Genomic DNA, 72,089 nt, shown 5'->3' with positions numbered 1-72,089 from the left:
TTACAAACAGCAACATTGGTTTTAGCGAAAACTGGACGTACCTGTGACAATGACATGAAAGTGACACTGTGTCTCCAGTCCTTGGACGCGATATGTGACACGCGTATGACCGATACTGAAGGTATCTCCTGGCTGGTAATCAGCGTAAACTCGTACTTTGGCTTCTGTATCACTGGTATCAGGTGTAGACGGGCTGCCATCGTAGAACATGACCGGTTGTTGAGGACCGTTGAAGGTGACACTGGGTACATCCCATGACACATTAGCGACTACAACGCCTGGGTTGGCGACAGATGTCACATTAGATGGACAATCTAGGCCAACTCCTAAGGAACAAGATGTGGGGGAGATGAAAGATCCTACAAAACAAGCTTAACTAATGTGGACAATTTCAAACCTCTGACTGGTTACAGTAGTTTTATCAGTCTTCTAGCTGTATACTTTGAGTTTCCAGCTGAGTTGTCCGCGAGTTCCTCGTGTTATGTCTCAGGCAAATCTCAATAATAAGGGAAGTCTCAAGTCTTCAGGTTGAATTTAATGTGTTAACTGTTGACACACTTTCAGACTACACGACGTAACAAAACAAAATTATAGTAAAGTACCAGAATATTTACTCAACGAAATATGTACAAAAGTATATAGGCTTAATTAAGGCAAACTTAAATTCAAAATAATGACGAAGGGGTATAGTTCGCGGCGTGTGTGCTGTTTAGCAGCGGTGGAAAGTGTACATTTTAACACGAATGTGTATAACGTACAAAATTTCAAATAACAAAACTGACCTGTCACTTCAACGGTGAAGTTACAGTACGCAACGTTGCCCTGCTCGTCTGAAACCATAAATGTCACCATGGTGACACTGCCAAGAGGAAACATGTCACCGGATTGATAGTTGGAGTTCCACAGTACCGGTAAGCTTGGATCTGACACGTTCAGCTCAGGCCAGGATACAGAAACAGATCTGATGTCGTCGTCGACAAGACGACTCGTGTTACCAGGACAACCGATGATCATGAGTTCGGACAGGTCTATCAAAATTAGGAGAAGATGCTAAATAAGATATTTCTCCATTTTTTTTCTCAATTACGTTAAGTGTGAAACGAAGCTATTTGTATGTGAAATCAAAACTATTTCGCGATTATCTTTCAAGGCTGACAATGTTGAAATACTCAGAACGATGCTGGAATGAAGCTAACTGTGGGAAAGAGGATTCACCATTTCGAAAGGGCATCTTCCGGTGACTATTTCGCTGAGGGGATAGTAATTGCACGGGGTTCATTTAACATGGTCTTCAACCTCGTTCATAGGTAAGATCATGCCGCACCATACCGTTTCCCGGCATATGCTTCGCACGATACAATTCCAGAATGGAACCTCCTTGATCTTGACACAAAAAGTGCACCGGATGTCAATACATTCAAAAATAGGATGTATTTCATCAACATAGGACATCTCACTGCAAAAACCCATCCTGTAACCTAATTTTGGACTTGCGCACGACCCAACCAACGCATGCGACAACCAGAAGACGATGTTTGTTCGTAGCTGAACATAAAATACAGGTACAGATATTAAGTGAAGGAACGCACACTCAGGCTATATATGTTCATTGAACGAAAGGTGCAGAGAGTGCGTGCACGCTTACTTGGAGATGGGTACGTGGGGCCGGGAGGGGTGGATGGAATAGAATCACCCTTTTCGCAGTTTGTCCCAGTAAATCTATCACTACAGACGCATTCATAATGGGACGGAAACTGACGGCAGCGCCCTCCATTTTGACACGGCATCAGATCACGGCAACTGTGGTCTTGAAAAGTATCTGGAAAGAGAATATTAATCTTGAGCACTTAGACATTTACTGAGCAACCAGTACATCAATGGTGAAATCGAAAAATAAATAAATCCTAAGAGCAGTGACAATAGAAGTGAAATCCCTTAAAATGTGCCCTACCTTTGTATATGCGAAGACCTCCAGCTTTGTCAAAGCTAGCAGACCCGTGGACATTTACCGCCGTGAGCTCGAAATCCACTCGAAGAAGACCCGGAAAAGCCCAGTCGGTCCAGTAGACGTAACCGTCGTACACGCCGATGTCAAATGGTTCGATTTGTTGGTGCTTTAGATCCAAGAGAATCTTGCGATCTCCGCCCTGAAGATCGGAAGATTCAATGCGGTCCGTGAAGGCGTCGCACCAGTAAAGCCTCTGACCTGTACAAATGATGCATGGCCATGAATCAGATGGGTTTTTTTTTTTGGGAGGGGGGTGATCGAAGATGGGAGAAGTTCAGCTAAGTTTCCATACTTTTATAACGAATGCCGATGGCACGCAAAACGTCAAGACACAGACTGTTATCCAACCAAACAGTGATGGGACAGATAGGGGAAGTATTTGGGGGAACCGTGCCTTTGATGATACAAGCATGGCATTTAGCACACAGTCAGAGTATATGTCATGAGAAAAATATTTGGATATAGGGCCATCACAGATTTGTCTTTTAAAAAAATGAAGGTAGAATAACAGACAACTTTCGATTTTTTTTTTGTGGCTACCATTGATTGTTAGATTTTTTTTTTTATTCTACCTACATTTTTTTACAAAGGACAAATCTGCGATGGCCGTATAGCCAAATATCGTTCTCTTGACCTACTCTGCCTGTGTGCCAAATGCCATGCCTGTATCATCAAAGGCACAATCCCATCACCTATCTGCCGTACCATGAACACAAAATACTGTCAAAATCGTTAATCATTTTCACAAATTATGTCCTCTTTAAAGGGAATGTACATCATTGGCTTTGCTTTAATTTCAGAAATGAACTATTTGAGGGGTTAGTTTAATAGATCAAATTATTGTTACACTGACATGTTTGAAGTTTTGTTTTCGAAAATGCTGGAAAAACCAAGGAAAGCAAACATGTTCAAGTGGTCTGGTTCCCTGACTCCACTGAAGATGAAATGGATTAATTAACAGATGCCGGAAAATTGTACAGTAAGGGAACCAGTCTAGCTGGCCTGAACCCATTCATGAACATACACCAATAGCAAACAAAATTTGGACTGAAGAAAATGGTAAATTTGGAGCAGTAGTGAAAAATTGTTAGGTTTTTCCTACGGTGGACGGCCGACCACCGTTGGAAATGTATACAAAATACAATTTTCTTGAAAATGACTTCACCCAGGTGCCATAATTTTACAGGATACTTTAGACTGTCATTTACCAACATCCTGTAAGGTATTTCGTAAAAACATGGTCGTTTTATTTTTCGATGTTTGCAAATGTTGTATTTTCCCTTTAAGCTCAACTGGTATTTCAACTTGATATTTAAACAAAATATATTTTCCAGGCAAACATTTTCCCTGCTGGTGAGACATTTAAGGTTATTTCAGACTACCAAATAAAGAGATGCTGTGGAAAAATAAGGATGAGAGCTCGTGGAGGGGAAGTGAAAGAAAAAAACCCCCGGACTTTTGAAAAAATAATCGGACTTTACTGAGAAGCAGAAAAGACGATAGAGAAAGAAGTGTATGTTTAATCAAATAAATAAACACAATTGTAACAGTGACACAGTCTGAAGCATGAATAAACCAGTAGGGCTATTTACCGGTGGGGTCCAAAGCCAGACCATTTGGCCATTTCAGCCTGGTGTTCACCAGAGTGCGTCGACCAGAGCCGTCGATGCTAGACCGTTCTATTTTAGGGTTTGCGCCCCAGTCAGTCCAATACAGATGACTAAAAGAAGACAAGGAATGGTACTCTCAATAATTAATCGCATTATTCGACATTAGTCGATATTTTTTTCATTAGTCGACATTATCATCATACTCAGTGACTCCACTTCTGGTATCGGCCGAAATATTTGTTCAAATATCAACGATGAACCTTTTCATTTTGGGGCGGTAGCTATGGCATAAAAAAACAGTAAAAAAACCCACAAGAACAAGATGAGAAATTTCACTTCATGTTATAGCTTAGTTGGTAGAGCAATGGTACGGTATTCTTGAGGTCGCAGGTTCAAAACCGAACACCGCTATACCGAACGTTCGGCTATACCGAACATCATCCTTGGCTCCCGATTTTTGTGTACAAAACGTACCGAACATTGTTGTTGAAAATTGTCAACAGAAGAGCGACAAGTGGCTATTATTCCCCAAGGAATATAAGGGGAAAGCCACCTATTGCTATAGGTAGTAAGCAAACAAAATATGTGTAATTACATAATTCAGTAGTCGGCACGTGTTCAAAGTCGTCTTTCAGTAACTACCAGGGCATGCAGGGTGAAGGGCGCTGTTTATTGAGGAGTGAGTACTGGAGCACCGGCAGCTTAAAATCACTATACCGAACGATCGCTATTACAAACAATTTCTGTGGATCCCTCGATGCTTGTTATAGCGGCGTTCCACGGTATTCATTTGCACACCAGTTTTCATGGGTTGCTATGTGTTACTATTCTGCACTCCAGACTCAAGAACTATTGAGTTTCAAGAACACATGTCTGGGCGAGAGATACGCCAATGTAACAGATTACCATACAGATCATTATAATTACACGAAGCCAGGTTTTCAATTTTTTTTTTGGTATTTAACGATTGCATTGGAATTTATGTTTGAAAACAACCTGTTGCTAGCGTCAACGACGATTGATCTTGGCTCAACGGCACCTGCTGGATCACTCAGGTTGAGAACAAGGGATCTATTTTGACCGTCTAAGGTAGCTCGCTGGATCAGATCGCTGCCTGTATCGGTCCAGTACATCACACGATTCTCAACGTCAAGGCTTAAGCCTTCCGGGGCTAATGACAAATCCACGTAAACAGCAATATTGGTATGGATGCTAATCAGCTGGTAAGCAAACATCTCCCAAAGAAAACACCATCAATCGAAAAAGAAATGTTTCCCTTGCAATGCCAGGACACCCTTGTATTTGTTCTTTAAATGATGAACGCAAAAATATATCAATTATAGTGAATTTGTGAAATATAAAAAAATATAGGTTTTCAGTTCCAAACCAATCCGAGTTTAAAGGTCACGAGTCAACAGTGCATGACCCCCCCCCCCAAAAAAAATAAAGTCTTGGATCGACAGACCTCCCAACACAGAAAACCAAAAACTGAGAATCAAACATATACTCGCATTAAAAGTCAGGCAGATTGGTGCACAATATGGTGGAATTGTTCATTTGATGACATAAAAACATTGAATACGGCACACAGTCAGATTATTTCATGAAAAAGATATTTAGCTACAGGGCCATCGCAGATTTGTCGTTTTGAAAAGAAATATCATAGAATAACATGCAATGGCCGCCATTTTAAAAATTTGAAAATTTCTTGTTATCCTATGATAATTTGTTTTCAAAAGACAAATCTGCAATGGCCCTATAGCCAAATATCTTTTCCAAGATATACTCTGACTGTGTGCCAAATTTCATGCTTTTATCATTAAACTGAACAATCTTATCAACAATCTGCTGTACTATAAAAGGCGAAATCGATTTTGTGGAAAACTATTACATGTTTCTGCAATATTATGACAGCACCAAAGAGTAACGATCAATTGTGCTGGTCCCAGAGGGCCAGCCTCAAGTCATTTTTGTACCTGACTCATTAACTGACAAACTGATTGACTTCACTTGCGAATTCCAGTTGCTTAAGTGGCACGCTATCCCAAAAACACAAAATGGCTACCATTAACGCCAAGTTCACTTCCAGTGAATAGCCATACCCAATCAATTGAGAAGAGTTTTATGAGCTCTGGCACCAGCGCGACAAGGTTGCATTGTCTTGTTTGTGTGATGGATAGTAGCAAAGGCCTGGACTTACTTTGAAGACCAGATACCACCACCTCGAACCCAGTCCCATCCAGAAACGCGCGACAGACGCCGGGTAGCGTGGTATCGGTCCAGTACGCCATGCCATCTACAGGGTCGTAGTCTACGTCTATTGGTAGTTGGATGTGGTCGTCGAGACCGGGGATGCGGGTGAAGTTGAAGGTGGCCGTAGGCGCCACGAAAATACCCGGCGGGATGAGGTTGGCCACGAAAGCAAGATCATGTTCTTGATCTAGAGGTGGCAGAGGGAGAACGTGCATTTGACCAAGGGTGAACTCAGGCTGTAGGGAAACGGGGCACCACTCACACAATAACCCATGTCTGCTTAATTGTTAGTAAATCACTATTACACAAGGGGTACTGACGACCAGGGGCGGATCTAGCTGTCAGGAAGGGGAAGGGGTAGGTATAAAGAGAGATTGAAGGCACGCCATGCTTTGGGGGTCCGGGCAAAACCCCCGGAAAAATTTTGAAATCTATGATGATTTCTCCTGCATGCTAAGGCTATGCATAACATACCATAGTTTCATAGTTTCATAACATATTAGTCAGCGGCTAAATGGGCAGGGCACCCCCCCCCCCGATCCGCTACTGGACGACAGTTTTTATAATGATGCTACTCATCCCCTCCCATCTGCGGATTCGAAAAATATTAACAGAACTAACCAACAAAAAAAGGTAGAAAAACTGCACCCTGACGTCAAATATGTATGGGAGAAACGAGCTGTAATTTTAAGAGAAACAGAAATCTTTGCCTTAATTTCTGTGCTTGTGAACACTTTGATTTTACATTTTATGTGTCTATGTCCCCGCATAATGGTCAGTATGATCGAAATGTTGAGCTATAACGGAAGAAGAAACTCTAAACTTCATGCCAGTGAAAATATCGCCATCGATGCCGAAACGTCAATACTGCTTACTGGTCAAGCTGACATTCAAGTCTGGAAGAAATTGTTCGAAAACATACCCAAATCTATGTATTTATCTCAATTTTTTATGAATCAACTCAAGTTGTTATTTCACGAGGTTTTGAGCAAAGATCCTATTGAGCCGTAGGTTGACCGATTTCGGCGAAGCGCGTATGAGCATATTCATTAGCGAAGCGCGTATGAGCATATTCATTAGCGCTACTCGGCGTGACTTGGCGGGGGTCTCGGTATCGACCAATGGAAGCCGGCAAAAGAGTGATATGTATTAATTAATAACCCGTGAAGGAGGCTTTTATGCAAATGTTGAGTGCACACCATAATGGATAGGAACCTTATTAATATTTGTGAGGCTTGAAAAGATTGACAGATATTGCAAACACCAGATTGTTACAACTTTTTGAAAATGCACGTAGACAGGACTATTTTTCCAACTTCAACGAAGAGCAATGAACATATCAAAACGATTTTTAGCACACACTTGGATCATTATAAGGGAAATAAAACCTGAAAGTTTCAAAAAGATACGGTCTTACAAACGGGAGAAATTAGTTTTCAAAAATTTCGTCCGCCAACTTCCGTGCATGTAGTCTCAGTCAAGATAAAGTGTTACGTAACCTTAAAAATTGCCCTTCGCAACCACAAGGCTCTTCCTGCAATTAAACCTATCCCAACTAACAAAAATATTTGATGAAAATAGACACGGGTTCGAACCACAAATCTCGCGGTCCATAGTTCACTCCACTATCCACTAGGCAACTGTGGCAGCTCGACAAAAGCCGTTCTTTGAAATGCTTTACATAAATGTACATGCCTGGCTGACTGATAGCAATGGTGCGACGTCATTGTTATTTTCTTATGAATAAACATCGAACTAGCTGAATAATCATGATCTATTGACGACATGTGCTGCAAATAACACCGCGTACCGCGCCCAGATCTAAATACATACAACATTTGATTCATCATGTATGAATGTATTCGAACATTCGGGCACGATGGCATAGAGGAGTTTTGTACAACACGAACGAATCATGTCAACTGCACTTGCACCGCCATTTTATTAAGGTAAACCATGGGCTCAAAAACAAACTGGCCGTTTATAAGCAGAGCATGCGGGTGCATACCTATACATGTATGTTCCCCAATGCCTATGATCCCCATACCTATATTCCCCAACCCTAGCCCTGGCCATCTCACCCTAACCCTAACCCTACGGATTTAGGTATTGCATATTCGGGGTAGACCCCGAATATGCATGGGTCGTAGAATTTCAAAAACTTACCCGCATTGATGGCTTGACAATCAAAGCTGAGGATGAGCTCGCACAGAAACAAGGCCGCAAATCGGATTAATGATCCAACAGTCATCGCAAAGGACAAGCCTGTCGTCTCTGGAATTTGGACTGTTAGGTTCTGGTTGAATTGAGCAAAGTCTAAGCTTGCGTTTCCACAAATAGATAAATAAATCACAAACACACAATGCTTAACCTTGCTGCTTTTATTCACGTTGCGGGGCAAGTACAATGTAGGCTATTTTAGTTGCAACTTGCACTTTTTGCTGTGTTACATTACATAAAGGCTCCAGTGTCACTGTTCGTGCGAGCATGTGATTCATTTCTATGTGCAGCCAGTTTGAACGAATCACATTAGCAGATGTTTTATTTTGGCACAGTGTATACGGTTTAAGTGGTTGCAAGTCAGTGCATGGCAGAAACTTCCTGAAAGTCGAGGAAAGAATTTAAAACTGGTCCTTGAAATAAAAACATATACCATAAGGTTTTGGCAAAGCGTCATATGTTTTGGCAATGAAATGAAAAACATTCGGGGCATTCGCTGTGGAAAATAAACAGCTGCGAAAGTTGAGGAGGAAACATGCGTGCGTTTACAATGGCATGAAACCAAAACACCAGGATGTGAAATGTTTGTACTTGGACTACGATCGTGAGAAACTCGACATAAGGACAAAATTTCCTTGTGTGCATGTTGGGGTCCGGGAGCATAAGCACGGGTGGAAAGGTCAACCTTCATGTGAACATGACGTGTTTGGGGCTGACGTCGCTGATTGGCTGGGAACGTGCATGCACAGTAAATGTCATGAGTATTGTTCTCCTGACCCCTGGGTCTCGACAACTTGTTCACGGCAATACTTGTACGAGAATATACGCTGTTGTCAATGCTGCTTACTAAGTGAAAGTTCAATAGTGTATCAGTTTATCTCATTGTCTGATCAACCCTCAGCCGAGAATTGATTTGCTGGAGATGCTCGACGCAAATTAGCACACACAAGTTTAAAGGAATGTACATCACTGGCTTTGGCTGTAATTTTCAGAAATGAACTATTTAAGTGGTTAGTATAATAGATCAAATATTGTTTAGCTGACATGTTTGAAGTTTTGTGTTCGAAAATGCTGGAAAAAACAAGAAAAACAAAAATGTTTAAGTAGTCTGGTTCCCCGGCTTCCAAAAATTTAAAATGGATCAATTTATAGATGTCGGAAAATTGTAAGGTAAGGGAATCAGTCTAGCTGCCTGGCCTTCACCCGTTCATAAACATGCAACCAATAGCAAACAACATTTGGACAGAATTTTTTTTTTTTTGTAAATTAGGAGCAGTGGTTGAAAAATAGTTATGTTTTTCCAACGGTCGGCCGACCACCGTTGGTAATGTACAAAAAAATACCATTTTCTTGAAAATGACTTGACACCAGGTGCCATAATTTTACAGGATGCTTAAGACTGTCATTTACCAACATCCCAGTAAGGTATTTCGTAAAAACTTGGTAGTTTTATTCTTCGATATTTGCAAATGTTGTATTTTCCCTTTAACTGAGCAAAGTGATGTGCCTTCCTCGAGATGTGTCTAGTTCCAAATGTTCTCTAAGCATTTATCTCTCTTACTGACTGACTGTCATGTCTGGCTTAGCCTGCTTGTTGGCTGGTGAAGAGAGTAGGGCCGGCAGTGCAAATAATACCCCCTGATGGACCAAATCCAAGCTATATATCTGCGACTAGCTTATACCAAAACTGCCTCGATTGGATGTTATCGTGAAATGTATGCAACCCATGATGTAATGCGTTGACAAACACAGAAAAGCGTTACTCGGCAAAAACATGTTATTTGTAGCGCGCGGAGGCAGACATAGGCGTCGCCAGGATTTTTTTCTAGAGGGGGGCAGATAGAGCATATCCCCCTCTCAAATCCCTATGCTTTTTCCAGAATATTCTCGATTTATCATTTTTCGAGGGTGGCAACACGTACATATTCATGCCACTGCGCTTGTGCACCACTTACATTTTTTTCCCGCAGGCGGACAGGACAATGACCCTGAAATCGCACAGACGACAGATGGCGCCATTCCGCACCCGTTGATCAGCCGAAACAAATTAAACATAATTTCCAAAAGTTACAGACGACCTTATCTCATGAAAATATCTGAGAACATTAAACAATCATGTTTTGAGCTAAGATTGTCCAAATGTAAAAAATATTCTGAAAAAAAGAGATTTTTCTGAGAGAAAAAAAAACCCCACATTTTCCCCCGAAAATTGTTCAAACCCTGCGTGGATTTAATCAAATTTTAAAAATATTTGTCAAGTTTTCCTTAACAAATTAAAGACATTGCCATGTTGATAATGAATAGATGATACCATTTCCGAGTTCTTGCGAATTGGAAAGTTCAAGACGTTTTCTCCGCTGGCCCATATAGCGCAGCGTGATTTTCCGCGTGGCGCAAGCTGGGCTAACTGGTGCTCCAGTGGACGGCCACACCTTGGCCGTCCGTGCATGGTGACATCGTTTTTGACGGCGCGCGGTTCGTGCAGTACAGATGTGCATTGTTGAATTTTTCGACGCGGCCACCCAGCATATTGAAATTTTGGAGAGAGCGGGGGGGGGGGGGGGGGGGGGGTGTTAGTACCTCACCACCCTACAAATACATCGCTTCGCTACTCTATAGTGTTAATTACTTACTGCCTTACGTGTTCGTACTTATTTTTTGCTCTGCCTTTATCAATTATTCTCAATAGTGACCATCTCACAAGCAAAAACCAACAAAGAAACTGGGTACAATAGTCGCACGACTGCAATGGATAGGCATTTATTAGTAGTAAATTAAAACAGGATGTCTGCTTCTGGCTGTCTTGATTAGAAACGAAAAAACGGACAGTATATTTGTACATCACATTACGTTTGTTACGTTTAGCGTGGGATGTTACGACCCCCATGCTATCAGTTCCTAAATTTACTGTTGCATTGCCTTAGAAAACAGCCAAAAGCATCGTAGATTTCAAAAAAAAAATCCGGAGGGGAGGGGAGGGAAATGTCCCGGAGGCCCCTAGCATGGCGTACAATGTGGCACGCCTTCACGCAATTCCCTTCATGCAACCTCCGTTTCCTAACAGCTATAGATCCGCCCCTGTACTTTGCAAGACCACACTTAATATTCAACAATCATTACTACCAAAAACTTGAAACAGTAAAATTCATTTTTGACCCCCATAATTGTGTGGAACAAAGATGTTCAGCAGGCTTAGATGTACATTGTATACCCCCTCTCAAATGTTCCCCCATACCCACGCCCACCAGTGTGTAAACACCATGCCAGTCGTGGACCCCCTATTGTCCCTCTTTGGTTTGTACTTTAACTTTAAGACCCCCATATGTTTTGTACACGATCGTCAATCGTAGACCTTCGGGAATTGTGGTCCCTATTGTCCTCTATTTTTCAATGCAAAAAACAAACCCACAAACACACAAACAAACAAAACCCAATAGTTGACATTTGTCGATTTGGATGTCAAAGAAAACGGTACAGATGATTGCTGTTTGTTCCCTTTTCCCTTTCAAACAGAGTTTCTTTTAAAAAACCCAGAATAAAATGTATTTTATTTTCAGTGATAGAATGAATTATTCTCAGACAACACCCAAAACCACGTACGGTGAGAGTTGATTTGACTAAGTTTTCTGGCATAGATTTTGAGCCGCTAATTTATTTCTCCTTGGTCAATGTTTAACTGTGTTAAATGTCCGTAAATACGTTAACAAGCTATAACATAACAATAATTACCTTTCTATTTGCTAAAAGATATTTGCCTTAGAAACATTTTAAACAAGCTAAAACGGGGCACGCTTACCCCAAATCCTTGCCATGCTTGGCATCACTGGGCCCAAAAACTTGGCACGCTTGCCAACCATTCACTAGCCCAACCAGAACAAGTGGATAATAGCCAAAGTGTTTTGTAACGTGAATTAAGTATTTGTCACGTGACTTTAGTATCTATATGCCTATATTACTCAAGAATGTATTTGTAGTTAAAGCACACCGATTTGGTCAACCGTTCGTAGAGACGGTTGGCATGCCCCATCAGTACAAATGGGTGCTTGGTGTACTTTTTTACAAAGATTAAACACAACTTGTTAAATGTTTAACGTCCAAATTCAAAGTCTTACTTAAGAACTATTTACCCAACTTGTTTATTTAGTTTGAATTGAGGCACTGCCCGTCGCTCCCAGCCAGTATCGACCATTTATAGAAGTATCAAGTATGGAGGGCGAAGGGGAGGAGGTGGGTTTATTTTCGATGTAGCAGTCTCAAAAAGCTAAGCCGAACTGGCCTTTCATTCACGGCGTGCACGTAGTGCGTCTGTGCGCGCGCGTGGACTTATCACATTTGTATCAATAGTTAATCTCCCTTGAAAGTTACATCATTTTTTGCCCATGAACAGCGTTTTTGGCTTCATGCCAGCAATGGATGGCCAGCTGCGATTAGGGCAATCGATATGTTTACTTTTTCCACACCATAGCAACCATCAGCTGATTAACAGAGAGTTTGGAACTCAGCCGGCCGTGTGTTCGTGGAGAATAATGCTACGATATGCGAAACTGTAATTTGTATATATTCAATGTGTTGAACCATATCCACAGCTTATATAACCTATTAAAACAGCAAACACAGCCCATATGGTTATGTATATTTAATTGAATTCTCTGGTTGACGAGGAATTCGTGTTTGCCCAGCACTGGGTTTGCATCGTTGCTATCAAGTTGTGCCTCCAATTTGTTCGTCTTCAAGCATGGGCGTCGCGAGGAGGGGGCAAGGGGGGGGGGGGCGCTTGCCTCCCCCCTGGAAAAGCAAAAAAAAAAAAAAAAGTGGTGTAAATTTAATGAGTTGGGGGGGGGGGGCAAAATGTCCCTGCCCCCGTCTAAAACTGAGAAATCGAGAGTTTGTTCAGAAATACAAGAATTTTTTGGAAAAATATGCTTTGCCCCCTCTAGAAAAAATCCTGGCGACGCCCATGTCTTCAAGGTGGTTACAAAATATCGCTTGAAATATCAGTAATACGGTGCTTTAATTTATACAAAATGTGACAATCATTAACAGATTGCATGATATCGATTATGCTAAATATTCGATACTGGATACTTATACTCGGTAGTCGATAAAAACACGATTACTTGATAATGTAATAACGAAGCGGTTTCCGATTATTATTTGTCTCAGGAAAAAGTACAAGCGAATTTGACCCCGTGTTTGCACCTGGACTCTGGTTGATTTTACCAGATGTCATGTTGAAATTTAAAAAAAGGTTTAAAATGATAAATACATTTGAAAATAATGTACACTGCGTATATGGGAAAATTCCGTTTTCATGGCGCGTAGCGCTGGAAAATATTTCGCTGCGCGGCAACCCGTGGTCCGAATTTTATGTTTTTGGTATCAACATAAAATTATGCGCAAGACCCGAGGCAAAAAAAGTCAGGACAGCTCGGGTTGCAAGGGTATCGCGAAAAAGTTAAGGGGGGGGGGGGGTGGATTCGGCCCCGGCCCTTTTAGGGTTAAGACATGTAAACAGTGTATAAATTGGCTAAACAGTTTATATAATTGATACCGTATACACTGTTCCAAAATAAAACATCTGCTTATGTGATTCGTTCAAACTGGCTGCACAAAGAAAGGAATCACACGCTCGCACGAACAGTGAAACTGGAGCCTTTATGATAATGTTACACAGCAAAAAGTGCAAGTTGCAACTGAAACCTTAGCAAGCTTGCCAACCATTCACTAGCCCCACCAGAACAAGTGGATGGTAGCCAAAGTGTTTTGTCACGTGACTTTAGTATTTATATGCCTATATTTCTCAAGACTGTATTTGTAGTTAAAGCACACCGATTTGGTCCACCGCTCGTAGAGACGGTTGGCATGCCCCCCATCAGTACAAATGGGTGCTTGGCGTACTTTTTTTACAAAGATTAAACACAACTTGTTAAATGTTTAACGTCCAAATTCAAAGTCTTAATTAAGAACTATTTCCCCAACTTGTTTATTTAGTTTGAATTGAGGCACTGCCCGTCGCTCCCAGCCAATTTCGACCATTTATAGAAGTATAAAAGTATGTGGAGGGCGAAGGGGAGGAGGTGGGTTTATTTTCGATGTAGCGGTCTCAAAAAGCTAAGCCGAACTGGCCTTTCATTCACGGCGTGCGCGTGGACTTATCACATTTGTATCAATAGTTTATCTCCCTTGAAAGTTACATCATTTTTTGCCATGAACAACGTTTTTGGCTTCATGCCAGCAATGGATGGCCAGCTGCAATTAGGGCAATCGATATGTTTACTTTTTCCACACCATAGCAACCATCAGCTGATTAACAGAGAGTTTGGAACTCAGCCGGCCGTGTGTTCGTGGAGAATAATGCTACGATATGCGAAACTGTAATTTGTATACATTCAATGTGTTGAACCATAGTCACAGCTTATAATTATAACCTGTTAAAACAGCAAACACAGTCCACATAGTTATGTATATTTAATTGAATTCTCTGGTTGACGAGGGATTCGTGTTTGCCCAGCACTGGGTTTGCATCGTTGCTATCAAGTTGTGCCTCCAATTCGTCTTCAAGTTGGTTATAAAATATCGCTTGAAATATCAGCAATTCAGTGCTTTAATTTATACAAGCTGTAACAATCTTTAACAAATTGCATGATATCAATGATGCTAAATATTCGATACTCGATTCTTATACTCGCTACTCGATAAAAATACGTTAACTTGATAATGTAATAACGAAGCGGTTTCCGATTATTATATGTCTCAGGAAAAAGTCCCAGCGAATTTGACCCCGTGTTTACACTTGGACTCAGGTTGATTTTATCAGATTTTATGTTGAAATTTTAAAAAAGGTTTAAAATGTTAAATACATTTGAAAATAATCAACTACATGTAATTCTTAAAAGCTGTACATTTAATGTATATTACCTCATTCCTTGCAGTATAATCATTAAGGCACAGCTTAACCCTAAAAGGGCCGGCCGGGGTTATTTTGACCATCTCACAGCCGGTAGGGGCCCTCAGATCTCGGCCATCGAGCGACAAAAAATTATGAAACTCAGTACAAGCATAGAACAACTTAATATAAATATTCAAAGAAATTTCATGCCGATGTGTCTTTTTGAATTATGGCTAATTAATTATGCTATGCACCAATGGTTATTCTGCTTTGTGTACACTGCGTGTATGGGAAAATTCCGTTTGCGCCGGGAAATATTTCGCTGCGTGGCAACCCGTGGTCCGAATTTTACGTTTTTGGCATCAAAATATGCGCAAGACCCGAGCCAAAAAAAGTCAGGACAGCTCGGGTTGCAAGGGTATCGCGGGAAAAGTTAAGGGGGTTGGGGACGGATTCCGCCCCGGCCCTTTTAGGGTTAAAACATATCAACAGTGTATAGTTGGCTAAACAGTTTATTTTATGAATCACCATGTGATAAATTGCAATGATTAACATAGAGCATGCTGTTTAAGGGGGTTGGAAAGTGTCCATAACCATTTTACATGTTATAATATCTGTTACTAAAATATACGCTGCTGCAACAGTCATACCCAAGAAAAAGAAGACACGTTATAATGATACCTCAACTACCCCAGAACTTAACCAATGTATGACACAAGAATGGTTCAACCTTGACGGTAAACCTTTCTTTGAAATTGCAACATAGTCTTCCTACTGCGGTGTTGTCACAGAGATCTCCATATCTGCAGTCTGCCCAGCTGACGGTAGAGTGTGAGCCGTCGCTGACACCAATTCTGACTCGTTGGACTTTTCATGATGCAGTGTGGGCAAGCGGCACTCCCGGCCACAGCAGATGCGCTTCATGTATGGTGCGAGGGCGGTGCGGACCTCCTCGCGTCGAGCGCAGAACATGATGAACACAACCACGCCCTACAATGGGAGCAAATATTAAATACGACGCTTACAAACGGCTTGGTTATCAAATAGAAACCATTGATGTTGGTACGTAGTTCCCGCCCAAATTTTACACGATATTTTTTGTAACAAGCCAAAAGGCAAGGGTCTATAAGGTTTTGGCTACACCGACAACATGATCCAAAAAAGTAAGTACAAGAGAGAAATAGAATCTGTTGATAGTGTTACAGACAGTTTGTATAACACTTTTTTTTTGCTCATTAGTCGCCAACGGAGGGCTCCGACGGCGCGTTGTTTACACTGCACTGACCTGTTTCTCTGTTACAAGCATCGCGCGGTCCGGAAATTAGTACCTAAAAATAGGGCTAAGTTGTTACAATGTAATAAGTTTTGTCTGCCTGTGTTTTTCTTTGCTGGGAATCAGCAGTTCATGTTCTGGCAGCGGTGCGGCAAGTTCGAGTTTCTCTGGAGTTATCCTGTGTGTGTGCCTTTTGCCTACGTTTGGCGTAACTTGGAGGACAAGAACCCAGTATAAATTCACGCTACTATAGGAAATAAAGTTCTTAGTAAGGAACTACACAGTGTATGAGGCCGTTAAAAATATACCTCACTCGCAGCAGACAAGCGGTGTTAGGAAAAGGAGGCGGCAAGTCGATAAGAGCAGGTGAATATACGATACCCCATGGAGGAACGAGAGTCTACTTGAGCACATCTAATGAATGTACATGCACCTGTAAAACAAACTCTTTGGGGCAACAGAGCTCAAGGGAAGGACAAGACCCTGTATGTCCCGGTAGTTAAACTCATGACGGAGTCACGTCTCAAAGAGAGTGAGCTGTAGAGTTGGTAAAGGTGTGGTAAGTACCGCGCTCAAATGAGGCACAAGGAAATGACACCCACCTGCAAGGAGTTTGCCAGACAGAAGATGAGCTGGAATGCAAAGGCTGCCTCATTGATTGCCAGGAACCCAAAACACCAGGTCAAGCCCATGAGGGCGGAGATTCCCACGGCATTCTGGAGGCGTTTGGAGATCTGCTGGGAGCGAGATGCCTCTTTGACCTTCAGGAGACTGCGCATGACCAAGATGAAGGTGATGATGTTGTGGAGGAGGATGAGACCAATGGGAACAAGGAGGCCGAGGTACAGCACAAGACCAGGCTCAAGGAAGCAGCTACAAACGAAGAAATATTGATCATCATTTTTTTTAATATAGGTAGGTAATACCAGTTTTAATACAGTGCTTATTAACCTCACAGTCGCATCTGTATAAGTCTTTGGATATTTTCAAAACTTTGTCTTTGTTTTCAGTTTCGGCTTGTGTTAAGAGATTGTAGACCTCTGACCCTGGAGAATTCGGCTCATTATGGGTCCAAGGTCTGCTTGAGGAGTACAAAATCATATGCGTGAGAGAATAAAATTTGGAGTAGTTTAGATTGTAGAAGGTTCTTAAATTCACTGCATACAGTGAAGTAAGCAGAAGTTTGGGACAAAGCCGACGTTTCGAGAACTACTCTTTATGAATAATAACTAGGTAGAGAGAGGTTGTGAGTAATTGGGGAATCTAAACAGCGCCCTCAGATTTAAAAAGCTAACATGGTCATTCACTTACTAATGCTCGTTGGCATAGTGATGTGATGCTGCAGCCAAGGTGATAATCAACACAATCAATGGAGAACCTAAAAAAGGAGATTGAAATCTTATTCTTGATTCAACTTGATTCCAATCTTGATTCAACTGAAGATAACAATGATTTTGCTTGGTTTATATTTAAAAATAATGTTTGAGTTAAGACAGGGACTCACCCCAAGCGATGAGGCAAGCCTTGAGCATATATCGTGGCGTGTCTTCTGGGAACACCTTCACCGTACTGACGTACATGTTCCTGGCTTCAACGGCCATCCACATCATGGTGGACAGAGTCAAGTAGTGGAGAAAAGCAGCCACAAACACACAACCACCTCCGGAACCCTTTAAATTGAAGTACATGTAGATATAACTGTTATAATTTCAAAGCAAGATGCAATTCACAAAGGACATTACAATCAATGCCTTTCAAGATATGCAAAGTGCTTTTACCGACCGGTCCTGGCCACTTTTGACCTCTTGGTGGCCACATATCTATCGCCCCTTCAATTAAACTTAAAAGTTTCCTGCGTTATGTAACATCGCTCACCTTACCATTGTCGACGCCGGCAACGAACACGATATACAACATGAACAACGAGAAGCAGAAATTGATGAAGATCTGACGAGATTTTCCGCTTCGCAGTTTCCTACCAAAAAAAGGTTAAGATGTTTATATATATATTCTTTATTTTCACACTGCCTTACAGCGACAAGACAACACATGGAACGCATGAGTAATAAGCGTACGGGGAAACATAGTTGTGTTAAATTTTGCCGATCGTTTCATTACAATGATCTTACCTGATAGCTAAGTATATGATCAGCGTGATAGCCAGAGCTATGATTGACAGTGCAGCGCCAACCTGGCTGATGATATCAAGCGCTCGCTTAGCAGGAATGTCATCTTTGTCATCAGGTGCTTGGCCCTTCACATCCTGCAAGAAACCTCATACCAGTTACCAATCCAGCCAATTTTCATAGTAGCATCTATATATCCAACAAGTAAAATGATCTCCTAATTAAAAACGTGGAGAAACATTCAGTGAGTGAAGATGAAGTGTTTTGTTGGCATTGAACGTAGGCATTTTAAAAAGGTACAAACAGGGAAATCATGTAGATTTTATAGAACAATGTATTGTATTTTTCCTGATAACTTTCCTTCCTTCTTTTCCTGACTTTTTAACGGACCTTTCCTTTTCGTATGGCTTAAAGCAGTGTCGCTCTTTCTTCGAACTGAAAGAGGTACTCTTTTGCTTTGTGATGTGCTCCATGGTCTAAGCTTGGTACAACCAGCGGGAGTCAAATCACATTAAGCCTGCAATTGCCACATTCTTAAATGGAAAAATTCAACGCCCTTCCTACACCTCTTAAATGCCCTTTGGCTGCTACTCTTGCAAGCTTTAAAAACACATACAAAAACCTGCTTTTTTAATGTACTAGTGCAGTACCCATCGATAATGTGCCTGTTATAATGGGGCAAATTGCGTGACCTCTGGTTTTGGCTGCTTACAGCTTTTTGAGAACTGCTCATCATGCAGACAATTTATGCGCAAGATTTAATATTATTCATGCAGAGTTTTATGCAGTGCATGGGTGCTCTTGGTTTTTTTTTTCAGTGCAACTTTTTGGGTGTGTGTATCTGTGTTTTGTTTGTTTTTACTGAATGGTCCATGATTATTTTTTATACATGTATATTTTAAGTGTTTTTATGTACCCATATTTTACTATTTACTATTTTTAGCGTTTTCTGTAATTGTAGTTTTAAATGAATTATTCTGTATAATTGCTGGGTACCTCTGGAAAACAGTGTACCACTGAGAGGTTTCCCCAGGGTAAATAAGAAATAAATAAATAAATAAATAAAAAGCTTTATGTAAGTAGTTTGCAATCACAATATGATTGAACTACATACCACCAGGATTGCGAAGTTGGTGGCATGAGAGCAATTACACACGACTGTCTTATTGGTCACTTCAGCAAGCGCGCATCCATCTGTTGTCCAATCACCGACTCCATCTTCCAGCTCAAAGTCCCAGGACACGCAGTGGACTTCGCTTGATTCCTCCTAAGTTTCGAAATCGGAAGATTGATAAAAAGTTACACAAAATTGAGGGTACAATCTGAATTGATTAACTTGGACATTGATGTTAAGTTGGCAGGAATCGGCCCTAGTGCAACAGTGAAGTATTCTACTCTGGATGAACTGGAATATTAATTATCTCATGATCACCTTGAATTCAATCACGATTGGTTCTGTGAGGTTGACAAGTTCAACATTCTCCACAGTCAGTGAGACGACAGATCCAGCGACCTTACGAGTCGAGTTACCCTCCCCTCGATGCTCTTTGATCGAAGCAGACTGGAACAACGTGTCATCAGCGTAAATCAGGAAACTGGCTTGCAGCTGAGCTATATTGTGAAGAAATAGTTTAAAGAGGTACGTTTCTCATATTTGGTTTGCACTTCCCCCGAAAATCTTATCAACAAACAACGTTTCATAGTGTCATCCCTTAAAAGATGTTTAAGATTCTATAAAAATCTACTTCCGGAGGCTTAGGTTATCCCAACATTTCCATCATAACTCCACTTTCAACAAGGAACAGCAGTGCGTCTCAAACGTACGCACAATTTGAACCACTGCTTGCATAGTAGACCTCAGCAACCACCGCATAGCCCCACCCTCTTTCTTATCTTATCAAATATCGATTATTGTGCATAATCTTGGATCACACATGAATGATGAACTTACCATCAGGGGACGGTAACAAATTAGTGATGTTGCCAGGCAACCGAGCCGATGCCAAGACATCGAGATCCTTCGGTATCATACTAGAGTACAAAGTCTCGACCTCGGTACCGGCAAGGGTGCCCTCTTGCTGTGACCCTTGTCCAGGAGACGTCGCATTAGACTGTTTCACGGACACGAAGCTGAGTCCGTTCCTGGTCTGGTTTGGCTCAAGACTGACCGCCTCCACGTGGATGGTGTCCTGACGTATACTGACTTTACCCTCTTGCTGAAGTGTCAGGGAGATTTGAGTCTCTACGGACTGAATGATGGCTGAGGAGGTACCAGCCTCGATCTGAGTGGGCTCGGAGTCAGGAGTTTCAGGCCCAACACTCATGATGACATTGCTGACAGTCTCCAGCACTAGTTCTGTCACCTTCAAGAAATTATGATTATAATTAACCTCAGTTACATACATTTCTACCATATCGCTGTTCCACAGCCCTTTCTTCTTTGAATCTAAGTATAAGTCCCCTCTCCGGAATGGTTATCAACATACCTCTTTGTCCCCCGATCCTGCATTTGCGATGTTCTCCAAAATGCTGGCAACCACCGTAACTTCTTCTGCCTCCTTAGATGACTCTGACGTCTGATTGGCAAGAAACTCGGCCACTTCGACTGCATTGCCTTTGCTAACCTCAACCTGTCAACGAATATGGTTCATGGTCACACAGTTTGCTCAAGTAAACACATGCAGTGTGATTCATAAACTAGGACCTCTCTGCAAGAGCCACCATATTAGAATGCCTTTCTGAAAATTGAGCCATCATCTAATTTGGATCAACTAACGTCCTGAGATGAAACAAATTACCTTGACGACATTTTCGAGAGACACTTCCTTCTTGTCCCCGCAGCCACGAATCTCTTGCTCCTCCCATCGGAAGTAGAGAGGCGCCTCCAACTTCGAACAGTTCCGGACGGCTTCGGGTTCACCAGCTTCATTTTGAGTGATCAAAAGGCAATAATTCAGACGGGCAAAACCATTCTATCAGAACAAACTGAACTGTGCGAATAAATGCGATATAAGTGAGACTTGCGGCCAAGGAACAGCGAACGAAAAAAAAAAGAAATATTGAGGTGGAGAGACGATCGTGAAGATTACAAGAAAGATTGGATACATCAGGCAGAAGGAACAACTTGGAAGAACAGGGAGAAAGTTTCAAAGACTGTGAGAGGTGAAGTCAAACCATTTGCAGATGTCAGTGGACAGCGTTGGACAGACTTGGCAGTGGATCCAGCTACTGCTACAGGCCATCTCAGACCGTCAGTGGTTGTGTTGGTTGGGCACTGACCTGTTGTAAAAGCACAGCAAAATGTTTCTTCTCTCACTAAGTCAATGTTAAACGTGTTTTGGTGTAATATCTTGGAAAGGGTTCCAAACAAACTCTTTGAACTATCTTTGCCAAGTCTTCAAATGCTCATATCTCACCTTGTACCACAACAAAGAATGAACAATCCAAGTTCAGGTTGTATGCCGCAAACCATTGCTGATAGTCTACGCGGTGAGCTCCTATCAACAGTTCAACACCACAATGACGAGGAAATTACATTCGATCTCGGTGCCCTCAATTATCTTGGACAAAACTCTGACATGTATTCTAGCAAGATGTATCAAGCACGAATAAGTTTGGTAAACCTGCACGTACGCATCACATACAGATGGATACGAAGAAGAGTGTATAGGCGTACACACCTTAAGCATTTACCAAAATCTACTTGCGATTGCCGGGGGAAAAAACACGCTGGATTAGTCGATGTCATAAAATAATTGGTTTTGAAACATCACTTGTAAGGAACTACTACGTATACTCAAGTTTTGTTGTTTTGATTTTGCAAAATATCTATTTCGCAGCAAAAGGGAAAAATCAAAACAAGTTTTCCATGTCAAAGTAGGTTCGGGTGTAAACACAGGAAATGACTGCTTACCTATAACAGTGATTTGCATGGTGCATGTGGCAAAGTTGTTGCTGGCATCTCTTGCAGTGTACTGCAATGTGTGTCTAGACTGCGAAAGACTCAAACTGATTCTGCCATTTACACGATGCGTAGAACCATCCGCGTCAATGGTGATTTCGAACCATCCGCTGTTGTCGGATGCAGAGGCTGGTTCGGGTAAGGTTACTGTTGCGAAGTTTTGATTTGGATATGTCTGAATCGTCTGATTGGGTGGGCAGGTGATCACTGGCGGCTGATTAACTGAGGAAACATTTATATAAACAATTATATTAAAAGCTTAAAATAGCTATATCAAACTGAAATGAGAACGAACGATATTTAAAAAAAAATGATTAATTAAAAGAAAATCATTTTAAATTCAAAAATGTACTGATAAAAAAAAACCATGATAGGCCCACAGCCGAGCTGGACCCAAAAGTGCCAGACTGAGTTTAGAGCATTATTGGTAGGCCTATACTTAATGAAAGTCAGTGAATTAAAGTCATAGGACACAACGCTGGCACTTCGGATCGATCGAAGAAAACTTTAGACTGCATTTCAAATTGATCTTATATTACATATCGTCACCGACACCACGAAGTAACACTCTACCGTGTTAAAGCATATTTTTTTCGATTTTCAGTTTTTTGGATTTTTAAACATTATTCATCAAGGCCTACCATTGCACGAAGTTTCAAAGCTTCAAGAGCTTTACTTTAATAATTACGCTAAGTATCCATGGCAACTTTTGCGCAAAAGTGACAATTTTCGTTTTCACGAAGTAACACTCAAGTTCCATTTTTCCATTGCAATGCATGGCGCGCACTCTGCTCATAAGTGAGCAAAAACGTTTTCACGAAGTAACACTCATCTTGTAACAAGTTGTATGAGCGCGCGCGCGCTGACCTGAATTTGCACTTTCCTCGTGTTAAATACATTGAAGAGTGTTACTTCGTGAAAACGAAAATTTACAGTTTCGCAGCTTTTTCGGTTTCACGAACTAACACTCATCTTTTTTCTCTTATTTCTTGTTTATTTAATACACAAATGAGTGAAAAACAGCAGATTTCATAAATTCAATTCATCAAGTGTCCACAACGAGAAACCCAACTGAAAATACTCTGTCGTTTTGACGCAAAGTGTTGTTTTAGAAGGTGTTCAACTTTAGTTGCCGTTTTCTCCGATTGCTAGTTTTTACTGGTATGTAGATGGGTGTTACTTCGTGGTGTCGGTGACGATATACATTGGGGTATAATAATAATTGCCTACCAAGAACGGAGATTTGCGAGCTGCACGTCGCAGTGTTGTTTGCATCACTTGCATTGAACTGCAAGACGTGTAGAGAGTTTGCAATACTCAATCTGACTTCGTCATTAACACGACGCGTAGAACCATCCACGTCAATAGTGATTTCGAACCATCCAAGGCTGCTGTGGTATGAAGCGGCAGGACCAGGTAGGTTGACCGTAACGAAGTTCTGGTTTGGATCTGACTCGATCGTCTGATTAGATGGGCAGATTATAATGACGGGTCGATCTCCAGCTAAGCATAATTAAAACACCAAAAATATGTCAGTTGTCATATACCGGGAGAAATTCTGGCAGTGCAATATGCATTTATGGACATGTGGGGGTAGACCATGCATACTGAAAGCGCACAAGGCAGTGATTGTGTGTTATTACTTTGAGATAGTGTACATATTAACTTCTTATACTATAATCTTCTTCAACTACATACTGTATCATTTTGAATCATCTCAGATATTACAAATTGTCTCAGATCAAATGTTCGATCATGACGAGTTATGACATGTTACTGTGAATAAATACTATTTTACACTTTCAAACTCGAAAACTTTCATAAACTGTATTTTTTTTACTATCTTATAAAAAAACAGTCTGGATTTTGATGTCAGCATTGCAACTAACTACACCGAACCCCGGCATCCTCGTAATGAATGCAGTCGTGTTCTCCCGGTCTTCTTGCCGTGCAATTTCACCGTCTGCTCGTTACCCGTGCAACCAACATCATCCAACACCATGTCCACGGTTCCCTCACCAAATTCAGTCAGTTTGTGTTATTACAAAACCCGAATTATTAATAGCGTTCATGTACAATGTATTTTCGATCTAGTAAAAAAACTCAGTCTGTTGTCAACAACTTACTACATCGAACCCCGGCATCCTCGTAATGCACGCAGTTGTGGTCTCCCAGACTTCGTGCCGGGTATTCAAACACCGTCTGTTCGTTACCCGTGCAACGAACATCATCCAACACTTTGTCCACGGTTCCCTCACCAAATTCAGTCCAAGGGCGGCCGGGGGGGGGGGGGCAACGGGGGCCATGCCCCCTCCCCAAAAAAGAACCCAATTTTGTTTTAGTGACGTTGCAAAAAATGAAAAAAACTGCGTACACCACCATCTTTTCCTCACAAAATTTGGGTAAAGTGGTCAGAAATTGTCTCAGAACGCACCACAGAGCATCTAGAATCAAAAACACTTTCGGGACCCTTAAGCGGGCCCTGAGCCCCTTGCTGTAAAGTTTTGGACCCCTTTTTGCGGGACCAAATTATTTTTTTGGCCGCCCCCCAAAAATTGTGTTCTGGACCCGCCCTTGATTCAGTCAATGTGTGTTATTACAAAACATGTTAAATGTATTTTCGATCTCGTAAAAAAAAATCAGTCTGTTGTCAACATTAACAACTTACTACATCGAACCCCGGCATCCTCGTAATGACTGCAGTCGTGTCCCGATCCCCTTATTGCCGTGCAATCAAACACCGTCTCCTCGTTACCCGTGCAACGAACTTCATCCAACAGTATGTCTCCGGTTCCTCGACCAAATGCAGCTTCATGGGGAGCTGCATAAGCTTCTCCGTAACCCAGTTCCCGGCAGATAACGGTTGCGGCTTGTAGGTCCCAGTCGTCATCACAGACCGTCCCCCAAGCACCGTTCCAGAACACCTCCACTCGACCTTCCATGGAATCTGAACCGCCTACCAAACGAACACCTATCCCTGTAAGGGCCAGATCCAGAAATCAGACTTGACAAATTAATTTAGTTAGATGAAACAGTATAACCATAGTCAATAATCATTATTCCGGGCCAATTATTTTGCATGGCCATTGAGAATGTTGACTACGTATACACGCCCGGCTTAAATGAATGTGCGTCTGCCCCTCAACCCCTCTTGCATCATCCAACACCTTCGAGATGTCAGGGGTTGTGGAAAAGACTGTAAAGTCCATATTTAAACCGCTTCCCAGATTAAAAATAATATTAACAGCTTAAAACAGCTACAGGTTTATCAAACTGTAAAAAAGAACGAACAATTTAAACAAATATCTTAACATTTTAAATTCAATAAAAAATTGTAAAAAAAATTAATGAAAAATAGGCCTTTAGCAGAGCTGGACCAAAAAGGGTCAGTTTAGGGCATTTTTTTGTAGGCCTGTACTCGATGAGTCAGTGAATTAAAGTCACAAGACAGAATGCTGACACTTCGGATCGATCCAGCAAAACTTTAAAAGACTACATTCAAATTGTTTTCATATTACATATACATCGGGGGTATAATAATAATTGCCTACCAAGAACAGAGATTTGCATGCTGCACGTCGCAGTGTTGTTTGCATCACTTGCATTGAATTGCAAGACGTGTGGAGAGTTTGCAATACTCAATCTGACTTCGTCATTAACGCGACGCGTAGAACCATCCACGTCAATAGTGATTTCGAGCCGTCCAAGGCTGCTGTGGTACGAAGCGGCAGGACCAGGTAGGTTGACCGTAGCGAAGTTCTGGTTTGAATCTGAATCGATCGTCTGATTAGATGGGCAGATTATAATGACGGGTCGATCTCCAGCTAAGCATAATTAAAATACCAAAAAAATGTCACTTGTCATATACCGGGAGAAATTATGGCAGTGCAATATGCCTTTTAGGGAAATGTGGGGGAAAACCATGCATACTAAAAGCGCAAAAGGCAGTGATTGTGTGTTATTACTTTGAGATAGTGTACATAACCTTCTTTTCCATGACTATTTTTTTTTACAATCTTATAAAAACCAGTCTGGATTTCTGATGTCAGCATTGCAACTAACTACATCGAACCCCGGCATCCTCGTGATGAATGCAGTCGTGGTATCCTGGTCTTTTTTTTCACCGTCTCCTCGTTACACGTGCAACCAACATCATCCAACAATATGTCCCCGGTTCCCTTACCAAATTCAGTCAGTGTGTGTTATTACAAAACCCGAATTTAAGTTATAATATCGTGCATAACTACGTCTGCTGTCAACAACTTACTACATCGAACCCCGGCATCCTCGCTATGCACGCAGTCGTGTACTCCCAGACTTCGTGCCGGGCAATCAAACACCGTCTCTTCGTTTATACCCGTGCAACGAACATCATCCAACACTATGTCCACGGTTCCCTCACCAAATGTAGCTCCAATGGGAGCCGCATAAGCTTCTCGAAAACCCAGTTCCCGGCAGATAACTGTTGCGTCTCGTAGGTCCCATAGGTCATCACAGACCGTCCCCAAGCACCGTTCCAGAACACCTCCACTCGACCTTCCATGGAGTCTGAACCGCCTACCAAACGAACACCTATCCCTGTAAGGGCCAGATCCAGAAATCAGACTTGACAAATTAATTTAGTTAGATGAGACAGTATAACCAAAGTCAATTATCATTATTCCAGGCCAATTATTTTGCATGGCCATTGAGAATGTTGACTACGTATACGCCCGGCTTAAATGAGTGAGCGTCTGGCCCTCAACCCCTCTTGCATCATCCAACACCTTCGAGATGTCAGGGGTTGTGGAAAAGACTGTACAGTCCATCTTAAACCACTTCCCAGATATTAATAATAGTCATAAAACCTTAAAATATACCGGTATATCAAACTGTAAATGAGAACGAACAATTTTAAAGAACAAAATTAAAACATTTTAAATTCAAAAATAAATTGATAAAAAAAATCCATGATAGGCCTATAGCCGAGCTGGACCCAAAAGTGCCAGTTTTGGGGCATTATTTGTAGTGAATTAAAGTCACAGGACAGAACGCTGGCGCTTCAGATCGATCCCGGAAAGCTTTAAAAGACTGCATTCAAATTGATCTTTTATTACATAGGCTTATACATGGGGGTATAATATAGGTTTCCCGAACAATTTCGGAAAATGTGTACAAGAGTCTGTAAAAGAAGCATTCGTTTTCGTGCGAAATAAAATGAACGTTCCAAATCGCTGTTTGTATTTAACAAATGATAATTCTATTTCCATGAAGGTGCATTCAGTCGTAAAAAATCAGCGTACGATTTCCCGAATGTGCACTGAATTTGGTACATTGACATTTCATTTTAGCGCGAAATCGAAGGCACATCCGCAATCCTGTATTCCTTTTAATTTATCATCAAACTATTTCGCTAAATGTGCAGCCGATTTCCTGCATTAAACGCATGCCAGGTCAAGAACATATGAGGAATGTTTGATTGAATGATTGAATTTTGAATATTCATGATGATTGAGCTAAACCAAGTGGTGTAGTCTTTCAAAACATACCAACTATTGTAATAAATCCTATATAAAAACCTAAGATGAAGACAATCGTTCTTTTTTTGTGCTCAGCAATTGCCACAATCGCATCATATAACCAAGCAATCGAACTAATAAAATGAGACAGAACTTTAACAAATATACAGAAAGACATTAAAATGCAATTAAGACAAAGAAACAACAAAAAAGCCCTTGTATCCCATGTAACATGACACTGATGTTTCCCTTTACCGTCCCAATAATATACCTACAAGATTATTTTAACTGATTTTATTTTGGTAAGATTTTTATCTTTTCAAAATTTCATTTGCCTATTTCAAATAGGCTTTTGTGTACATAAGAACAAACGCATTAATGATCAATTGGGCCTACAATACAGTGAATAATCAATGAATCAGTCAAAGCTGTATCATGATTTGTATCGGCTGTATGCTTTATTTATAATGAATGCAGACTTTGCGATATAAATTATGACAAATGAAAAAGAATGTACAATTCAGCCCGTGTCACAATAACAAATCGATTTTCTGCGAATTTGATTGCACATTTGTAATAATCGGCAACGCATCCGTCAAACCGAAAGTCTAATCAATGTACGCACAATGCAAAGGCGGATGCATAATCAAATTTTGGTTGGGGGGGGGGGAAAGAGAAGGCTGAAGAGAAGGCTGGAGTATATTTTGTTTCAAAAAGAGTTTACAAGAATAACGATGCCCCAGCAACACTCTGAATTTGTTTCTACATTAAGAGTCTTTTGAAGGTATGATTTCGTGCATTTGGCTGTATTTGCAAATTGTTGAATTCCACCCTTTTAAACATGGAACAAAACGACCGAAACTAAAACTTGGTGGATTGAGAAATAACATCACAGAAGCATAATGGATATTAGTATACAAATAATGAATGTTTATGAGTGCAATGCATGGTGAGAATATTTTCATGAGTTGAAAGATTGAATGTGGATTTTTCCATCTTTCAACGAGTGAAAATATTCTCACCATTGTACGAATGCAAAACATATATAACATACAAGTAGATCTTTGTCATTCGATTGGAGGATGAAACTTTAAGAACAAAAAAAACTCACAAAATTGTATCATATCCGCTACTTTGTTTCAGCTTGGTTCAAGATTAACAAAGGTTTAAAAGTCAAATCATTGACAATAATGAAAATCAACATTGTAAGTTCTTAAAACAACGCAAAAAAGACCCATCAAGGCAACTGCATCAACTTCAAAGGCAAGTTTTGTGCTGCTATAACGCATGAGGCCGTGGGCCAAAGCCTGTATCGTGCACTCTCGTCTTAACTTTTTAGACGAACCTCATCGGCATCGGCACCACGAACTGACACTCTGTATGTTGCGCGTGAGTGCGCTGCACGCGCGCGTATTTACAGAACTGGGATATTTTGGTTTCACTAACTAATAGTCTGGTTCCCAGACCAAAAGATTCTGACTATTCCTGATGAATCTTAGGTCCGGTAGCCTCCGGTAATACATTGTATTACAATTTACGTCACGTGACTAAAACGGGAGGAATTCCTCTTTTTTCCGAAAATTTCCGAAGTTTGCTGAATTCCTTTCGTCGACAATCGGATAGTGCCCGAGTATTTCCGAGTATAATATAGGTTTAATTAACCGCTTATTGCTTATTAATTTTTTTTTTCAAATGAGTAGATAATTAATATTAATTGCTTTCATTTAGAAAACTTGAAATTCAACGACGATTTTGTGCATCAAATATACTCGGATCGTATGGGCGAACTTTTTGCTGCGTCATGTACAATTTTGAATTTGACGACCGTTACTGAGATTTTCCAAAACTCGGTCTTCATTCGGCTCCGTCTGCTTACAGTGCTATTTGGGTGACTAAATTTGAAGATTCCAGATCAACATTTAGTCAATGTTATCTTACAGAAACAACAAACTGTATTATCATAAATGTATGATAATACGAAGCAAGTGATTTATTTACAAAATTTGATCAGAACATTAAAAGCTAAAAGTGATAATGCGAAATCGGAAACGAAGCCAAGCTTTGAAAAAGGGCCATCAATGTCGTCATGTTTATTTTTAGCCACGGAGGCTGCCTGACCTTAACCTCGTCCCCAGTGCTTACTTTATTTTCAACATAGTTTCCAATAGTAAGCCCTGGATAGGAAACTTTCTTCCTGTATCCTGATTCGATACCGCAATTGGCTAGTAATGGATTTATATCGTGTACTTGGTGTTGTTATTAACAACGTGCATTACGTGTTTTCGCGATCATTCGTCAATGCCTTCTCCAAAATATTCATTTTCTTTCCAATTTGTTCATATTAATATGAAATGTGATACTGCATGTTGTCTCGATAAGATCGTAACAGTTTAATTAAAATAAAATCGTGTTTTTGTAACTTACGCCAGGCTCGCGCTGCGACGAATTGATTCTGCTTTTACTCCAGACACCGCATACAAAAACAAACGCAAATGTAACGCACAGGCAGGCACCAGACTATTCCTCATTTGCATACGTGTCCAAAAATTCTGCACATGCAAATGATCCAATACCAGGGTGAGAGAGCAGGTAGTGGTGGGCGCGTACTGCTCGACACCCTGGGGACGAGGTTGGCCTGAGCTAAGATTCATCAGGAATAGTCAGAATCTTTTGGTCTGGGAACCATACTAACTAACTGACATCCTCCACAGTGCGGCACTTTACTAGTCTGAGTATCACCCGTTATCCACGGAGCAAGCCCCCTGTATATCGTCTGATATGTCTAGACATGTTGGTCCAGCTGGCATTGTAATGTTTTTTTTATGACTGTTTGAGGAAGGAAATAGAAATAAATATATTTTCTGATTAACAGGATACGCAGACCATCTCTGAAGATTTGGCAAGACTGCGCGAGGAATAACAAGTTCTGCTGATTTCAATCTTTTTTGGTTTGTATACGAAAAGAACTGAACACCGTTTTATCGCTATTTATAAATAGGGGCGAGTAAGCCACGCCCCTTAGACAACCCTATGGAATTTGTGTACGCTATTAAAGTTTTGTTTGTCTCCGATGTTGCGCGTTCCGCGTCCATTTTTGTGTCATGTAATTGGACAATATTTCATAAGCTGCGTTGACGCGATTCTAACGCGATTCTACCGTGATAGGTCAATTTTGATTGAGAGACCCGCACTGCACACAGTTGTAGAATTTTATACAATTTGGAATTAAAGGGGCACTAGGTCCTGAAATCCCCGAAAAATGTCATGTTTTGGATTGTTTACTTATCCTATATCAAACATCTGGTTGAAAGGAAACCAATTACCTAATGTCTTACCGTTCCCGAGAAAAGACGAAAAATCCCCGGTTGTTTACATCGGACACGACGGAGTACGAATACGTTTTTCGTGTCGTTCTCATACAGTGTACGATATACAACGTTGTGTGTCTCGGGAACAGCGGTGACCAATCACCAATGCAACTAGCATCCAAACGGCTCGAATTTATGGGGAATTTACGCAAAAGTGGACCCCGAAATTCGTTCTCGCACGCATAATACAGGAATAACACAAAACGCCCAGTTTTTAAAGAATAGTTGTGTGGATGTTTCTTTCCTAGTTTTAAATGTTCTTTCAGGTTAACATAATCTCATTCAAAGCACGTTTTGTAGCCCAACTGGGCTGTTCCAGGACCTAGTGTCCCTTTAAGAACAAACAAAACTCACAAAATTTTATCGTATCCACTACTTTGTTCCAGCTTGTTCAAGGATAACAAAGGTTTAAAAATCAAATCGTTGACAATAATGAAAATTAACGTTGTAAGTTCTTAAAACAACGCAAAAAAAATCATCAAGGCAACTGCATCAACTTCAAAGGCAAGTTTTGTGCTGCTATAACGCATGAGGCCGTGGGCCAAAGCCTGTAACGTGCACTCTCGTCTTAACTTTTTAGACGAACCTCATCGGCATCGGCACCACAAACTGACATTAATAAATACCTTGGAGAGTTGATGGTTTCTGATTGGTCGAGACTCGATCACGTGGCCGGGCATTAACGGTGATAATGACCGGCTTCAAAGAACAAGCTAATAAATGGCCCCTGAACTAGCATTGATCCAGCCCCATGGAAGGCAATGATTGGCCAAATTTACAACAGTCTTACGGCAGCTTGTAACAATACAGCACTGCACATGCGCTCAACCACCTTCGCGTGAGACTGACGCGCGCGTACGCAACACAGTTGCTATGGGTGCGCGCGCGTAAGGAAGTTTTGAAACGCTATCGTAGGGCGGCAGTGCACTATACTGAGGATGTTACAACGAAAGCGTAGATCTACGATTTATTTTCTGTAAATACTTCGCCCATCGACATATTTACCTTTCCTAAACCAAGTATCTTTGTAATTCTGGACACAAGGAATGTGTAAACGAAATTTCAGCTTCCTCCATAAGGTAAAAATATGAAAACATTGTTGTAATTTGTTTGGCTACGGCAGCAGAATTCGTACGCGTACTTAATGAAGACGTTGCAATATTGTCCAGCGCAGCCTAGGCCCGGCTGTGGTGTATATAACAACGCTTATTGAAGAGACAGGTACCACGCATAAGCTAAAATATGGCCCGTGAACATGAACACAAAAAAGTCTGGAAATATCGCCGGGAAAAAAGTCACAAAATTGGAGCATTTTAACTGTTTATTTCGTTGAAAAGGTATTTATTAATGGGAGTAACAGTGTGAGGATCCGGTGTCACATGAAAATCCGACTCCTATGAAAATCGGACCCCTTTTCCCTATTATTGGTTAATCCCTCTCACGTGACCGGTCACTTTCCTAATTACCATACTTACGCATGCGCGTTATTACCAATGAGTCCGAATTTCATAGCGACGTAAATTCACGCTACACCGGTCTTCACTGTGATAATCACTGGGTTTGGGGGTGACCGCTGTTAATGGACCTCGACTTCGTCTCGGTCCATTAACAGCGGTCACCCTCAAACCCGGTCATTATCACGCAGTGAAGACCGGCTCCTCACACTGTTATTCCCTTATTATATGACCGACATACAGATCATTTGATTTGTGGAACTCACATCACGAGTCATTCGTTATTACTCGCCTCGTGAAATGTAAAAGTCCAGATTTTCCCTTGCGATAATATTCCTCCAATTCCACGCTGAGCCACTCAATATTTGTATACTATCCGCCCATGGGGAATCGGAATCATTCTTGTTCCATGACGCGGTATTTGTGTGCAAATGCATGCTGGTGTGCGCGTTCAGCGTTGCGCGTAGCGCGTATTGTTCCAAAGATCCAGCGCTACAGCGTTGGGTTCAAACATTTTCGTGAAGGGGTGGTTTGGAAGAGAGAAATACATTTTTCACCAATTTTGTATTGAATAAAAGTTCAAATATATCAAATGACCAGGATCTATATGTCAGTTATATAAAACTCGGTAAAATCTGGACTTTTCCAGTTCACTCAGCTTCGCCTCGTGAAATGGACAAGTCCAGATTTTACCTTGCAATAATATTCCTCCCATTCCACGCTGAGCCATTCAATATTTGTATACTCTGTACGTTGCGCATGAGTGCGCTGCACGCGCGCGTATTTACAGAACCGGGATATTTTTGGCAGCGCGGCACTTTACTAGTCTGAGTTATCCACGGAGCAAGCTTCCTGTATAACGTCTGATACATTATGCAAGCCACGCGGCAGCCAATCGGAGTCGACTTTACTCAATCGTGAAGCCATTTCATTCCTAAATCAGGACTAATGGTTTGACTGGTCAATTCGAATGCAATATTTTGTAATGCAACAACAGCCGGGTGCATTATCGCATAACATGATACCGAGCGCGTGATGCGGGCTTTTTAATCCTTTGTCTATGACGCGCAACGGGTGAATGACCGAAGACCCGATATAGAAAGTGCCCACTGATTGGTCAAAATCTAGAGGTCAAGAGGCGGGGTCTTGCCTAATTAATCAGCGAATCTGCTCACATGCATATCATAGACCATGGCATTCGCCATGGGTCTATTACATAGACTACACTTTAGAGCGCACCCCGTACATTTTCGGTTCCACGAACTAACACTGACCTTGATTTCACCAATGAAAACGGTTTTGAATTAAATTTTTGTGTAAACACACAAGTATACGGATGGATTAAATTCGTGTAGGCCTAAAACCTTTCAAAGCCGTTTTTCTCCGTTCCGTATTGCTGCATCATGCTTGGGTGTCAGATCGTGAAAACGAAAATCTTCCTATTTTGCGTCAGTGTCTGATGTGCTTTCGCACTACCGGGTGTCAGTTCGTAAAACCGCAATGGACCGATCCAGTAAGCACCGCCCCATGGTGTTCTGACCAATCACAGCCGTGATTTATGTCCGACGTGCGTGCACTAAAGTCCGACATTCGTGCACGCGCGTATGATGTGCGCGGAAGGAAAATGCAGCGTGGCATTGGAGAGGAGCACATGTTAATTTGCCAACGTGCGCACTGGGCGGAGCTTACTGGATCGGTCCATTGATTTTACGTGGTTTTCACGAACTGACACCCACGTGCGCGTGTCAGTTACACTGTTTATACCGAATATACTGTTATTTAAAATCATTTTGAAGCATCTCAGATATTGTCTCAGCTCAAATATTTAACCATGATGAGCTAAAGAGTTCTATCAGTACTGTAAAAAATATCATTTTCATTCACTCTCAAATCGACACAAAACATCAACAAATAAAAGTAAAATGGAATATAAATACGGTAGCTTCATCAACGGTTATTTTTTTTCCCCAATTGTTATTTGTGAGACATTAAGCCCAAATGAGACAAAAATGGGCACAAGCCATAGTGGAGACAAAATGGGGCGGGGGGGGGGGGGGAACACCGAATGGGGTGATTTTTTTTCTTCGTTATGATTGTGTACTACACCTGAACAACTTGGAATAAATGTGTAAATGCATTTCCACGACTACACAACTAGAACTTTAAAGGTCCTTTTCTAAAAAGTTTACTTTTTTGACATGTCGATAAATGTGAACTTAAACAGTCATTAAACTTGCAAGCGGAATGTCCAATTAAGTGCAACAAACAGTATCGCAAGGAAAATATTATTTCTCCTTCCTTATACCCGCAAACGTTCACTCCGACCTCTGCCCAGCTCTGTTTCAATTTGCCTGAACGCCTCACATTTTACCTAAAGTTAACCAGCCTTTAACAGTTCAGTTGATTATAATATCGCTTACCTAAAGCAGCCACTTGGAAGTTGCATCCGAAGGCAAAGAAAGCGAGGATGGCAAACGCCACAGAGAAAGAACTCCCTGACCTCATGTTGAACATGGCGTCCATGACAAGTTGCTGATGTACTTATTTATTCACCAATCTATCACGACTCATTTTCCTTGTGTCTTTTTCACTGAAAACATGTACCAACTTTGCTCTTTGCAAGATGGTAAATGAGGAAGCAATGTTAAGTACGGCTTTTATATACATGTCGCAGGCCCTTGCACGCTACGTTTGGTTTATAATAAAGGAAATTGTCAAAGTTGACTTTACAATGTTGTTTATCTGTCTGAGAGTGAAAGTAGGCTGAACTAATTTTTTTTTTGGTTTTCCAGTGGATGTGTTTAATCATTTTATTCTGATATAATTGTACATGTAACTTATGATCATGTTGTCGTAATATTTTGTAGGAGTTTGTTTGTTTGTTTTTTTTTTACTTCATATGAGTTATTAATTTAACATGCTGTTATCTTTTGTATTGCTTTTTAATACTTTATATATTTGCTTAAACAAGTAACATTAATTTATGTTTATATTTGAATAACTGTATTTTTTTTTTTTTTATTGAAATGTTACTTAATTAATTGGTTTTGGTTTATAGTTTTAATTTTTTTTTTGTACAGGGCCCTCAAGGAAAGCAGTTTTTTAACTAAGGAGGCCACCCTGTTTAAATAAGACTGCAAATAAATAAATAAAAATTACATGAAGCATATCCTAATGCCCACAGTTTCTTTGTTGGTCCAGCTGGCATTGTAATGTTTTTTTATGACTGTTTGAGGAAGGAAACAGAAATAAATATATTTCCTGATTAACAGCATACGCAGACCATCTCTGAAGATTTGGCAAGACTGCGCGAGGAATAACAAGTTCTGCTGATATCAATCTATTTTGGTTTGTATACGAAACGATCTGAACACAAGGGTGGATCCAGAACACAATTTTTTTTGGGGGGGGGCCAAAAAAAACATTTGTGTCTCCCAAAAAGTGGGTCCAAAAATTACGGCATGGGGTTCGGGGCCCGCTTAAGGGCCCCGAATTTTTTTTTGGATTCTCGATGCTCTGTGGTGCGATCTGAAGCAATTTCTGACCACTTTAGCGAATGTTTTCTGAGGAAAAGATGGTGGTGTACTCATTGCCTGCCTTTATTGCGACGTCAAATAAAAAAACCCAATTGGTTTAGGTTTTTTTTTGGGGGGGGGGGCATGGCCCCCTTTGGCCCCCCCCTGGATCCGCCCTTGTCTGAACACCGTTTTATCGCTATTTATAAATAGGGGCGAGTAAGCCACGCCCCTTAGACAACCCTATGGAATTTGTGTACGCTATTAAAGTTTTGTTTGTGTCAGATATTGCGCGTTTCCGCGTCCATTTTTATGCCATGTAATTGGACAATATTTCACAAGCTGCGTTGACGCGATTCTAACGCGATTCTACCGTGATAGGTCAATTTTGATTGCGGAGAGACCCGGGCCCAATGTCACGGCGCTGCCTAACAGTTAACAGAAAAGTTGTGTTTAGCATAGCAGAAAAATTTGCTAACCTTAAGCACCATTTCGCGCGTGCATGGAGATCTCTATTGTTACGTCACTAAGTTAAGCAAATTTTTCCTCCGAAGTAAGCGTGCCTTTTGCTGTGCTTATGCTTAAGGTCTCCATAAAATAGACGGAGGCTCTGTTAGCAGAAAATTGTGTGCTTAGCAGCGCCTTGAAATTGGGCCCCACACTGCACACAGTTGTAGAATTGTATACAATTTGAAATTAAAGGGGCACTAGGTCCTGAAATCCCCGAAAAATTTCATGTTTTGGATTGTTTACTTATCCTATTTCAAACATGTGGTTGAAAGGAAACCAACCTAATGTCTCACCGTTCCCGAGAAAAACCGGTTGTTTACACATCGGACACGACTAGTCCGAGTAACTAGATCGCTTTTTTTTAACATTTGGACATGGTCGGGCGATAGTAGAGTCCGAGAACGATGTCCCTCATTGCGGCTACTATTAATTTTTTTTGACCATTTTCACTCGTACCCCCAATCAAAATACGACCCCCAAAATGGTCTTCAAACTGCCTTATGTGCCCCTGTAGGCTTCAATGGGAGGTGAAAATACAAATGGTGGTGGTTAGGTTTACATACCTTTTGGGAAGAAAAGAGAAATGCCACCTTCAATTCGGGAAACATCCTTGTCACAAACGCCTTGTTTGAGGCTGCCATTTTGAATTCACGAAAAGTAGACTTGTGCATGACTCTGGCTACACTGTTTCCTGGCAAGCATCAGACAGACCCATCACAGGGCACTTTATCATGTACAATATACGCGTTGTGCGTCTCGGAAACAGCGGTGACCAATCACCAATGCCAAAAAAATGGGGTTTCTTCAACGTCCGCAAAAGGCGAATATTTTACGCGTACGAATGAAACTTGTGTTGGTAGATTCTGATTGGTTGTCTGTTGGGCATTGTACTTGTAGTGAGATGCCCTGCTCGCTCGGGTGTCAGTTCGCTGTGAGCGAAATAATATGAGCAGTAGTTATTACCACATGATGTTACCGCAAACCGAAAAAATTGACCAAAATAAGCACCCTATTAAAGTTTCCCATAAAAATAGAGCACTATGTGCCACGTGACTTTAATATTACTACACATTATCTTGCCTCCATTTACAACATTTTCATCAACAGCTTTACAAATTGTTGAACAAATTTTGTTAAGTATTTCATTTTTTGTCTCCAAAATTTGTTAGATCATCCCTTTGGATGATGTGAGCCTGGGTGTTGAAAGAAATGCGACATTCACGCATTAATCAACAAAATGAGCTTAAAATTAAGTACATGTGTTTGCTGTAACCGTCTTTTTTATTAACATCTCCCATCAAAACAAAGATTATAAAAAAAAATGTGACAGCGGGGGACCTACTCCCCACGAATTAATTTACGAAGCATGACCTTGAATCAGGATTATCATCAGACAATTTTCAGCAGCCTTTATTTAGGCACGTTTATAGCACATTCAACCAACATTGAGCATTTAAAGTTTTGTCCTATTAAAACTGTCGACATTGCAAACTGTGTATTTAAAAGTGTTGTGGTGTGCTTATGGTGGTTTACAAATTTACAAATAAGGCCCTACCAGTAGCGTGTCTAGGTTTTTATGTGGGGGGGGGGGGGGGGCAAATGAAAACTTCACGCCGAAGCTTAATTTGGAATTGTACGTCGTTACCTTAACCCTAAAAGAGCTGGGTTATTTTCACCATCTCGGGGGGAGGGGGCTTCCCTTATGAAACTCGGTACATGCATAGAACAACTCATCATAAACGTACCCAAGAAATTTCATGACTATAGGTAAATTTGAAATTATGGCTAATTAATTATTCATATGCACGAATGGTAATTCTGTTCTGCGTTCACTACGTATATGGGGAAATTAGGTTTTCACGGCGCGTAGCAACCCGCTGCTCGAGTTTTATGTTTTTGGTATCAAAAGAAGCGCAAGGCTCGAGGCTAAAAAGTCCTAACAGCTCAGGTCGCGGACAAAAAAAATTCAAGGCTATCGCGGAAAAAGTCGAGGGTCGGATTCCACCCCCGACCGCTGAATAAAGCGTGCATACATTCATCAACCAGCGACATTTTGCGACAATGCCGAATTTCTGGGCACCAGTAGGCCGACTAGAGCTACAAAGTGTGGGCTATGTTATCCTGTCTTTACGAACAACAATTTAAACCGTATTCTAATGCTGAGTAATACTTACAATTCGTTACATTGTTGCAATGAGTAATAACTACATGCAACCTGCCAAAGCAGCGAATTCAGTTAATATAATTACGCATATGTGACCTGCCATAGCATAACGAGGAATAACCCCCACCTTTGACTTGTCACGTTATGTACGTATCATGTTAAATCATTGACTTTCCAATGATACCAAATTTATTCCTGTAGCTTAATTTATTCCAAAGATATGACGCAGGAACTTCAACAGTGTCCTGCCATGTTTCGCTAACCTCGTTTCGAAAAAAAATGGCTTTAAAAAAAGACACGGATTACATCACCAAAGGCAGTGAAAAACGTTCTTCAATTTTTTTCACTTTTGTTGGTATTTTTCCCCAACAAAAATGCATAGTTTGAATGTTGGATACCTTGGCTACTCAAAAATACAAAACAATATCGATTAATCTTCGATTAATATCGATTAATTTTTGACATGATTTTTTCTAGTATATATCCGACTGCAGGCGTCGATTACTCAAAACAAGATTTTGGGGGACATTCCTCATTTTGCCTCAGTAGGTCACATATTTAAGTTTCTTCATTGGTTGAGGGATTCGTGTCTGCAGTGGGTATACCTCATGGCTTTCAAGTTGTGTATCCAGTGGTAAAATGAATATCAATTATGCTAAATATTCGAGACTCGGTATTTTTCAATCGATACTCCATCAAATACTTTCACTTGATCGTGAAATAACGAAGCGGTTTCCGATTACATGCATTTGCCTTAGGAAATATGCACGCGAATCAACCTCTTTCATGTCGAAATGTAAAATTGTTGAAATGTTATATAAATTTGAGAATAATGTAATTATAAAAAAGCTCTGTGTTTCATTACTATTTACCTTATTCCTTGCAGTATAATAATCTAAACACAGCTTAAAACATGCTAAGCAGTTTATGAAATATGCTAAACATTTTATTAAATGAAACACCATACGTATTGATTATTAAACATAGAACATGACGCTTTAGGGCTTGGAGGATGTCAATATCTGCTTTAAGTTACCTGTTATAATGGTACCTCAACGACCCCAGAACTTAGCAAATGTATGCCACAAGAATGGCTCAACCTTGCAGTGAGCCTTTCTTTGAAATTGCAACGTGGTCTTCCTATTGTGGTGTTGTCACAGAGATCTCCACTTCTGCAGTCTGCCCGGCTGACGGTAGAGTGTGAGCCGTCGCTGACACCATTTCTGACTCGTTGGACTTTTCAGGATGCAGTGTGGGCAAGCGGCACTCATGGCCGCAGCAGATGCGCTTCATGTAAGGCGCCAGGGCTGTGCGGACCTCCTCACGTCGAGCGCAGAACATGATGAACACAACCACGCCCTACAATGGGAGCAAATAATTACGACTTGGTTATCAAACAGACCCCGTACGTTTACAAAATTGATGTTGGTACGTAGTTCCCGCCCCTACTTTACATAATTATTTAACAAGCCACAAAGCAAGGGTCTACACCTACAAAATAAAAAAGTAAGTACAAGAGAGAAATGGAGTGTTACGGACAGTTTGTATTTTTTCTTTTTTGCTCACTATAGCCGCCGACGGAGGGCTCCGACGACGCGCTGTTTACACTGCGCTGACCTAGTTCCTTTGTTACAAGTAACTAGACTCCATGGCGGGCTAAGTTGTTACAATGTACTAAGTTCTGTCTGCCTGTGTTATTCTATGCTGGGAATCAGCAGTTCATGTTCTGGCAGCGGTGCGGCAAGTTGACCGCAGAGTTTTAATTGCTGAACTAAATTCGAGTCTCTCTGGAGTTATTCTGTCTGTGTTCCCCTTTTGCCTGCGATTGGCGAAACTTGGAGGACAAGAACCCAATATAAATTCACGCTACTATAGGAAATAAAGTTCTTGGTAAGGAACTACACAGTGCATGAGGCCGCTAAAACTGTACCTCATTCGCCATAACCCTCAGCTCACAAGTGGTGTTAGGAAAATGAGGCAGATAATTGATAAGAACAGGTGAATATACGATACGCCATGGAGGAACAAGAGTCTACTTGAGCACATCTAATGATTGTACATGTACCTGTAAAACAAGCTCTTTGGGGCAACAGAGCTAAAGGGAAGGACAAGACCCTGCATGTCCCGGTAGTTAAACTCATGACAGAGTCACGACTCAAGAGAGTGAGCTACAGAGTTGGTAAAAGTGTGGGAATTAAGTGAGGCTGTACCGCGCTGAAATGAGGTGCCAAGGAATGAAACACCCACCTGCAAGGAGTTGGCCAGACAGAAGATGAGCTGGAATGCAAAGGCTGCCTCGTTGATGGCCAGGAACCCAAAACACCAGGTCAACCCCATGAGGGCGGAGATTCCCACGGCATTCTGGAGGCGTTTGGAGATCTGCTGGGAGCGAGATGCCTCCTTGACCTTCAGGAGACTGCGCATGACTAAGATGAACGTGATGATGTTGTGGATGAGGATGAGACCAATTGGAACAAGGAGGCCGAGGTACAGCACAAGACCAGGCTCAACGAAGCAGCTGCAAAAGAAGAAATATTGATCATCATTTTTTAATATAGATAGGTAATACCAGCTTTAATACAGTGCTTAATAACCTGCATATGTATCACAGTCGCATCTGTATAAGTCTTTGGACATTTTCGAAACGTTGTCTTTGTTTCCAGTTTCGGCTTGTGTTAAGAGATTGTAGACCTCTGACTCTGGATAATTCGGCTCATTATGGATCCAAGGTCTGCTGCAGGAGTACAAAATCATATTCGTAAGAGAATAAAATTTGGAGTAGTTTAGATTGTAGAAGGTTCTTAAATTCCCTGCATACAGTGAAGTAAGCAGACGCTTGGGACAAAGCCGACGTTCCGAGAACTACTCTATTTGAATAATAATTAGGTAGAGAGAGTGTCAGTCATTGGGGAATCCAAACAGCGCCCTCAGATTAAAAGCTAACATGGTCATTCACTTACTAATGCTCGTTGGCATAGTGATGTGATGCTGCAGCCAAGGTGATAATCAACACAATCAATGGAGAACCTAAAAAAGGAGATTGAAATCTTATTCTTGATTCAACTTGATTCCAATCTTGATTCAACTAAAGATAACAATGATTTTGCTTGGTATCTATTTAAAAATAATGTTTGAGTTTAGACATGGACTCACCCCAAGCGATGAGGCAAGCCTTGAGCATGTAGTGAGGCGTGTCTTCTGGGAACACCTTCACCGTACTGACGTACATGTTCCTGGCTTCAACAGCCATCCACATCATGGTGGACAGAGTCAAGTAGTGGAGTAAAGCAGCCACAAACACACAACCACCTCCGGAACCCTTTAAATTGAAGTACATGTAGATATAACTGTTATAATTTCAAAGCAAGATGCAATTCACAAAAGACGTTACAATCAATGCTTTTCAAGATATGGAAAGTGCTTTTACCGACCGGTCCTGGCCACTTTTGACCTCTTGGTGGCTCCACATATCTATCGCCCCTTCAATTAAACTTAAACGTTTCCTGCGTTATGTAACATTGCTCACCTTAGCATTGTCGACGCCGGCAACGAACACGATGTACAACATGAACAACGAGAAGCAGAAATTGATGAAGATCTGACGAGATTTTCCGCTTCGCAGTTTCCTACAAAAAAAGGTTAGGATGTTTATATATATATTCTTTATTTTCACACTGCCTTACAGCGACAAGACAACACATGGAACGTATGAGTAATAAGCGTACGGGGAAACATAGTTGTGTTAAATTTTGCCGATCGTTTCATTACAATGATCTTACCTGATAGCTAAGTATATGATCAGCGTGATGGCCAGAGCTATGATCGACAGTGCAGCGCCAACCTGGCTGATGATATCAAGCGCTCGCTTAGCAGGAGTGTCATCTTTGTCATCAGGTGCTTGGCCCTTCACATCCTGCAAGAAACCTCATACCAGTTACCAATCCAATCCATTAAAAACGTAGAGAAACATTCAGTGAGTGAAGATGAAGTGTTTTTGTTGGCATTGAACGTAGGCATTTCAAAAAGGTACAAACGGGGAAATCATGTAGATTTTATAGAACAATGTATTGTATTTTTCCTGATAACTTTCCTTCTTTTCCTGACTGAACGGACCTTTCCTTTTCGTATGGCTTAAAGTAGTGTCGATCTTTCTTCGAACTGAAAGGGGTACTCATTTGCTTTGTGATGTGCTCCATGATCTAATGTTGGTGCAACCTGCGGGAGTCTAGTCACCTTGAGGCTGCAATTGTTACATTCTTAAATGGGAAAAAAAAGCTGTATGAAGTAGTTTGGAATCACAAGATTGAACTATACATACCACTAGGATTGCGAAGTTGGTGGCATGAGAGCAATTACACACGACTGTCTTATTGGTCACTTCAGCAAGCGCGCATCCATCTGTCGTCCAATCGCCGACTCCATCTTCCAGCTCAAAGTCCCAGGACACGCAGTGGACTTCGCTTGATTCCTCCTAAGTATCGAAATCGGAAGATTGATAAAAGGTTACACAAAATTGAGGGTACAATCTGAATTGATTAACTTGGACATTGATGTTAAGTTGGCAGGAATAGGCCCTCGTGCAACAGTGAAGTATTCTACTCTGGATGAACTTGAATATTAATTATCTCATGATCACCTTGAATTCAATCACGACTGGTTCTGTGAGGTTGACAAGTTCAACATTCTCCACAGTCAGTGAGACGACAGATCCAGCGACCTTACGAGTCGAGTTACCCTCCCCTCGATGCTCTTTGATCGAAGCCGACTGGAACAACGTGTCATCAGCGTAAATCAGGAAACTGGCTTGCAGCTGAGCTATATTGTGAAGAAATAGTTTAAAGAGGTACGTTTCTCATATTTGGTTTGCACTTCCCCCGAAAATCTTATCAACAAATAACGTTTCATAGTGTCATCCCTTAAAAGATGTTTAAGATTCTATACAAATCTACTTCCGGAGGCTTAGGTTATCCCAACATTTCCATCATAATTCCACTTTCGACAAGGAACAGCAGTGCGTCTCAAACGTACGCACAATTTGAACCACTGCTTGCATAGTAGACCTCAGCAACCACCGCATAGCCCTACCCTCTTTCTTATCTTATCAAATATCGATTATTGTGCATAATCTTTGATCACACATGAATGATGAACTTACCATCAGGGGACGGTAACAAATTAGTGATGTTGCCAGGCAACCGAGCCGATGCCAAGACATCGAGATCCTTCGGTATCATACTAGAGTACAAAGTCTCGACCTCGGTACCGGCAAGGGTGCCCTCTTGCTGTGACCCTTGTCCAGGAGACGTCACATTAGACTGTTTCACGGACACGAAGCTGAGTCCGTTCCTGTTCTGGTTTGGCTCAAGACTGACCGCCTCCACGTGGATGGAGTCCTGACGTATACTGACTTTACCCTCTTGCTGAAGTGTCAGGGAGATTTGAGTCTCTACGGACTGAATGATGGCTGAGGAGGTACCAGCCTCGATCTGAGTGGGCTCAGAGTCAGGAGTTTCAGGCCCAACACTCATGATGACATTGCTGACAGTCTCCAGCACTAGTTCTGTCACCTTCAAGAAATCATGATTACAATTAACTACATTTATTTCTACTATATCGCTGTTCCACCCCACTCTTCTTTTTTTTTTATCTTGGAACAATGTGCTAAGTCCCCTCTCCGGAATGGTTATCAACATACCTCTTTGTCCCCCGATCCTGCTTTTGCGATGTTCTCCAAAATGCTGGCAACAACCGTAACATCTTCTGTTTTCTTAGATTACTCTGACGTCTGATTGGCAAGAAACTCGGCCACTTCGACTGCATTGCCTTTGCTAACCTCAACCTGTCAACGAATATGGTTCATGGTCACATCTTCATATCTAAGCTTCTTAAAACACCGCATCTGCCTGCAGTTTTTGATAATTTGCTCAACTAATTACGTACATGCAGCATGATTCATAAAATAAGACATCTCTACAAGAGCCATCAATATAATGCCCTTTTGAACATTGAGCCATCATACCATTTGGATCAATTAACGTCCTGAGATAAAACAAATTACCTTGACGACATTTTCGAGAGACACTTCCTTCTTGTCCCCGCAGCCACGAATCTCTTGCTCCTCCCATCGGAAGTAGAGAGGCGCCTCCAACTTCGAACAGTTCCGGACGGCTTCGGGTTCACCAGCTTCATTTTGAGTGATCAAAAAGCAATAATTCAGATGGGCAAAACCATTCTATCAGAACAAACTGAACTGTGCGAATAAATGCGTTATAAGTGAGACTTGCGGCCAAGAAACAGAGAACGAAAAAGAGGAAGAATTGAGGTGGAGAGACGATCGCGAAGATTACAAGAAAGATTGGATACATCAGGCAGAACAAGGAACATTATGGACCATGGAAAAAGTTTCAAAGACTGTGAGAGATTCTGAAGTCAAACCATTTGCAGTTGTCAGTGGACATCGTTGGACAGACTTGGCAGTGGATCCAGCTACTGCTACAGGCCATCTCAGACCGTCACTGGTTGTGTTGGTTGGGCACTGACCTGTTGTAAAAGCACGACAAAATGTTTCTTCTCTCACTAAGTCAATGTTAAACTTGTTTTGGTGTAATATCTTGAAAAGGGTTCCAAACAAAATCTTTGAACTATCTTTGCCAAGTCTTCAAATACTCATATCTCACCTTGTACCACAACAAAGAATGAACAATCCAAGTGCAGGTTGTATGCCGCAACCCATTGCTGATAGTCTACGCGGTGAGCTCCTATCAACAATTCCACACCAGAATTGTTGCTTGAGGTGAAGTTTGTTGGTCCGTTCCATCGAGTTAGATCCGGTTCCGACCAGCTCACACTGGTACTGGTCGAGCCAGGACTTGCTAATGCCGAGACATTAGCTGGGCAGACAAGTTCCACAACTGAGCAAAAAGACCAAATAGTTATGACTACCTGTAGATCGAGCTATCTTGTTTGTGAAATAGAGGAAGAAACTTTTATTATTATTTAGGAATGCACGTGGATAGACGGCTGGAATCTTAGAGGGCCCAAGTTTAGGCCTCATGCTGATGAAAGTGAACAAAAACAGATAATTGGAGTGAATGAAATCTGTACAGCAAACCGATCAAAATATTAAAATTAGAGTTTGAATTGGACACTAACCTGTAACCGTCACAGTAAACGTGCAAACATTCTCATTCCCAGACGCATCTTCAGCTCTGTACGTCATCGTGGAACCTCCAACTGAAAAGGTTCCGTTGCCAGCTTGGTCGCAGTCACCGGCTGTGGCTCCTGAGCAACTGAACGTCACCTCCACTTCACGACCAGAGTTGTCAGAGGCCATTGGAGGAATCCACCTGTGATGTACCTGATAGGACGATGAGCCGACAGGGATGGTGACGTCAGCTGGGCAATCATCAAACGTAGGAGGCTCGTTGTCTAGAGTGGTACAAACATACATGTATTAACTATAATTAGTAGCCAATGAATTATCACGGTTTGGTATGTCCAGCGCGACAACATTTTCTTTTTGCACCAATTTCTCACTCAGTTAATATTCAACTTTGTTTTAATGTGATATCCCGAAAAGGCGTGCAAACAAACCCTCAAACTTCCAGTTGTTTTTAAAATTGTGCGGGGAAAAAGTAAAAAGGGCTGGATTTGTCGATATCATAAAATAATTGGTTTTGAAACATCACTTGTAAGGAACTACTACTCAAGTTTTGTTGATTTTGCACAATTTCTATTTCGCAGCAAAAGGGAAAAAACAAAACAAGGTTTTCCATGTCAAAGTAGGCTCGGGTGTAAACATTGGAAATGACTGCTTACCTATGACAGTGATTTGCATGGTGCATGTGGCAATGTTGTTGCTGGCATCTTTCGCAGTGTACTGCAATATGTGTACAGACTGCGCAGCACCCAGCCTGATTCTGTCATTTACACGAAACGTTAAACCATCCGCGTCAATGGTGATTTCGAAACTTCCGCTGTTGTCGGATGCAGAGGGTGGTTCGGGTAAGGTTACTGTTGCGAAGTTTTGCTTTGGATCTGTCTGAATCGTCTGATTGGGTGGGCAGGTGATCACTGGTGGCTGATTAACTGAGAAAACATTTATATGCACAATAGTATTAAAAGCTTAAAATAGCTATATCAAACTGAAATGAGAACGAACAATATTTATAAAAAATAAATCAATTAAAAAAATCATTTTAAATTCAAAACTATACTGATAAAAAAAACACGATAGGCCTTTAGCCGAGCTGGACCCAAAAGTGCCAATTTAGGGCATCATTTTGTAGGCCTATATTCAATGATTCAGTGAATTAAAGTCACAGGACAGAACGCTGGTACTTCGGATCGATCGAGCAAAACTTTAGACTGCATTTCAAATTGATCTTATATTACATATACATTGGGGTATAATAATAATTGCCTACCAAGAACGGAGATTTGCGAGCTGCACGTCGCAGAGTTGTTTGCATCACTTGCATTGAATTGCAAGACGTGTGGAGAGTTTGCAATACTCAATCTGACTTCGTCATTAACACGACGCGTAGAACCATCCACGTCAATAGTGATTTCGAGCCGTCCAAGGCTGCTGTGGTACGAAGCGGCAGGACCAGGTAGGTTGACCGTAGCGAAGGTCTGGTTTGGATCTGACAGGATCGTCTGATTAGATGGGCAGATTATTATGACGGGTCGATCTCCAGCTATAAGCATAATCAAAATACCAACAATATGTCACTTGTCATATACCGGGAGAAATTCTGGCACTGCAATATGCCTTTAGGGAAAAGTGGGGGTAGACCATTTATACTGAAAGCGCGAAAGGCAGTGATTGTGTGTATTACTTTGAGATAGTGTACATATTAACTTCTTATACTATAATCTTCTTCAACTACATACTGTATCATTTTGAATCATCTCAGATATTACAAATTGTCTCAGATCAAATGTTCGATCATGACGAGTTATGTTACTGTGAATAAATACTATTTTACACTTTCAAATTCGAAAACTGTCATCAACTGTAACTTTTTTACTATCTTATAAAAAACCAGTCTGGATTTTGATGTCAGCATTGCAACTAACTACATCGAACCCCGGCATCCTTGTAATGAATGCAGTCGTGTTCTCCCGGTCTTCTTGCCGTGCAATTTCACCGTCTCCTCGTTACCCGTGCAACCAACATCATCCAACACCATGTCCACGGTTACCTCACCAAATTCAGTCAGTTTGTGTTATTACAAAACCCGAATTATTAATAGCGTTCATGTACCATGTATTTTCGATCTCGTAAAAAAAAAACTCAGTCTGTTGTCAACAACTTACTACATCGAACCCCGGCATCCTCGCCAAGCCAGCAGTTGTGTCCCGATCCCCTTATTGCCGGGCAATCAAACACCGTCTGCTCGTTACCCCTGCAACGAACATCATCCAACAGTATGTTTCCGGTCCCCTCACCAAATGCAGCTCCAATGGGAGCCGCATAAGCTTCTCCAAAACCCAGTTCCCGGCAGATAACGGTTGCGTCTTGTATGTCCCAGAGGTCTTCACAGACTGTCCCCCAAGCACCGTTCCAGAACACCTCCACTCGACCTTCCATGGAGTCTGAACCGCCTACCAAACGAACACCTATCCCTGTCAGGGCCGGATTCAGAAATCGGACTTGACATTAATTTAGTTGGATGAGACAGTAACCATTGTCAATAATCATTATTCCAGGCCAATTATTTTGCACGGCCATTGAGAATGTTGACTACGTATATACGCCCGGCTTAAATGAGTGTGCGTCTTGCCCTCAACCCCTGGCTCTTGCATCATCCAACACCTTCGAGATGTCAGGGGTTGTGGAAAAGACTGTACAGTCCATCTTGAACCGCTCCCAGATAAAAATAATAATAAAAGCTTAAAATAGCTACAGGTATATCAAACTGTAAATGAGAACGAACAATATTAAAAAAGAAATCCAGAAATCAGACTTGACATTTATTTAGTAAGATAAGACAGTATTCATTGTCAATAATCATTTTTCTTTGCCAATTATTTTGCATGGCCATTGGGAATGCTGACTACGTAGGGAAAGCTTAAATGAATGTGCGTCTGCCCCTCAACCCCTGGCTCTTGCATCATCCAACACCTTCGAGATGTCAGGGGTTGTGGAGAAGACTGTATAGTCCATCTTGAGCCGCTTCCCAGATAAAAAAATAACATAATAATAAAAGCTTAAAATAGCTATATCCAAATGTAAATAAGAACGAACAATTTAAACAATTTTCTTAACATTTTAAATTCAAAAATAAACTGTAACAAATAAAATAAAAAACAGGCCTTTAGCAGAGCTGGACCGAAAAGTGCCAGTTTCGGGCATTTTTTGTAGGCCTGTACTCGATGAGTCAGTGAATTAAAGTCACAGAACAGAACGTTGGCACTTCGGATCGATCCAGCAAAACTTTAAAAGACTGCATTCAAATTGTTCTCATATTACGTATACATTGGGGTATAATAATAATTGCCTACCAACAACGGAGATTTGCATGCTGCACGTCGCAGAGTTGTTTGCATCACTTGCATTGAATTGCAAGACGTGTGGAGAGTTTGCAATACTCAATCTGACTTCGTCATTAACACGACGCGTAGAACCATCCACGTCAATAGTGATTTCGAGCTGTCCAAGGCTGCTGTGGTACGAAGCGGCAGGACCAGGTAGGTTGACCGTAGCGAAGGTCTGGTTTGGATCTGACAGGATCGTCTGATTTGATGGGCAGATTATTATGACGGGTCGATCTCCAGCTATAAGCATAATCAAAATACCAACAATATGTCACTTGTCATATACCGGGAGAAATTCTGGCACTGCAATATGCCTTTAGGGAAAAGTGGGGGTAGACCATTTATACTGAAAGCGCGAAAGGCAGTGATTGTGTGTATTACTTTGAGATAGTGTACATATTAACTTCTTATACTTTAATCTTCTTCAACTACATACTGTATCATTTTGAATCATCTCAGATATTACAAATTGTCTCAGATCAAATGTTCGATCATGACGAGTTATGTTACTGTGAATAAATACTATTTTACACTTTCAAATTCGAAAACTGTCATCAACTGTAATTTTTTTACTATCTTATAAAAAACCAGTCTGGATTTTGATGTCAGCATTGCAACTAACTACATCGAACCCCGGCATCCTTGTAATGAATGCAGTCGTGTTCTCCCGGTCTTCTTGCCGTGCAATTTCACCGTCTCCTCGTTACCCGTGCAACCAACATCATCCAACACCATGTCCACGGTTACCTCACCAAATTCAGTCAGTTTGTGTTATTACAAAACCCGAATTATTAATAGCGTTCATGTACAATGTATTTTCGATCTCGTAAAAAAAAAACTCAGTCTGTTGTCAACAACTTACTACATCGAACCCCGGCATCCTCGCCAAGCCAGCAGTTGTGTCCCGATCCCCTTATTGCCGGGCAATCAAACACCGTCTGCTCGTTACCCCTGCAACGAACATCATCCAACAGTATGTTTCCGGTCCCCTCACCAAATGCAGCTCCAATGGGAGCCGCATAAGCTTCTCCAAAACCCAGTTCCCGGCAGATAACGGTTGCGTCTTGTATGTCCCAGAGGTCTTCACAGACTGTCCCCCAAGCACCGTTCCAGAACACCTCCACTCGACCTTCCATGGAGTCTGAACCGCCTACCAAACGAACACCTATCCCTGTCAGGGCCGGATTCAGAAATCGGACTTGACATTAATTTAGTTGGATGAGACAGTAACCATTGTCAATAATCATTATTCCAGGCCAATTATTTTGCACGGCCATTGAGAATGTTGACTACGTATATACGCCCGGCTTAAATGAGTGTGCGTCTTGCCCTCAACCCCTGGCTCTTGCATCATCCAACACCTTCGAGATGTCAGGGGTTGTGGAAAAGACTGTACAGTCCATCTTGAACCGCTCCCAGATAAAAATAATAATAAAAGCTTAAAATAGCTACAGGTATATCAAACTGTAAATGAGAACGAACAATATTAAAAAAGAAATCCAGAAATCAGACTTGACATTTATTTAGTAAGATAAGACAGTATTCATTGTCAATAATCATTTTTCTTTGCCAATTATTTTGCATGGCCATTGGGAATGCTGACTACGTAGGGAAAGCTTAAATGAATGTGCGTCTGCCCCTCAACCCCTGGCTCTTGCATCATCCAACACCTTCGAGATGTCAGGGGTTGTGGAGAAGACTGTATAGTCCATCTTGAGCCGCTTCCCAGATAAAAAAATAACATAATAATAAAAGCTTAAAATAGCTATATCCAAATGTAAATAAGAACGAACAATTTAAACAATTTTCTTAACATTTTAAATTCAAAAATAAACTGTAACAAATAATATAAAAAACAGGCCTTTAGCAGAGCTGGACCGAAAAGTGCCAGTTTCGGGCATTTTTTGTAGGCCTGTACTCGATGAGTCAGTGAATTAAAGTCACAGAACAGAACGTTGGCACTTCGGATCGATCCAGCAAAACTTTAAAAGACTGCATTCAAATTGTTCTCATATTACGTATACATTGGGGTATAATAATAATTGCCTACCAACAACGGAGATTTGCATGCTGCACGTCGCAGTGTTGTTTGCATCACTTGCATTGAATTGCAAGACGTGTGGAGAGTTTGCAATACTCAATCTGACTTCGTCATTAACACGACGCGTAGAACCATCCACGTCAATAGTGATTTCGAGCTGTCCAAGGCTGCTGTGGTACGAAGCGGCAGGACCAGGTAGGTTGACCGTAGCGAAGTTCTGGTTTGAATCTGAATCGATCGTCTGATTAGATGGGCAGATTATTATGACGGGTCGATCTCCAGCTATAAGCATAATCAAAATACCAAAAATATGTCACTTGACATATACCGGGAGAAATTCTGGCACTGCAATATGCCTTTAGGGAAGTGCGGGAGTAAACCATGCATACTGAAAGCGCAAAAGGCAGTGATTGTGTGTTATAACTTTGAGATAGTGTACATATTTGTTTTTACTATCTTAGGAAAGTCAATCTAGATTTTGATGTTAGCATTGCAACTATCTACATCGAACCCCGGCATCCTCGTAATGAATGCAGTCGTGTTCTCCCGGTCTTCTTGCCGTGCAATTTCACCGTCTCCTCGTTACCCGTGCAACTTACATCATCCAACACCATGTCCACGGTTCCCTCACCAAATTCAGTCAGTTTGTGTTTTTACAAAACCCGAATTATTAATACCGTTCATGTAAAATGTATTCTCGATCTCGTAAAAAAAACCTCAGTCTGTTGTCAACAACTTACAACATCGAACCCCGGCATCCTCGTAATGCACACAGTTGTGTCCCGATCCCCTTATTGCCGGGCAATCAAACACCGTCTCCTCGTTACCCGTGCACTCAACATCATCCAACAGTGTATGGCTCCGGTTCCCTCACCAAATACAGCTCCGTGGGGAGCCGCAACAGCTTCTGCAAAACCCAGTTCCCGGCAGATAACTGTTGCGTCTCGTAGGTCCCAGAGGTCATCACAGACCGTCCCCCAAGCACCGTTCCAGAACACCTCCACTCGACCTTCCATGGAGTCTGAACCGCCTACCAAACGAACTATATCAAAACCATAGGGAATTTCTTTGACAAGGGAGGTTCAAGCTTAGATCTAGAGAATGCAAATATATTACAATAAATAAAATGTATAATGTACGCACAATGCAAGGGCGCGGATGCATAACCAAATTTTGGTGGGGGGGGGGGGGGAGAAGGCTGGAGTATATTTTGTTTCAAAAAGAGTTAACTAGAATAATGATGCCCCAGCAACACTGCATTTCTTTCTACATTTAAATGTCTTTTGAAGGTATGATTTCGTGCATTTGGCTGAATTTGCAAATTGTTGAATTCCACCCTTTTAAAAATGGAACAAATGCGACCGAAACTAAAACTTGGTGGATTGAGAACTAAGATCACAGAAGCATAATCGATATTAGTACACAAATAATGAATGTTTATGAGTGACATGCATGGTGAGAATATTTTCATGAGTTGAAAGATTGAATGTGGATTTTTCCATCTTTCAACGAGTGAAAATATTCTCACCATTGCACGAATGCAAAACATTATATAACATACGAGTAGATCTTTGTCATTCGATTGGAGGATAAAACTTTTAAGAACAAACAAAACTCACAAAGTTGTATCATATCCACTACTTTGTTTCAGCTTGTTCAAGGCTAACAAAGGTTTAAAAAGTCAAATCATTGACAATAATGAAAATTAACATTGTAACGCAAAAAAAAAATCATCAAGGCAACTGCATCAACTTCAAAGGCAAGTTTTGGGTGCTATAACGCATGAGGCCGTGGGCCAGAGCCTGTAACGTGCACTCTCGTCTTAACTCTTTAGACAAACCTCATCGCAGTCAGTGGCCGTGTCACGCACAGAGCCCTGTTTAACCTCAGTTTCTTGTCCCGAGGTCACGCACGCATGGCCCAAAAGCCTACGCGAGATTTTACGAGACTGTATTCGAGACTACAGAAAAACACAAAAAGTACCTGGATACATGCACTGTTTGGCCAAGATGGCTAGGCTAGTGAAAAGTTAAAGTCGTGTGCTTTATTTTGATACCAAATATAACTGCTTTTGACAGAAATAAAGTACTGTTACTAGGCCTTCGTGTCAAACAAAAATCATACTTTATAGCAACAAAAGTGAGGACCCGTAGTTTTTAGGTGTACATTCCATTTTTAAAAAAGGCCGACAGAAATGGCAAGATTCATTAGATAGATGATACTCTACGCTTAATTTTCATGTGCAACACGTGCAGGAGACTGTTGGATTTTTGGCACAAATCGCCGGTTGAAAAAGGAAGACTTTTGCGAAATGTCATGATTTGCAATCACAAGTGTACGCGTGTAAACGTATAGGCCCAAAATTGAAAATAGCACGCGCGAACGTGCAATGAATGACTTATGAATATTAAGTAGGCCATCTCGGGCTCGACCAATCAGTGGGAGTATGGGGTCACAAGGTCATACCGTGTCTGGGCTCCTTGCTCTGTGCTTTTACAATGGCGACGATCTTTTCGCGTTGTGAAAAATGGAAGTTTTGGAAACATTAGGTGTACATCGAATTCTTAAAATATTAACGACATCACGTTCACGAGAATTTTTTTGTAGATGAAGGTTCATTCTTTCCTTTGATTACCTCAACATTCGGGAGAGTTTCGTCGTTGTCGAATGGAAACGGAAATTTCATCACGTATTTTTTAGTCGATTTGTCCGTGAAATATTGTTGTCAAAATGCATGGAAATCCTTTTTTGAGAAAAAAAATACCTTGACAGATGTATGTAGTAGGTCTGTAACTACTTAAAACAGTTTTTTTTTTGTGGATTGGTTGTGGTTTGGCATGAAAATTGCGAATTTTCTGAAGCCGTTTTACGGCCATTGTTCGCTGGCCTCGCGTTGCTGTCGGTTGTGTGGACGAGAAAATAGAGCAGCTACGCGTGACATGACACGGCAACTGACTGATCAGCATCGGCACCACGAACTGACGCTCTGTTGCGCGTGAGTGCGCTGCACGCGCGCGTATTTACAGAAAATGTTTGGGTTTCACGAACTGACATCCTCCACAGTGCGGCACTTTACTAGTCTGAGTATCACCCGTTATCCACGGAGCAAGCCTCCTCATGTATAACGTCTGATATGTCTACACATATACATATATGCAAGCGGCGCGCCAGCCAATTGGAGTCGACTTTACTAAATCGTGACGTCATTTCATTCCTAAATCAGGACTTGTGGTTTGATTGGTCAATAATTCGAATAATTTTGTAATGCAACAACAGCCAGGCGCATTATCGCGTAACATGATACCGAGCGCGTGACGCAGGGCTTTTTAATCCATTGTCTATGACGCGCAACTGCTGAATGACCGAAGAACCGATATAGAAAGCGCCCGCTGATTGGTCAAAATCTAGGAGGTCAAGAGGCGGGGTCTTGCCTTCAGCAAATCTGCTCACATATCATGGCGAATGCCATGGGTCTATTACATATAGACTACATAGTTACACTTTAGAGCGCACCCCGTACATTTTCGGTTTCACGAACTACACTCTCAAAACCCTGGTTAAAATTTTGTTGATTTAAATGTTGGTTAACCAACAAAATTTTAACCAACGTTGTGTAAAATTGTCCAATTTTGCCCAACGTTGGCTCAACGTTGGGCACGTTTCGCCCAACGTTGGTTAATTTTTTTTTAATCAACCGTTGGGCTGTTCACCTGTTAAGCAACAGTTGGTTAAAAGTAGTCAATTCACCCAACGATGGTTAAAATCGGGTACATTTAACCAGTAAAAGGACTACTTTTAACTAACTGTTGCTGAACAGGTGAACAGCCCAACGGCTGGTTAAAAAAAATTTCCCCAAATGATATTTGTGAGACATTAAGCCAAAGTGAGACAGGAATGGGCACAGGCCATAGTGGAGACAAAATGGGGGGGGGGGGGGGGGGGGGGGGACACCGAATGGGGTAAGTTTTTTTCTTGGATATGATTGTGTACTACACCTGAACATCTTGGAATAAATGCGTTTCTAAGGAAAAACAATTGACATCTTTCATTTCCACGACTACAAAATTCGAACTTTAAAGGTCTTTTTCTAAATAGTTAACTTTTTTGTTCGATAAATTCGATAAATTCGAACTTTTAACAGTCATAACTTGTCAACGGAATATCCAATTGAAGTGCAACAAACGGTATCGCAAGGAGAATATTATTTCTCCTTATTACTTATACCCGCAAACGTTTACTTCGACCTCTACCCAGCTCTGTCTCAATTTGCCTGAACGCCTCACATTTTACCTTAACCCTAAAAGGGCTTGGTTATTTTGTCCATCACTCAGCTGGGGGGGGGGGGATCCCCCACCGCCCCCCTAAGATCTCAGCCATCGAGTGACGAAATTTTTTGAAACTCGGTACATGCATAGAGAAACTCATCATAAAGATACCCAAGAAATTTCAGGACTATAGATCAAAGGGTTTGGGAATTATGGTTAATTAATTATTCATATGTACGAATGGCAATTCTGCTCTGTGCACACGACGTATATGGGAAAGTTCGGTTTTCACGTCGCGTAGCGCCGGAATAATTTTCGTTGCGCGGCAACCCGTGGTCCGATTTTTATGTTTTTGGTATCAAAAGATGTGCAAGGCTCTAGGCTAAAAATTCATAACAGCTCCAGTCGCGAAACAAAAAGTCAAGGCTATCGCGGAAAAAGTTGGGGGACGCATTTCGCCTCCTGTCCATTTTAGGGTTAAGTTAACCAGTTCTTAACAATTGAGTTGATTATTGCCCCATGCGACAAGACAGCTGGTAAAGAAATCAGGCTTCGACAAGTAACAGAACTTTGTTTACGTTAAGATTGGAGAACGAAATACACAACTATCCAGCAAAAACTGCTCTGACGAAATGTGACAAACACCAAGGATGTTCTGTTAATAAAGGAGGCACTGGCCTTGTTTCAATTATCCAGTGACCACACATGGGCGTGAGAAAGGAGGCCTGTTCCGAGGACAGCATACCAAAAACTGTCTAGGGAGCAATAAATTCTTTGAAGCCGTATGCCGGCCTCAAATGAATTATAATTATCGCTTACCAAAAGCAGCCACTTGGAACTTGCATCCGAAGGCAAAGAAAACGAGGATGGCAAACGCCACAGAGAAAGATCTCCCTGACCTCATGTTGAACATGGCGTCCATGACAAGTTGCTGATGCACTTATTTATTTACCAGTCTCTCACAGACTCAATTTCCTTGTGTTTTTTTCGCTGAAAACATGTACCAACATTGCTCTTTGCAAGATGGACAATGAGGAGGCAACTTTTAGTAAAGCTTTTATATACATCACGTATCAATGTCACGACCCTTGCGTGTCATAATTGTCAAAGTTGACTTTATAATGTTGTTTATCTATCTGAGAGTGAAAGTTGGCCTACTTGACATGAAACACAACAAAATGCCCTCAGTTTCCTTGTTGATACGGTCCAGCTGGCATTGTATTTTTTATGACTGTATGAAGGATATAGAAATAAATATATTTCCTGGTTAACATGATACACAGACCATCTCTGAAGATTTGGCAAGACTGCGCGAAGAATAAAAACAATACTTCAAATCGTTCCTACTGAAAAGGTTAAAGAGCTAGAGAATGAATTTGTCATAAAACAAGTTCTGCTGATATCGATTTATTTATTTATTTGTATATAACGAACTAAACACCGTTTTATCGTTATTTATAAACTAGGGGCGAGTAAGCCACGCCCCTTAGACAACCCTATGGAATTTGTGTACGCTAAGTTTTGTTTGTCTCAGATTTTGCGCGTTCTGCGTCCCTTCAATATTTAATGTAATTGGACAATATTTCACAAGCTGCATTGACGCGATTCTAACGCGATTCTACCGCGCGCAATAAGTCAATCATTTCATGCAAGACTTTCATGCAAGGCGGCCAGAGCTTATGTGCACTCGAACTTGTTCTCTGTTCTCAGCTATGTTTGGCAACTCTATTGAGTATTACCCGAGTAATGGTCTCCCATAATATTTGCGCTAAGTTTAGTCGGGCACCATTTGCAGTCATTAGCCGACTTAGAAGCAAAAAAAAACAGTAAAGACAAAAAAGCCGCGTCGCCGCACCACTTTTTGGGCAAGCTCCATACCAGAAACCGGAGGTTTTTTTGGCCTTATAAGTAGGCTGTGCTAGTATTGGGAGTACATTGTACTTGTGTTGGTAGAACCTGCATTATGTGGACATCTTTTGTTCACGTCCACATAGTGACTGTAAGACAAACTCATCTTTGTAAACACCGGCAATCGTGGACCCCCTATTGTCCCTAATCCTCATTCCTTTGTTTGTACTCAACAGCTCTCATTGGTTTTGAACACGAATTTCAATCGAGGACTATCGGTCAATCGTGGACGTTTTGTTTGTGCCCTAACCCTTTTGTCCTAGGTCCACGATTGCCAGTGTTTATACATACCATGTACACACAATGTGAAATTATTACTTCCTCCATGTCTTCTCACGCTTTTTTACTATTTGACTGATGCTCGCACAAAAACTCTTTCACACATATTCTCTGTTCTAAAAAAATACTCATAAACATACATGTACATAGGCCCTATACTAAATGCATTTTAACATGACAATGAAAGGAAAAATATTACAGAAAACATAAGTAGAATGTACCATTCAAAACGAGAAAAAAAAATCTGCATCACACCTTAACCCAAACGACCCCCAACCAGCCAAACTCCGACACCAGGGTTTGTTGGAATCTGTTAGGATGAGTAGTGCTCTAGTAAACTGACTGTGTTTTATATGAGATTAAACATATGCACAGTTTACCATACGCTGTTGGGATTTGCAAGGATGAGGAAGGTTCCTAGTATATAATTGCTAGGGGTTAAGGGTTAAGGAATTGTTATGATAAATAATAACCTCACTGTACACGCCTGTGATCAGGATACATGTACTTTCCTGTCCAAATATATTTTTTCCTGCGGGTTTCATTCCAAGTTCCTTGTAATTATGGCAGGTGTCTAAATTTAGTCCAGGAATAGGACACTAAATGTTGATGCCGCAGAACACGGTAAAAAAATATTGTTTTTTGTTACCTTGTTCCCCTTTCAACGAAAAATACATTGACTGACAAAAACAAACACTGACAAATGCTTCTCAATGGGGGAACTCACAGTTGTAAATTTTCAATGTAATATACCTTTATCGTGCTGCCACCATTTTAGTCATGTTGCCTGTATCCAATAACAGTACTGAATGATAACGTTTTCTGTGCAAAAAGAACCAGACTACTTTGCTCTCCAGCCTCGCTTTGGTTACGTTGATTTGAATTTTTGCCTGTATCTAATAACAGTACTGAATGATAACGTTTTCTGTGCAAAAAGAACCAGACTATTTTGCTCTTTGGTTACGTTGATTTGAATGGGAAAAAATCAAGATGGCCGCGACATGATAATGGTCTAAAAAAGACGACAACATTTTACAGGCAACTGGTCATCCCATAAATGTGGGGTTCAATTGTTTTCGTCTCCCTGTTACATCTGAGATAAGATTCTGTACATTCAGGACACAGGACACAGCAAAAAAGTCACACTTTTGGATCCCAAATTTATGGAATAATCAACTCTACAAACCACATAAAAAAAAATCAACCGATACAAAATATAACTTGAATATGGGAAATAAGTTGTACGTATCCAAAATGTGAAGATGTCTACAGCGTACATACAACCCACACGATCAAACACAGTGACGGTTTCATCTTTATCCATCATTGACATCAAATTGAGCCTCTGAGCCTCTTGAGCCTCTGATAGTTATTTTTTGTTTATGTTAAATATGTTTTCAGGGAGGCACACGCACGAGATGTCCAAAAAGGCACTCGTCACACCCGCTATTTAAAAAAGGCACTAAGTTTTTTTGGGGGAAAAGGGCATTTGTTTAAAAAAAAAAGCACTTAAAAAAACACTCGTTTTAAAACAAAGGGCACCCTTCAAAATAATGGGGGGGGGGGGAATATTTGCGAAAAAAGGCACTTGAATGCAAATAGGCAGTCTTTACATAATATTGGGGGGGGGGGGTAAATACCCCCCCCCCCTTATCCCCAGCCAAGCCAGTGGCCACAAGTGGGTCGGCATGAAACACCGAGAATTCAGCAACAACAGGGGGCCACGACAGGGGGGGGGGGCAATGACAGTCAGGGTTGTTTATCGTGGTTTTCAAACTTACAAATAGGGCCCTATCATTAGCGTGTCCATGTTTTTATGTCGGGGGAGGAGACTTTACTGTTTCGACATGCCGAATTTCTGGGCACCAGTAGGCCTCTCCTGGAGCTACACAGTGTGGGCTATGTTATATTGTCTTTACGAAAAACAATTTAAACCATATTTTAATTCTGAATAATATTTGCAATTTGTAATATGTTATATTGTAGCAATGTGTAATAACTATATGCAATCTGCAAACAAAGCAGCGAATTCAGTCAATATAATTAGTTGATTTAAGTTTCTTCATTGGTTGAAGGATTCGTATCTGCTCAGCATTGGGTACGCCTCATGGCTTTCAAGTTGTGTATCCAGTGGTAAAAAAAATCGCTAGAAATATCAATATTACAGTGTGTTAGTTTATGTAAACTGAATAGCAATCATTAACAGGTTGCAGAATATCAATTATGCTAAATAGTCGAGACTCGATATATTTAATCGATACTCCATAAAATGCTTTCACTTGATCGTGAAATAACGAAACGGTTTCTGATTATAAGTATTTGCCTTAGGAAATATACACGCGAATCAACCTCTTGTTCGCACCTTGACTCAGGTTGATTTTATCAGATTTCATGTCGAAATGTAAAATTGATCAAATGTTATATAAATTTGAGAATAATGTAATTATAAAGAAGCTCTGCGTTTTATTACTATTTTCCCAATTCCTTGCAGTATAATAATCTAAATACAGCTTAAAACATTCTAAGCAGTTTATGAAATATGCTAAACATTTTTTTAAATGAAACACCATACGTATCGATTATTAAACATAGAACATGACGTTTTAGGGCTTGGAGGGTGTCAATATCTGCTTGACGTTACCTGTTATAACGGAACCTCAACGACCCCAGAACTTAGCAAATGTATGCCACAAGAATGGCTCAACCTTGCAGTGAACCTTTCTTCGAAATCGCAACGTGGTCTTCCTATTGCGGTGTTGTCACAGAGATCTCCACTTCTGCACTCTGCCCGGCTGACGGTACAGTGTGAGCCGTCGCTGACACCAATTCTGACTCGTTAGACTTTTCAGGATGCAGTGTGGGCAGACGGCACTCATGGCCGCAGCAGATGCGCTTCATGTAGGGCGCCAGGGCTGTGCGGACCTCCTCACGTCGAGCGCAGAACATGATGAACACAATCACGCCCTACAATGGGAGCAAATAATTACGACACTAAAGCCCGGTTCATAGCCTACTTAATGCGAAAGCGAAGCGAAATTTGTGCCGTCAACAATAGTACGTTCGAAGCGCGTCCACCCGTTACTGACGACATGAAGTTCGCTTCCCATTCGCAAGTATGAACCTGGCTTTACAAACGGCTTGGTTATCAAAGAAACTCCGTCCTTTGAAAAATTGATGTTGGAACGTAGCTCCCACCCCTCTTTTACATTTTTTTTTTAAAAGCCATAAGGCAAAGGTCTACAAGGTATAATGGCTTCAACTACAAAATGAAAAAAAAATGTAAATGAGAGAAATGGAATCTGTGGAAAGTGTTACGGACAGTTTGTATAGCATTTTTTTTGTTTACTAGACGCCGCGCCGACTGAGGGCTCCGATGACGCGCTGTTTACACTTCGCTGACCTAGTTCCTTTGTTACAAGTAGCGCGCGGTCCGGAAATTAGTTCCTAAAAATAGACTCCATGGCGGGCTAAGTTGTTACAATGTACTAAGTTCTGTCTGCCTGTGTAATTCTATGCTGGGAATCAGCAGTTCACGTTCTGGTAGCAGCGCGGCATGTTGACCGCACAATTCGCTGAATAAATTCAAGTTTCTCTGGAGTTATCCTGTGTGTGTACCCCTATTTCCTGCGTTTGGCGAGACTTGGAGGACAAGAACCCAATATTCACGCTACAATAGGAGAGCACGTTCTTGGTATTAAGGAGCCTACACAGTGAGGCCGTAAAAATTACACGTCATTCACCATAACCCTTAGCCCACATACAGTGCTAGGGAAAGGAGGCAAATAATTGGTATTAAGAGCCTGTGATGAGGGTACGGTACGCGATGGAGGAACGACAGTTTACTTGAGCACATCTAATGAGTGTACTTGTACCTGTAAAACAAACTCTTTGGGGCAACAGAGCTCACGGGAAGCCACAATACCTTGTCCCGGTAGTTAAACATCATGACAGATTAACGTCTCAAGACAGTGAACTACATAGTTGGTAAAAGTGTGGGAATTAAGTGAGCTTGTACCGCGCTGAAATGAGGGGCAAAGGAATGAAAACCCACCTGCAAGGAGTTGGCCAGACAGAAGATGAGCTGGAAGGCAAAGGCTGCCTCATTGATCGCCAGAAACCCAAAACACCAGGTCAAGCCCATGAGGGCGGAGATTCCCACAGCATTCTGGAGGCGTTTGGAGATCTGCTGGGAGCGAGATGCCTCCTTGACCTTCAGGAGACTGCGCATGACCAAGATGAAGGTGATGATGTTGTGGAGGAGGATGAGACCAATGGGAGCAAGGAGGCCGAGGTACAGCACAAGACCAGGCTCAACGAAGCAGCTACAAACGAAGAAATATTGATCATAATTTTTTTTAAATATAGGTAGGTAATACCAGTTTTAATAGAGTGCTTATTAACCTCACAGTCGCATCTGTATAAGTCTTTGGACATTTTCGAAACTTTGTCTTTGTTTCCAGTTTCGGCTTGTGTTAAGAGATTGTAGACCTCTGATCCTGGAGAATTCGGCGCATTATGGGTCCAAGGTCTGCTTGAAGAGTACAAAATCATATGCGTGAGAGAATAAAATTTGGAGTAGTTTAGATTGTAGAAGGTTCATAAATTCCCTGCATACAGTGAAGTAAGCAGAAGTTTGGGACAAAGCCGACATTTCGAGAACTACCGTATTTGAATAATAATTAGGTAGAGAGAGAGTGTCAGTCATTGGGGAATCCAAACAGCGCCCTCAGATGAAAAGCTAACATGGTCATTCACTTACTAATGCTCGTTGGCATAGTGATGTGATGCTGCAGCCAAGGTGATAATCAACACAATCAATGGAGAACCTAAAAAAGGAGATTGAAATCTTATTCTTGATTCAACTTGATTCCAATCTTGATTCAACTGAAGATAACAATGATTTTGCTTGGTATCTATTTAAAAATAATGTTTGAGTTTAGACATGGACTCACCCCAAGCGATGAGGCAAGCCTTGAGCATGTAGTGAGGCGTGTCTTCTGGGAATACCTTCACCGTACTGACGTACATGTTCCTGGCTTCAACGGCCATCCACATCATGGTGGACAGAGTCAAGTAGTGGAGTAAAGCAGCCACAAACACACAACCACCTCCGGAACCCTTTAAATTGAAGTACATGTAGATATAACTGTTATAATTTCAAAGCAAGATGCAATTCACAAAAGACATTACAATCAATGCCTTTCAAGATATGGAAAGTGCTTTTACCGACCGGTCCTTGCCACTTTTGACCTCTTGGTGCCTCCACATATCTATCGCCCCTTCAATTAAACTTAAAAGTTTCCTGCGTTATGTAACATTGCTCACCTTAGCATTGTCGACGCCGGCAACGAACACGATGTACAACATGAACAACGAGAAGCAGAAATTGATGAAGATCTGACGAGATTTTCCGCTTCGCAGTTTCCTACCAAAAAAAGTTAAGATGTTTATATATATATTCTTTATTTTCACACTGCCTTACAGCGACAAGACAACACATGGAACGTATGAGTAATAAGCATACAGAGAAACATGGTTGGGTTTAATTTTGCTGATCGTTTCATCACAATGATCTTACCTGATAGCTAAGTATATGATCAGCGTGATAGCCAGACTTATGATTGACAGTGCAGCGCCAACATGGCTGATGATATCAAGCGCTTGCTTAGCAGGAGTGTCATCTTTGTCATCAGGTGCTTGGCCCTTCACATCCTGCAAGAAACCTCATACCAGTTACCAATCCAGCCAATTTTCATAGTAGCATCTATGTATCCAACAATTAAAATGATCTCCTAATTATAAACGTGGAGAAACATTCAGTGAGTGAAGATGAAGTGTTTTTGTTGGCATTGAACGTAGGCATTTCAAAAAGGTACAAACGGTGAAATCATGTAGATTTTATAGAACAATGTATTGTATTTTTCCTGATAACTTTCCTTCTTTTCCTGACTTAACGGACCTTTCCTTTTCGTATGGCTTAAAGTAGTGTCGCTCTTTCTTCGAACTGAAAGGGGTACTCTTTTGCTTTGTGATGTGCTCCATGATCTAATGTTGGTGCAACCTGCGGGAGTCTAGTCACCTTGAGGCTGCAATTGTTACATTCTTAAATGGGAAAAAAAGCTGTATGTAGTAGTTTGGAATCACAAGATTGAACTATACATACCACTAGGATTGCGAAGTTGGTGGCATGAGAGCAATTACACACGACTGTCTTATTGGTCACTTCAGCAAGCGCACATCCATCTGTTGTCCAATCACCGACTCCATCTTCCAGCTCAAAGTCCCAGGACACGCAGTGGACCTCGCTTGATTCCTCCTAAGTATCGAAATCGGAAGATTGATAAAAAGTTACACACAATTGAGGGTACAATCTGAAATGATTAACTTGGACGTTGATGTTAAGTTGGCAGGAATAGTCCCTCGTGCAACAGTGAAGTATTCTACTCTGGATGAACTGGAATATTAATTATCTCATGATCACCTTGAATTCAATCACGACTGGTTCTGCGAGGTTGACAAGTTCAACATTCTCCACAGTCAGTGAGACGACAGATCCAGCGACCTTACGAGTCGAGTTACCCTCCCCTCGATGCTCTCTGATCGAAGCAGACTGGAACAACGTGTCATCAGCGTAAATCAGGAAACTGGCTTGCAGCTGAGCTACATTGTGAAGAAATAGTTTAAAGAGGTACGTTTCTCATATTTGGTTTGCACTTCCCCCGAAAATCTTATCAACAAACAACGTTTCATAGTGTCATCCCTTGAAAGATGTTTAAGATTCTATAACAATCTGCTTCCGGAGGCTTAGGTGATCCCAACATTTTTATCATAACTCCACTTTCAACAAGGAACAGCAGTGCGTCTCAAACGTACGCACAATTTGAACCATTGCTTGCATAGTAGACCTTAGCAACCACCGCATAGCCACACCCTCTTTTTTATCTTGTCAAATATCGATTATTGTGCATAATCTTTGATCACACATGAATGATGAACTTACCATCAGGGGACGGTAGCAAATTAGTGATGTTGCCAGGCAACCGAGCCGATGCCAAGACATCGAGATCCTTTGGTATCATACTGGAGCACAAAGTCTCGATCTCGGTACCGGCAAGGGTGCCCTCTTGCGGTGACCCTTGTCCAGGAGACGTCACATTAGACTGTTTCATGGACACGAAGCTGAGTCCGTTCCTGGTCTGGTTTGGCTCAAGACTGACCGCCTCCACGTGGATGGAGTCCTGACGTATACTGACTTTACCCTCTTGCTGAAGTGTCAGGGAGATTTGAGTCTCTACGGACTGAATGATGGCTGAGGAGGTACCAGCCTCGATCTGAGTGGGCTCGGAGTCAGGAGTTTCAGGCCCAACACTCATGATGACATTGCTGACAGTCTCCAGCACTAGTTCTGTCACCTTCAAGAAATCATGATTATAATTAACTTCAGTTACATTTATTTCTACCATATCACTGTTCCACAACGCTTTTTTTTCTTTGAACCATGTATAAGTCCCCTCTTCGGACTCGTAATTCAACATACCTCTTTGTCCCCCGATCCTGCTTTTGCGATGTTCTCCAAAATGCTGGCAACCACCGCAACATCTTCTGCCTCCTTGGATGACTCTGACGTCTGATTGGCTAGAAACTCGGCCACCTCGACTGCATTGCCTTTGCTAACCTCAACCTGTCAACGAATATGGTTCATGGTCACATCTTCATATATAAGCTTCTTATTAAACACCGCATCTGCCTGCAGTTGTTCACAGTTTGCTCAAGTAAACACATGCAGTGTGATTCATAAACTAGGACCTCTCTGCAAGAGCGACCATATTATTATGCCTTTCTGAAAATTGAGCCATCATCTAATTTGGATCAACTAACGTCCTGAGATAAAACAAATTACCTTGACGACGTTTTCGAGAGACACTTCCTTCTTGTCCCCGCAGCCACGAATCTCTTGCTCCTCCCATCGGAAGTAGAGAGGCGCCTCCAACTTCGAACAGTTCCGGACGGCTTCGGGTTCACCAGCTTCATTTTGAGTGATCAAAAAGCAATAATTCAGATGGGCCAAACCATTCTATCAGAACAAACTGAACTGTGCGAATAAATGCGATATAAGTGAGACTTGCGGCCAAGGAACAGCGAACGAAAAAAAAAGAAATATTGAGGTGGAGAGACGATCGTGAAGATTACAAGAAAGATTGGATACATCAGGCAGAAGGAACAACTTGGAAGAACAGGGAGAAAGTTTCAAAGACTGTGAGAGGTGAAGTCAAACCATTTGCAGATGTCAGTGGACAGCGTTGGACAGACTTGGCAGTGGATCCAGCTACTGCTACAGGCCATCTCAGACCGTCAGTGGTTGTGTTGGTTGGGCACTGACCTGTTGTAAAAGCACAGCAAAATGTTTCTTCTCTCACTAAGTCAATGTTAAACGTGTTTTGGTGTAATATCTTGGAAAGGGTTCCAAACAAACTCTTTGAACTATCTTTGCCAAGTCTTCAAATGCTCATATCTCACCTTGTACCACAACAAAGAATGAACAATCCAAGTGCAGGTTGTATGCCGCAAACCATTGCTGATAGTCTACGCGGTGAGCTCCTATCAACAATTCAACACCACAATGACGAGGAAATTACATTCGATCTCGGTGCCCTCAATTATCTTGGACAAAACTCTGACATGTATTCTAGCAAGATGTATCAAGCACGAATAAGTTTGGTAAACCTGCACGTACGCATCACATACAGATGGATACGAAGAAGAGTGTATAGGCGTACACACCTTAAGCATTTACCAAAATCTACTTGCGATTGCCGGGGGAAAAAACACGCTGGATTAGTCGATGTCATAAAATAATTGGTTTTGAAACATCACTTGTAAGGAACTACTACGTATACTCAAGTTATGTTGTTTTGATTTTGCAAAATTTCTGTTTCGCAGCAAAAGGGAAAAATCAAAACAAGGTTTTCCATGTCAGAGTAGGTTCGGGTGTAAACACAGGAAATGACTGCTTACCTATAACAGTGATTTGCATGGTGCATGTGGCAAAGTTGTTGGTGGCATCTCTTGCAGTGTACTGCAATGTGTGTGCAGACTGCGCAGCATCCAACCTGACTCTGTCATTTACATGATACGTAGAACCATCCGCGTCAATGGTGATTTCGAACCATCCGCTGTTGTCGGATGCAGAGGCTGGTTCGGGTAAGGTTACTGTTGCGAAGTTTTGCTTTGGATCTGTCTGAGTCGTCTGATTGGGTGGGCAGGTGATCACTGGTGGCTGATTAACTGAGGAAACATGTATATGCACAATAGTATTAAAAGCTTAAAATAGCTATATCAAACTGAAATGAGAACGAAATATATTTTAAAAAAAAATTAAAGAAAAAATCGTTTTAAATTCAAAAATTATATACTGATAAAAAACCCATGATAGACCTTTAGCCAAGCTGGACCCAAAAGTGCCAGTTTAGGGCATCATTTGTAGGCCTATATTCAATGATTTAGTGAATTAAAGTCACAGGACACAACGCTGGTACTTCGGATCGATCCAGCAAAACTTTAGGACTGCATTCAAATTGATCTTATATTAAATATACATTGGGGTATAATAATAATTGCCTACCAAGAACAGAGATTTGCGTGCTGCACGTCGCAATGTTGTTTGCAAAACTCGCAGTGTATTGCAAGACGTGTGGAGAGTTTGCAATACTCAATCTGACTTCGTCATTAACACGACGCGTAGAACCATCCACGTCAATAGTGATTTCGAGCCGTCCACGGCTGCTGCGGTACGTAATGAATGCAGTCGTGGTATCCTGGTCTTTGTTTTCACCGTCTCCTCGTTACCCGTGCAACCAACATCATCCAACAACATTTCCACGGTTGCCTCACCAAATTTAGTCAGTTTGTGTTATTACAAAACCCGAATTTAAGTTATAATATCGTGCATGTACAATGTATTTTCGATCTCGTAAAAAAACTCAGTCTGTTGTCAACAACTTACTACATCGAACACCGGCATCCTCGTAATGCCCGCAGTCATGTCCCGATCCCCTTGTTGCCGGGCAATCAAACACCGTCTCCTCGTTACCCGTGCACTCAACATTATCCAACACTATGGCTCCGGTTCCCTCACCAAATGCAGCTCTGTGGGGAGCCGCAACAGCTTCTGCAAAACCCAGTTCCCGGCAGATAACTGTTGCGTCTAGTAGGTCCCAGTCGTCATCACAGACCGTCCCCAAGCACCGTTCCAGAACACCTCCACTCGACCTTCCATGGAGTCTGAACCGCCTACAAAACGAACTATATGAAAACCATAGGGAATTTCTTTGACTAGGGAGGTTCAAGCTTAGATCTAGAGAATGCAAATATATTACAAATAAATAAAATGTATAATGTACGCACAATGCAAGGGCGCGGATGCATAACCAAATTTCGGTGGTGGGGGGTGGGGGGGGGGGGAAGGCTGGAGTATATTTTGTTTCAAAAAGAGTTAACTAGAATAATGATGCCCCTGCAACACTGTATTTCTTTCTACATTTAAATGTCTTTTGAAGGTATGATTTTGTGCATTTATATGTATTTGCAAATTGTTGAATTCCACCCTTTTAAAAATGGAACAAATGCGACCGAAACTAAAACTTGGTGGATTGAGAACTAAGATCACAGAAGCATAATGGATATTAGTATACAAATAATGAATGTTTATGAGTGCAATGCATGGTGAGAATATTTTCATGAGTTGAAAGATTGAATGTGGATTTTTCCATCTTTCAACGAGTGAAAATATTCTCACCATTGTACGAATGCAAAACATGATATAACATACAAGTAGATCTTTGTCATTCGATTGGAGGATAAAACTTTAAGAACAAACAAAACTCACAAAGTTGTATCATATCCACTACTTTGTTTCAGCTTGTTCAAGACTAACAAAGGTTTAAAAGTCAAATCATTGACAATAATGAAAATTAACATTGTAACGCAAAAAAAAAATCATCAAGGCAACTGCATCAACTTCAAAGGCAAGTTTTGTGCTGCTATAACGCATGAGGCCGTGGGCCAAAGCCTGTAACGTGCACTCTCGTCTGAACTTTTTAGACGAACCTCATCGCAGTCAGTGGCCGTGTCACGCACAGAGCCCTGTTTAACCTCAGTTTCTTGTCCCGAGGTCACGCACGCATGGCCCAAAAGCCTACGCAAAATTTTACGAGACTGTATTCGAGACTACAGAAAAACACAAAAAGTACCTGGATACATGCATTGTTTGGCCAAGATGGCTAGGCTAGTGAAAAGTTTAAGTCGTGTGCTTTATTTTGATACCAAATATAACTGCTTTTGACAGAAATAAAGTATTGTTACTAGGCCTTCGTGTCAAACAAAAATCATACTTTATAGCAACAAAAGTGAGGGCCGATAGTTTTTAGGTGTACATTCCATTCTTAAAAAAGGCCGAAAGAAATGGCAAGATTCATTAGATAGATGATAGTCTACGCTTCATTTTCATGTAAAACACGTGCAGGAGACTTTTAGATTTTTGGCACAAATCGCCGGTTGAAAAAGGAAGACTTTTGCGAAATGTCATGATTTGCAATCACAAGTGTACGCGTGTAAACGTATAGGCCCAAAATTGAAAATAGCACGCGCGAACGTGCAATGAATGACTTATGAATATTAAGTAGGCCATCTCGGGCTCGACCAATCAGTGGGAGTATGGGGTCACAAGGTCATACCGTGTCTGGGTTCCTTGCTCTGTGCTTTTACAATGGCGACGATCTTTTCGCGTTGTGAAAAATGGAAGTTTTGGAAACATTAGGTGTACATCGAATTCTTAAAATATTAACGACATCACGTTCACGAGAATTTTTTTGTAGATGAAGGTTCATTCTTTCCTTTGATTACCTCAACATTCGGGAGAGTTTCGTCGTTGTCGAATGAAAGCGGAAATTTCATCACGTATTTTTTAGTCGATTTGTCCGTGAAATATTGTTGTCAAAATGCATGGAAATCCTTTTTTGAGAAAAAAATACCTTGCCAGATGTATGTAGTAGGTCTTTAACTACTTAAAACAGTTTTTTTTGTGTGGATTGGTTGTGGTTTGGCATGAAAATTACGAATTTTCTGAAGCCGTTTTACGGCCATTGTTCGCTGGCCTCGCGTTGCTGTCGGTTGTGTGGACGAGAAAATAGACAGCTACGCGTGACATGACACGGCAACTGACTGATCAGCATCGGCACCACGAACTGACGCTCTGTTGCGCGTGAGTGCGCTGCACGCGCGCGTATTTACAAAAAAAATGTTTGGGTTTCACGAACTGACATACTCCACAGTGCGGCACTTTACTAGTCTGAGTATCACCCGTTATCCACGGAGCAAGCCTCCTCATGTATAACGTCTGATATGTCTAGACATATACATATATGCAAGCCGCGCGCCAGCCAATCGGAGTCGACTTTACTAAATCGTGACGTCATTCCATTCCTAAATCAGGACTTGTGGTTTGATTGGTCAATAATTCGAATGATTTTGTAATGCAACAACAGCCAGGCGCATTATCGCGTAACATGATACCGAGCGCGTGACGCAGGGCTTTTTAATCCATTGTCTATGACGCGCAACTGCTGAATGACCGAAGAACCGATATAGAAAGCGCCCGCTGATTGGTCAAAATCTAGGAGGTCAAGAGGCGGGGTCTTGCCTTCAGCAAATCTGTTCACATATCATGGCGAATGCCATGGGTCTATTACATATAGACTACATAGTTACACTTTAGAGCGCACCCCGTACATTCTCGGTTTCACGAACTACACTCTCAAAACCCTGGTTAAAATTTTGTTGATTTAAATGTTGGTTAAAATTTTAACCAACGTCGTGTAAAATTGTCCAATTTTGCCCAACGTTGGCCCAACGTTGGGCACATTTCGCCCAACGTTGGTTAATTTTTTTTTAATCAACCGTTGAGCTGTTCACCTGTTAAGTAACAGTTGGTTAAAAGTAGTCAATTCACCCAACGATGGTTAAAATCGGGTACATTTAACCAGTAAAAGGACTACTTTTAACTAACTGTTGCTTAACAGGTGAACAGCCCAACGGTTGGTTAAAAAAATTTTCCCCAAATGATATTTGTGAGACATTAAGCCAAAGTGAGACAGGAATGGGCACAGGCCATAGTGGAGACAAAATGGGGGGAACACCGAATGGGGTGATTTTTTTTCTTTGATATGATTGTGTACTACACCTGAACATCTTGGAATAAATGCGTTTCGAAGGAAAAACAATTGACATCTTTCATTTCCATGCACGACTACCAAACTCGAACTTTAAAGGTCTTTTTCTAAATAGTTTACTTTTTTGACATGTCGATAAATTCGAACTTTAAACAGTCATAACTTGTCAACGGAATGTCCAATTGAAGTGCAACAAACGGTATCGCAAGGATATTATTTCTTCTTCCTTACTTATACCCGCAAACGTTTACTTCGACCTCTGCCCAGCTCTGTCTCAATTTGCCTGAACGCCTCACATTTTACCTAAAGTTAACCAGCCTTTAACAGTTCAGTTGATTATATTATCACTTACCTAAAGCAGCCACTCGGAACTTGCATCCGAAGGCAAAGAAAGCGAGGATGGCAAACGACGAAGAGAAAGAACTCCCTGATCTCATGTTGAACATGGCGTCCATGACAAGTTGCTGATGTACTTATTTATTCACCAATCTATCACAGACTAATTTTCCTTGTGTCTTTTTCACTGAAAACATGTACCAACGTTGCTCTTTGCGAGATGGAAAATGAGGAGGCAAATTTAAGTACAGCTTTTATATACATTGTCGATGTCACGACCCGTGCATGCTACGTTTGGTTAAATTTAACAATGTTGTTGTAACTATCTGATGGTGAAAGTAGGCCTAATTGACATGGAACACATTCAAATGCCCCCAGTTTCCTGGTTGTACGGTCCAACTGGCACTGTAATTTTTATGACTGTTTGAAGGATATAGAAATAAATATATTTCCTGATTAACAGGATACACAGGCCATCTCTGAAGATTTGGCAAGACTGCGCGAGGAACAAAAACAATACTTCAAATCGTTCCTACTGAAAGGGTTAAAGAGCTAGAGAATGAATTTGTCATAAAACAAGTTCTGCTGATATCGATTTATTTTGGGGTTTTTTACGTTAATATATAACGAACTGAACACCGTT

At 41.3% G+C, this 72,089-nt stretch overlaps 4 protein-coding genes and 1 pseudogene across 4 annotated transcripts in view; all 5 read right to left on the bottom strand.

The window, feature by feature from the left end:
* Positions 1–8,713, bottom strand: part of LOC119724541 — a 20,961-nt gene extending 12,248 nt beyond the window's left edge. Inside the window, exons 1-8 of the mRNA XM_038195641.1 lie at positions 8,038–8,713; positions 5,819–6,058; positions 4,615–4,789; positions 3,601–3,728; positions 1,952–2,206; positions 1,694–1,819; positions 783–1,028; positions 42–326 (exon numbers count right to left, since the gene is read on the bottom strand). Of these exons, the coding sequence (XP_038051569.1) occupies positions 42–326; positions 783–1,028; positions 1,694–1,819; positions 1,952–2,206; positions 3,601–3,728; positions 4,615–4,789; positions 5,819–6,058; positions 8,038–8,122 (1,540 nt within the window). The 5' untranslated portion in view covers positions 8,123–8,713. The remainder of the gene's footprint in view (positions 1–41; positions 327–782; positions 1,029–1,693; positions 1,820–1,951; positions 2,207–3,600; positions 3,729–4,614; positions 4,790–5,818; positions 6,059–8,037) is intronic.
* Positions 8,714–15,225: 6,512 nt separating this feature from the next.
* Positions 15,226–23,837, bottom strand: LOC119724540 (adhesion G-protein coupled receptor G2-like). Its single transcript, XM_038195640.1, has 14 exons — positions 23,571–23,837; positions 22,293–22,562; positions 21,554–21,658; positions 21,178–21,302; positions 20,866–21,009; positions 20,331–20,742; positions 19,812–19,990; positions 19,494–19,646; positions 18,383–18,516; positions 18,129–18,228; positions 17,758–17,923; positions 17,565–17,631; positions 16,856–17,126; positions 15,226–15,970 (listed from the first exon to the last, which is right to left on the bottom strand). Exons 2-14 carry the CDS (start codon positions 22,309–22,311, stop codon positions 15,752–15,754), a joined length of 2,094 nt encoding a protein of 697 aa, XP_038051568.1. The 5' UTR covers positions 22,312–22,562; positions 23,571–23,837; the 3' UTR covers positions 15,226–15,751.
* A 15,515-nt stretch (positions 23,838–39,352) lies between these two features.
* Positions 39,353–46,361, bottom strand: LOC119724538 (annotated as a pseudogene).
* An 83-nt stretch (positions 46,362–46,444) lies between these two features.
* On the bottom strand, positions 46,445–68,117 carry LOC119725118 (deleted in malignant brain tumors 1 protein-like). Its single transcript, XM_038196479.1, has 8 exons — positions 67,888–68,117; positions 51,442–51,714; positions 50,254–50,562; positions 49,359–49,631; positions 48,171–48,479; positions 47,276–47,548; positions 46,668–46,937; positions 46,445–46,449 (listed from the first exon to the last, which is right to left on the bottom strand). Exons 2-8 carry the CDS (start codon positions 51,458–51,460, stop codon positions 46,445–46,447), a joined length of 1,458 nt encoding a protein of 485 aa, XP_038052407.1. The 5' UTR covers positions 51,461–51,714; positions 67,888–68,117.
* LOC119724539 (adhesion G-protein coupled receptor G2-like) lies at positions 59,020–67,673 on the bottom strand. The gene is made up of 14 exons (XM_038195639.1): positions 67,507–67,673; positions 66,900–67,169; positions 66,160–66,264; positions 65,785–65,909; positions 65,422–65,565; positions 64,885–65,296; positions 64,366–64,544; positions 64,048–64,200; positions 63,463–63,596; positions 63,210–63,309; positions 62,837–63,002; positions 62,644–62,710; positions 61,936–62,206; positions 59,020–60,848 (listed from the first exon to the last, which is right to left on the bottom strand). The coding sequence occupies exons 2-14, from the start codon at positions 66,916–66,918 to the stop codon at positions 60,630–60,632; spliced, it is 2,094 nt and encodes a 697-aa protein (XP_038051567.1). The 5' UTR covers positions 66,919–67,169; positions 67,507–67,673; the 3' UTR covers positions 59,020–60,629.
* Positions 68,118–72,089: the final 3,972 nt, after the last annotated feature.

This window comes from Patiria miniata, unplaced genomic scaffold (assembly GCF_015706575.1).
Source record: "Patiria miniata isolate m_02_andy unplaced genomic scaffold, ASM1570657v1 HiC_scaffold_18, whole genome shotgun sequence".
Taxonomy (NCBI): domain Eukaryota; kingdom Metazoa; phylum Echinodermata; class Asteroidea; order Valvatida; family Asterinidae; genus Patiria; species Patiria miniata.
The sequence above is the reverse complement of the archived record's forward strand: the minus strand, read 5'-3'. Positions and strand labels throughout refer to the sequence as shown.

What these genes read in the sequence shown, in the direction of transcription:
- LOC119724539 (XM_038195639.1), bottom strand. An exon ending in CACTATGCCAACGAGCATTA is followed by an intron (nt 62,207 to 62,643) that starts GTAAGTGAATGA and finishes CTTCGTTTGTAG; the next exon opens with CTGCTTCGTTGAGCCTGGTC. An exon ending in GTCTGGCCAACTCCTTGCAG is followed by an intron (nt 60,849 to 61,935) that starts GTGGGTTTTCAT and finishes CTCCCATTGTAG; the next exon opens with GGCGTGATTGTGTTCATCAT.
- LOC119725118 (XM_038196479.1), bottom strand. An exon ending in CATGCAAATCTCCGTTGTTG is followed by an intron (nt 48,480 to 49,358) that starts GTAGGCAATTAT and finishes CGGCCCTGACAG; the next exon opens with GGATAGGTGTTCGTTTGGTA. An exon ending in CTCGCAAATCTCCGTTCTTG is followed by an intron (nt 46,938 to 47,275) that starts GTAGGCAATTAT and finishes ATGTTTTCTCAG; the next exon opens with TTAATCAGCCACCAGTGATC.
- LOC119724540 (XM_038195640.1), bottom strand. An exon ending in CCAACTTCGCAATCCTGGTG is followed by an intron (nt 18,517 to 19,493) that starts GTATGTAGTTCA and finishes GGTTTCTTGCAG; the next exon opens with GATGTGAAGGGCCAAGCACC. An exon ending in CACTATGCCAACGAGCATTA is followed by an intron (nt 17,127 to 17,564) that starts GTAAGTGAATGA and finishes CTTCGTTTGTAG; the next exon opens with CTGCTTCCTTGAGCCTGGTC.